The sequence below is a fragment of the Gossypium hirsutum genome, chromosome A03 (genome assembly GCF_007990345.1).
Source record: "Gossypium hirsutum isolate 1008001.06 chromosome A03, Gossypium_hirsutum_v2.1, whole genome shotgun sequence".
Lineage (NCBI taxonomy): Eukaryota > Viridiplantae > Streptophyta > Magnoliopsida > Malvales > Malvaceae > Gossypium > Gossypium hirsutum.
In genome coordinates this window covers 35,582,212-35,654,300 of record NC_053426.1, presented here as the reverse complement: position 1 = coordinate 35,654,300, position 72,089 = coordinate 35,582,212, and the positions used below count along the sequence as shown (strand labels likewise).

General features: G+C 34.9%; 1 non-coding gene across 1 annotated transcript; it reads right to left on the bottom strand.

Annotated features, from left to right (window-relative positions):
* Positions 1 to 49,605: 49,605 nt before the first annotated feature.
* On the bottom strand, positions 49,606 to 49,712 carry LOC121225616 (small nucleolar RNA R71). The gene has a single exon (XR_005923470.1). It is a non-coding gene; the product is annotated as a small nucleolar RNA R71 (small nucleolar RNA).
* Between the last annotated feature and the right edge of the window lie 22,377 nt (positions 49,713 to 72,089).

Here is a 72,089-nt window from a genome sequence, read left to right as displayed (position 1 = left end):
ACTATGTTATAATTTGATTGTTATCTGTTGACACTGCTTAAAACTTACTAAGCATTGTAATGCTTACTCCGTTTACTCTGTTTCCTCTGTTTTATAGATCTCATTGCGAAGCTACAGGCTCGGGGATCGTCAGCAACTAGTCACACTATCACTGTCCACTGCTTGTTACTGTTATGTTTAGAACTATTTTATGGCATGTATAGAATAGACTAGTGGCGGAAGAATATTTTTGGTTAATGTATATAAGCCATGCGAAATGGCATCTTTTGAATGTTTACTTAGTGAAGTTTAAATTTTATCTCTGGCTGTGCTTAGTACTTATTTAAATGAATGATCTTTATTTCAAGAAAAAGTTTAAAATTTTACTGTTCTGACATGAGTTATAAGTCCGGTAATGCCCCTTACCTATTCTGGCGACGGTTACGGGATAGGGGTGTTACAGAAATGTTGAATATGATGTCCATGATATATAAATTTGGTATGATATATATATATTGTGTATTAAATTGAGATAATGGATGATTTCATATATTTATATGACTAACCTATTGATGAATTCTTGTGTTAGGCATTTGGAAATTTTATTGAGTTTACCTTATTTATTTATATTGATTTGGTATAAATGGTAAGTTTAATTCTGAATTATACGGGCTTACTAAGCTATAAAGCTTACTATGTTTCTTTTTATGTTTTATAGAGGTTCGTTAGCTCGCTCATTTCAGACAAGTTGGAGTTACACATCACTCTATCCAATTACCGATTGGTATTTTTAAACTTGTAGATATTTGTAAATATGACATGTATAGGCTAGTTATAAGGATGATAGTTAAGGTTACTTGATATTATGGTTTGGTACTTTATGTGTATAAGTTAAGCCATGTGATTTGGCTAAACTTAATGTTATAATTTGTTATGTTTTGGCAAATAGTTGATGAAATGGAGATGTGCAAATGTGTTTGTTATAAGATAAATTTATGAATGGAAAATGTATGATATTAGTTAAGCAATTGAATATTATGTGGAATTAGCATTAAATGTGTATGAAATGTTATGAAATGGTTGCCTATTGTGTTATAAAAATGTTACCATTTATGCTTGTGTTCACATATGAAAATAGGGTGGCATAATGGCTTTGCAAATAGCCTATTTTTTTCCATACGAGCAGAGACACAGGTGTGTGTCTTAGCCGTGTGTGACACATGATCATGTTACACGGCCGTGTGTCCCCTGATGTCGAAATTAAAATGAAGTCAGTATGCTTCACCCGGTCTCACACACGGGCGTGTGACTGGCTGTGTGGTACACGTCAGTATGTCCCTTAATTAGCACACGGCCTAGTACACGGGCGTGTGATTTGGCCGTGTTGCATAAGTCTGTATACTCTCTAGTTTCCACACAGCTTGTCATACGGACGTGTCTTTGGTCGTGTGATGCAAGTTAGTATGTATGCCCTATTTCCACACAGCCTATGACACATGCGTGTCTACTAGCCGTGTGAGGCACAATGCCTATTCAAACGGGCGTGTGACCCCTAAAATGTTGAAATTTTTCTAAGCTTCCAAATTTTCATATGTTATTGGTTTAGTCCCGAAATCATTTCTAAAGCATGTTTAAGGACTCGTAAATCTTTATGAGGGACAATATGATTGTGTTGAATGGTATTTGTATTTGAATGCATAAATGTATAAGTTATGTAGGATAAATGAAGTGTATTGATCAGTAATACCTCGAAACCCTACTCCGGCGATGGATACGAGTTAGGGGTGTTACATTCCAACCATTCAAGCTTTTCGACGATCTACAAAACAAAGAAAACAACTATATGAGCAACTAATGCTTAGGAAACTCGTATAAAAGAACTTAAACTTGTCAATTGCATTAAATTAATCAATCATGAGTAATTCCATTAAGTCATAGACCAAATTTCCTTTTTCCTAAACACCATACCTCACAAGGTTAGTAAGTGAAGCAATGCATATATAAATAAAATCCAATCAATGTGTATAACATATCAAGCATTTCAATTTCACCATTCATCTATAAACACCATATACCTTCATGTTCTTTTAACTATACTTATCATATATTTCATATTCTTACTTTGAATCATAAATCATTTCATATAGTCATATTCTCTGTAAAGCTATAATTACCCGTTCATATCATGAAATGAATTTCACTATATAAATCATTCGTCCACATAATTCAAATATTACACTTTCAATCCAAATACATCAAAACAACCTCCATCTCAAATGAATTTTTCGTACCATAAATTACATTTACTCAAAGTAACAATCGTACATGTAAATAAGAAACTCATTATAATATCTTTCACTTACCAATACTATAAATATGCCTTAATATGTAAGCACATAAATACACAGGTAACTACACCACACCAACAGCATCATAGATACGTAATAGAGGCACCGTGCAATCGAAAGCACTGAAGTACAAACAAAGACACCGAAGTGTAATAGAGGCACCAAAGTGCAATCCCGTACAAGCACACATACTAACCATATTGGCATGCCAATCCTATCCTAAGAGTTTACTACATTCAACTGGGCATTAAGCATAAACTCATTACTTTGATACACATTCATCATTTGGAATCAGTTCAACATTTTTGTATATTTACAATAACTCTAATACATTCATATCAATAGTGTGAAATCACAAGAATTGCTATCATCAACTATTCATTCTCATATATACTCATTTGTAATAATCGATATCCAATAATAACAAATGAAATTTCTCAAACATATATTCAACTAACTAACAAACAAAGATATAATAACAAGATATTCACATTTACATATAAAAAAAACTATGAACTTACCTTAATTAAAGTAAACATTTAAAGCGACAATCCATAATTTCTGATCACCAAATACAAATTCACCAATCTTATTACTAATTGTCCACATATCCTTTAATTTGATTAATTTCTCTAGTTGATCCATAATAATAATTTATCACACCTTTATCAATTTAATTTAAACATAACATAAATATATATTTACATTCATCCAAAACAAAAATAATGATTTCAACCCTTATACGAACTTACCTCCACAAATAAAGTTGTAAAAATGAAGTCAACGACTAATCCAACACATAGCTTTTCCTTGGTTTTGATCTATTTGGCTCATTTCTTGATCTAAATAATAATTTTGATTCAATTAAAACATTCAAATAACTTAATATAATTAATTCAACTTATAACCCTTATCAATGGAAAATTTACAAAATTACCACCAATTTTCTATCTTTTATTCAAATTAGTCCCTAAACCCGAAACCTGCAAATTTATCATTTTTAGCTAAAATTCATGTTAGCCAATTTTCATAGGATTTCTAAACAATCTATATTCATCAAAATTTCACATTAAAACCCATGAATTTTACTCTTTTAACAAATTAATCATTTAACATTAAATTTAGTAAAAATCACTTAACAAAATACCTCTATTTAACAACTGAGCTTAGTAATCTATCAATTAAATTCAAAAGCACACTTAAAAACATTCATTAAAAGTTCCTAAACTTTTAACACTTTTGCAAATTGACCCTCGGGTTAGCTAGATTAAGTTAAAACGATCACAAAAATATAAAAATCATTAAAAATGGACCTCAAAATCTCACACATGCATTGGAGGAAGCTTGGCCGAACCTCCCTTGCCAAAAGAAAATGCTTCATTCGGTTGAGGAAGAAGAACATAAAGAAAGAAAAATGTTTTGCTTTTTCTTTATTACTTATTACTTAATATTTACTTTATTTATTAATAAAATAAATCATAAAAATTAACTAAATTTGGCTACCAATGTGCATTCTTTTTTTTAAGGAATTATTGAAACATAAACCCTTGTGAACTTTAAAATTTAACTATTTAACTCTTTTAACTAACAGAATTAACTTTTGTAACTTCTATAATTTAGTCCCTTTTACTTAATTAACTATTTAAACGTTAAAATTTCTTGAACACATTTTAATATGACCCTAATAACACTCTCTAAATATTTAATAAAATATTTACAGGCTTGGTTTATAGAAATGAGGTCTTGATACCTCATTTTCTAAAACCACTTAACTTTACGAACATACCACTTGAACCTAACTATTCTTTCAATTAAGAACAATTGTTAAATCAAATGTCAATAATATTATACTTGACTCATAAATGTTAATTAATAATATTTTCAAACTCTCATGTCGGATTCTGTCCCCGAAACCACCATTTTTGACCCTACTGAAAATGGGTTGTTACAACTCTCTCCCCCTTAGGAAATTTCGTCCTCGAAATTTATTAGCTGAAATAAGTTTGGTTATTGAATTTTGAAAGACTCTTCCATTGTCCAAATTAAATCTGTCCCCACTTGTAACAGCCCATTTTCAGTGAAATCGGAACAGTGGTTTTGGGACCACAAATCCGAGCCGGAAAGAAAATTTATTTTAATATTATTGTATGATCTGCATTGTGATGGGAATGTCATATAAAAATTCTGATAAGAAAATTTTATCGATTATGTGCTTAATTGTGGAAAGGAACAAATTGCATAGAATGCAAAAGTTGAATTCTAGCAGCTAGAAGGATTAAATAGCTATGAATTTAAAATTTAAGGTCCTTATATGGTAATTAGACCATTAAAGAAAATTTAGTAGATATTTTTGGGGATTCATTCATGGAAAAATTAGAAAAGGCTAAGGACTAAATTGGAAATAAGAAAAAATTGAAAGATTATAACTAATTAAATAGAAAATGTCATCTTATATTCATCATCTTCATCCCCAAATCCTATGGAAACCCTAGGAGAAAGAAAGGAAACTAATCAAGCTTAATTAGGTATGTTTTCTTTTCCCGTTTTTAGTAATTTTTATATTTTTGAGATCGGGATAGTTTAATCTATCTATTTTGGTTATTAACTTGTAAAGGTATCAAAGTATAGAAATTTTTCCATGGATGAATATGCTAAAAATTTGAAATTTATGGTAGAAAATGAAAGGTTGTTAATAGATAAACAAGTTTTACAAAGAGAATTTTAATGAAATCTTGATTTAGGGACTAAATTGAAAAGTGGTAAAACCCATGGAAAAATTTTGATTTTTTTGAAATTCATGTGTTGTTATTGTAACATGTAAAATTTGGTTAGGCTTGAAATAAGGATTAAATTGCATGAATTTCATTTTCTGAGCCTAGGTATGAAATTGGAATTTATGGAAAGTTTAGAAGCAAAATGGTAATTTTTCCTAGGGTGTAAATTGAATTCAATTGAGCATTAAATTGATGATTAATTCATTTATATAGATCCGGACAACTCAAATTTGAAGTTAGATCGAGGAAAAGAAAAAGTTTTGATTAGTAGAATTTCTTATACGGACGATTATCAAGGTGTAAAATCTCGTTATAGGGTCAAATCGGAACAGTGGTTTCAAGACAACAAATCTGAAGTAGAAATATTTATTTTATTATTTCTTAAAGGTCTACAGTATAATAGAATAATTGTTTGAAAATCTCGTTAAGAAATTTTATCGGTTGAGTGCTCAATTTGACTAGAAGGACTAAGTTGCAATAGGTGAAAATTTTAAATTCTATATGTTAAAGGTGTCTAATTGCTATGAAATTTTAAATTGAAGGTCCTTAAATGGTAATTAGACTATTAAGCCTTAGGATGGACAAAAATGGACATGGTTAGGTGAAATTTCAAAGTTATGCATTAAGGGTATTTTAGTAATTTGGCTAAAAAGGTCAAAATTAACAAATAAAAGATGTCCATGCTCTCAATTTCATCCCCCCATAGCCGAAAATTGCAAGGGAAGACATACCTAGGTTTTTTCAGGCTTTCAAGCTCGATTGTAAGTCCGTTCTTGTCCCCTTTTTAATGATTTTTATATTTTTGAGATCGTTGTAACTTGATTTAGCTATTTCAAGCACTAATTTGAAAGAAAGTTAAAGTCTAAAATTTGAACCATGATGAATATGTGTGTGTTTTGATGTTTAATGGTAGAAAATATATGTTTGATGTTAGATAAACAACATTTACAAAGTGATTTTTGATGAAAATGTCAAAAAGGGGACCTATTTGTAAAATGTTGTAAAATGTGTGGTAAAATGTGAATAAATGGAAAATGTGGGCTGTCATGAGCAGGAAAAAGGTTCGGCTAGGCTTGGGTGGTGAAGAAATTGAATGAAATTCATTTGAAGAGCCTAGGGACTAAATTGTAAAATGTCAAAAAGTTAGGGGTAAAAATGTAAATTTTGCCATAATGTGTTTTTGGGCTGAATTGAATAATGTGATGATTAAATAAGTTAAGTGTTGTATTATAGATCATGAAAAATGAAGTTCGAGTCTAGATTAGGGGAAAAATAAAGTAATTGACAAATAGATCCCTCTAGCCGTTTTTGTAACCGAGGTAAGTTTGTATGTTAAATAAAATTTATTATAATTGTATTTTAAATACTTTAATACTTCGTGAATTGTGTAAATGACTCTATGGACATGTCCGACGATGTTTTTACAAGCGAGAAATCCCAATCGAACCTTAGGAATAAATTAGGAAACAAGTGACATGTCACTAGGGTTTTATGTTATGTGATCTAGGTGCTGGTCCTGTACGTCCTACCGGTGTCTGAGTATGTCAGCATATGTTGTGGTTACTTGACAGCTTGTGTGAGCAGCATTGTGTAGCTACGTCTTGACTGGCAGCTTGCGTGAGTAGGCCCGTTAATGGCTCGAGAGCGAGAATATATGTGTTATAGGATAGAGGTAGCAATGCTACATATGTGGCACCTTGTGTGCAAGGTTTTCCCGAATATCCAATATTATTATTTCGAGTGTTTCATTGGGTACGACGAAGATGAGAATAAGTATGAAATTATTACGAGATGGTACAGGTATGTACTTAAATCTTATGAATATTAATTCATGAAATGTCGATTTCAAGGTAAGTTGTGATGGAAGTGAATTATGATCATGAGATTGTGGTAAATTACATTACCTTACATTATAATACTTGCATGTTAATGTATGGTAAGGTTTGCTTATTTCTTTCATGCGAGCTTACTAAGCTATATAGCTTACTCTGTTTTATTTTCCATGTTTTATAGTGTCACCAAGCTAGCTCGGGTTAGAGATTATCGGAGTTCGCATCACACTATCAAACTGTTATTTTGGGTATCAATGATTTTAAACATTTTGAGAATATGACATGTATAAGGACTTGGTCATTTTGTTATATGTGTGTCGTCATGAATTTGGCCAAATGTATTGGCTTGTAATTGTCAAAGGCTTGATGTGGTATTTGGCCGTGTAACTTGGCTCATTTTGGTTGAATTGGTTGTAAGCTTATATATATACATATATTCATGCATGTGCAATTATCTCTTGTGTGATGTGGTTTATAAATGCTTGGTAAATGGTTGAATGTGGCTTAATGGTTTTGTTGTTGAATGGTTAAGATTGGCTCATTGGCATGCTAGTAAAACTTTGTAAAATCATGCATGTTATTGGTAGCTATATTGGAACTTGTAGAATGTGAGTTTGGTATGAATTGGTTTGGAAAAAATGATGTTGCAAATATGTTGAGTGTGAATAATGGAATGACATGATTTGGCCTTTTTTGTTGGTATTTTGGTTGCCTAAATATCCCACGATTTATGCCATTAATATTGTAGGTGTGTATGTGCAAATGAGGGTGACAAATGGCTTGGTAAATAGCCTTTATTTTGTCTATATAGGTAGACACACAGGCGTGTGTCTAGACTGTGTTTCGGCCGTGTGTCTCCTGCACCTTAATTTTGAGAAAAAGAATGCTCAGAATTGAGCACATGGGCAAAGACACGGGCGTGTGTCTTAGCTGTGTGAGGGAGACGACCTCAAGCACGAGCGTGTGTCCCAACCATGTAAAGTTTGCACCTATTTTATGAAAATTAAATTAACCACACATCCTAGCACAAGGGCGTGTGACTTGGTCGTGTGACTTCAATTTGTTCATGCTTTACAAAACAGAGAGTTACACGGGCTAGCGCCACGGGCGTGTGTGACCACACGGCCTGCCCAAACGAGCGTGTCCCAAACCACATGGGCGAGTGACCCCTGTTCATAAATTTTTTTTTCTAATTTTTATAAAAAATTTCTTGAGTTATCAATTTAGTCCCGAACCACTTCCAAAGCATGTTTTGGGCCCTGTAAGCTCGTATTAGGGACTTTATGAATGAATACAAATGGTTTTAATTTGGATGCAAATTTATGACTCGATTTGTATGTTTGTGTACGATGTAAGTCCAGTAATGCATTATATCCTGTTCTGGTGTTGAATACGGATAACGAGTGTTACACAAGATAAGTTCATATAACTAAATTCATACATTTACACACTTGAATTTAATATTGTGTATGAGAATTATATAGTGATATGCATATGAAAATTTAATATATGCCTGATAATGCTCGATAAATGATAAGTCCCGTTTGAATAATGAAATTTGATGGATATATGAGATTTTGTAACGCCTCAAAAATTTAGGGTCTTTATTTTTGCAAGCTTTGACGTAAATATCATGTTTGCTTTATTGGCTAAGTGATTTGGGTGTGTTTGGGAGTGTTTGAGAAGCCTGGGTTCAAGTCTGGGCTTTTGCAAAAATTTTAGTTTTTCCCCTTAGTTAAACCTTGGCTTTAGCTTGTAGGCCTTATAAATAATAGTGCTTGTATTGTGACACAAAAAGAGCGTGTGGTCTAGTGGCGAGGTGGCGTGTTGCTTCTGCTAGGGGACTTGAGTTCGAGTCCTGAGTTGCGCAATGGAGTAGTTATTTTGCTATCTAAGCTGTGTAGGTAGTGGAGTTGGACTAAAACACAGCTAAGGGGAGTTTGAAGAAAGTTTGAATGGGATGTTGGAGTAGATCAAGGAGGAAATCGTGGAGAGATTGGGAGAGTGGATTAAGGAGCTGGGGAAGTGGTTGTTGTTGGCCGAAAATGGGAGGATTCTTTGGTACCGATTTGGTCATAGGCATTTAGTGCCAAAATTGTCTAGCTTTTGGTTTTTGTTTCGATAGCTATTCTCCTTTTGTTTTTCACTCTTTCGGGTTCAAGCCTATTTTGGAGTAACCGTGTTGCGTTTTGACCATTCGGGTTTTTTTTCTACTTTGGCATTCTTTTCCAGTTATGCTTATTCTTTTAAACGTGCTCATTTTTTTTATCTTCTTTGAGCAGTAGTCGAATATTCTTTTCTCTCCCCATCTCCATTCTTTCATTCCCTTGAAGCGTCTCTTTTCTATTGCTAACCGAATACCTTCTACTTTTCCTCATCTCTTTATTTCGGACTTTGCAATTGTGGGTTTCTTCTTTAAGCCGGGTGCTATTCTTCTTCTCTTAATCTTTTTTCGGTTTACCCTGTATTTTGGTTTGGCCGATTACTATTCTTCTCTGTTATTTTGGCTTGCAAGGGTTCTGTCGAATCGGTAACTACTCATAGGTTCTCTCTATTGTTTCTCTGTTATTGCTATATGGGCTCAAATCCTTTCCTTCTGCCTCCCTCTAAAAGCCAAATACTTCTTCTCTTAGTGTTTAGTGATTGCCAAATGGTGACTCCTTCCCCATGATGAGTGTTCGTTGGATTCTGGGTATTGCCGAGGAGTGAAAAGTGGAAGAGTTCTCAAGCTTTTGAAACCCTATCTCCTAGTATTCGATTAAGGTAATTTTGATACCTTGTTTTTGGGGTATAGGTGGGTTACCCCAATGTTCTATAGGGTAATATTTAGGATATAAGTCATATCTTTAGTTTATTCTTTCTAACAGGATCTACCATTAGTGTAGTTAATCACCAAGGTGCGAGTGATCGATTTTGGCTGGCGTTCTAGGAGGGGTATATCGCAGATCATCTGGCGTGGTAGGTGATGATTGCTTAATCATGGATTAGTTGCTTGTGAATGTTAATAATTGGGGGAAACTGATTAAATACTTGGAATGAATATAGGTTGGTGCTCTAGGGTTTTTCACAAGTACTTGTAATCAGGTGTGTAACTGTGCACCAAAATCTGTTATTGTCAAAAAGCTAACAAAGGTGTCTAATCACACCCTCGTTCAACATTGTTTCGGCAAAAGCTGAAAAGCTGAAATGCAGAATCGTCGATATTCGATCCCTCACGAGTGTGCGAACGCACGTCGAGCGATCCGAGCCCACAAATCATGGCTGATAGACTGTAAAGGACACCACGAGTGTTTTCGTGGACTTAGGCTGTTATGGGCCATGTTAAGCCAGAATGGGCTGTGTAGGCTTAATGGGCTTGTGGGCCCGAGACAGATTAAATCCACGATAACTGATAAATATTGGACTGGGCTATGTAGGTCACATAGTTGTAGCTAAATTTGGGCTAAATGGGCCACACGAGCTTGTGGGCCCACTTGGGCCGAGTAGTGGGCCTTGGACCCATTTACACCGTTATGAACATTTAGGTTATCTGTGTCGCTCGAGGGGATTGTAGACCTTCGAAGAGGTTGTGGTCTGAGTCAAAACCCTAAAATAGGCAAAATGACAATTATGCCCTTTATGCTTCGTATGATTGATGTGCTTATGATTTACAGATATGATTGTACTGAGTATGACTTTGCATACACGTAATATTTATGAAATGACATACTGCATGGGGTTGGGGTCTGATTTGGAGGAAGTTCTGTACTAGTGGTTTTGCCACATATTCTGATTCTAGTGGCTCCACCACGTTTTCTGTTATTAGCAGCTTTACTGCGTTTTCGGTGTGTTGGTTGGGTGGGTCAATCAAATCCCCACATGGTGTGTTAGCTGGTGCGGGTGGTGTGCTGGTTAGATTGGGTTGGGATACTTATTTGCTCTGTATTGATTCTGTTTTGGGCTTGGGTCCACTCTACTACTGTATAGGGCTAAAGCCCAGACTGCTCTGTTACTGAATAAGGCTACGGCCCAAACTGTTTTGCATATTTTGTTTTCTGTTGTCTGTTAGGGGATTACACACTGAGTTTTTGTAAACTCACCCTTCCCTTTTTAACTGTTTAGGTAATCCTCAGCCTTAGACGATTTGGTGTTGCGAGGGACTTGGAGGAGCCCACGCGACTGCTACGTCTTGCATTCGACTTTGTTTAATTTAAATTTCACTTTTGGGTTTTTAATTCTATAATAAGGCCGTTCGTTGGTTTCAATTTTAATTAGGCTTTGGATTATATGTTTTATTTAAAACTGTTAGTTTAGGTAAAGGTGAGCTTCTAAAACAATTACTATTTTCTAAAACACGCATTTTAAACATCAAAGTTTTCAAAATGCTTCCATGGTTTAAGATGAGTTGATTTACCATAGGGAAATAACCTGGAAAACATTTTTGACGAGATAATTTGATATTGGTAATTAAAGGGTCTTTAATTTAAAAGTGGATAAGTCCTATTTTTCGAAAAGCACATCGGTGTGACACGCTAGATTCGGCCATAACGTTTAGGTCGGGTTTAGGGTGTTACACTTAATGGTATCAGAGCCAAATTACAAAACTCGACTGTGGAATGGGTTTTTGAAAATTTTTCAAAAATTGGATTTTCAAAAGTTTTTCTAAACCTTGGTTTTTGAAAGAGATGATTTTAAAGAATTTGGATTATTTTAAAATGTTGACACTGAAGGTGTGGCATACCGAGTCTTTGGCACCAATTCTGTAGGTTCTCTGACACTGTTTACTATTATGGTCTAAAATGTTATACTGTAGGTAGTGATACTATATTAGAAACCCTAGAGTCTGAGTTAAGTGAGACTGTAGAAGACTAAAAACTATAGTGAGACTCCGCTCTACGAAAACAAAACTTTATGTACTGCCTGAGCATAAGATATCAATGAATCATTACTGGAATTATGAACTGATTCATAAGACTATTAAAATAGATAATAAGCTATAACGGTATGAGCACAAGAGGTACTCGCGGAAGGGGTACACGAGGCCGCTATAGAGGCCGAGGAAGCGGTAGGGCTGGGTCTTCAGCGTCAGGCCACATGCCTACTAAGGAGGCGTCAGCATCACCAGTGACTGAGACGGGGCCTCATGATCGAGTTGTAGGGGATGATGCTCTATCTTAGGCGATACTTCATGTTCTAGAGAGGGTTGCTGGAGCGAAAACTGGATTAGTGGGCCGAGGGTCGATTTTTAAGCGACTCCGGGCTAATGGAGCGAAAATTTTTAGGGGTGTTTCTAGTGTAGCCCCAAATGTGGCAGAGTACTAGTTAGAGGCCACTGAGCAGATAATGGACGACTTTGATTGCATTGTGGAGCAAAAATAAAAAAGGAGCAATGTCTTTACTACAGATGAGGCCTACAAATGGTGGCTCACCGTGAGAGATGGTACGCAGGTCGACCGTTTGACATGGGACTTCTTTAAGCCGGCCTCTCAAGGGAAATACGTTGGGGTGAGTTATATGGATGCTCGAAGGAAGGAATTTCTGAATCTGACCCAAGGGAACAAGACTGTTGCAGAGTACGAGGCAGAGTTTCTTCGGCTGACTCAATATGCTTGTGGTATTGTCGCAACTGAGTATGAATGCTCTGTGCGTTTTGAGGATGGACTCTGAGATGAGTTGTGTGTGCTGGTAGCTCCATAGAGGGAGTGGGACTTTGCTACCTAGTTTGAGAAAGCAAAAATTGCTGAGGAAGTGAAGTGCTTAGAGCGCCAGAACCGTGAGAAAGATAGGGGCAGATTTAAGCGGGATTCAAGGCCCTCGGGTTCTTTTGGAAGGCCTATAAAGAAGGTTAGATTTGAGGGGCCAGTCCGAGCAGTCCTTGTTACTATGGTTAGACTGCAAACTTGCACGAATTGTTGGAGGCCTCACCAGGGTGAGTGTTGGAGATGAACCGGGGCATGCTTTAGGTGTGGGTCCATGGATCATCAGGTTAAGAATTGTCCTCAGAGGCCTGTTCAGATGCAAGCTACAAAACAGAGGTTTGTTCAGCCAATGAGAGGTGGTCAGTAGCCACTGATAGGCTGTGGTCAGGCCAGGGGTGGAAACGATAATAGATGTGGTCGTGGAGCACCAGGCAGAAGTGCTGGTAATACTGAGGCGAGACAGCCAGCTATGGTTTATGTTACTCGTCCCCGAGAGGATGGTGATGCCTCTGACATTATAGCTGGTAGGTTTTTTATTCATAGCATGCTATACATTGCTTTAATTGATATTGGGTCTACGTATTCGTACGTTGCATACACTGTGTCTGAGATGTTGGGTATCCAGTTTGAGAATACGGCTAGTGAAATGACTGTGATTAGTCCACTGGGATAGTCAGTTAAGGTAGACAAATTGTTTAGAGGCGTGCCCCTAAAAGTTCAGGGTATAATCTTTCCAGAGAATTTGATGGAATTACTATTTGGAGACACGACCCATTTACACTGTTATGAACATTTAGGTTATCTTTGTCACTCGAGGCGACTGTAGACCTTTGAAGAGGTTGTGGTCTGAGCTGAAACCTTAAAATAGGAAAAATGACGATTATGCCCTTATGCTCCGTATGATTGATGTACTTATGATTTACATATATGATTGTACTGAGTATGACTTTGCATACACGTAATATTTATGACATGACATACTGCATGGGTTTGGGGTCTGATTTGGAGGAAGTTCTGTACTAGTGGTTTTGCCACGTATTCTGATTCTAGTGGCTCCGCCACATTTTCTGTTATTAACAGCTTCGCTACATTTTTGGTGTATTGGCTAGGTGGGTTGATCGAATCCCCACATGGTGTGTTGGCTGGTATGGGTGGTGTGCTGGTTGGATTGGGTTGGGATACTTATTTTCTCTGTATTGATTCTGTTTTGGGTTGGGGCCCACTCTGCTACTATATAGGGCTAAAGCCCAGACTGCTCTGTTACAATAAGGCTATGGCCTAGACTATTTTTTATATTCTATTTTCTGTTGTCCGTTAGGGGATTACACACTGAGTTATCCTAAACTCACCCTTCCCTTTTTAACTGTTCAGGTATTCCTCAGCCTTAGATGATTTGGTGCTGCGAGGGACTTGGAGGTGACCACACGACTATTGCGTCTTGCATTCGATTTTGTTTAATTTAAATTTCACTTTTGGGTTTTTAATTCTGTAATAAGGCCGTTCATGGGTTTCAATTTTAATTGGGCTTTGGATTATATGTTTTATTTAAAACTGCTAGTTTAGGTAAAGGCGAGCTTCTAAAACAATTACTGTTTTCTAAAACACGTGTTTTAAGCTTCAAAGTTTTCAAAATGCTTCCGCGATTTAAGATGAGTTGATTTACCAAAGGAAAATAATCTGGCAAGCGTTTGTGACGAGATAATTTGATAATGGTAATTAAAGGGTCTTTAATTTAAAAGTGGATAAGTCTTGTTTTTTGAAAAGCACTTCGATGTGACATGCTAGATTCATCCATAACATCTAGGCCAGGTTTGGGGTGTTACAGATTTTCTATATTACATGTGGTCCTGCATATGTTACAGACAAAATATAGCTCGAACGAGCAATCCTATTATAACCCTCTCGAGCATCCTGATATATAGTTCCTGTGAGCATCTTGATCGGTAGTGATTTTGCATGTGTTGCACACTATAGCAACTCTGTGTGAGCATCCTGTTACATGATTTGATAGGTTGCGATCTAGCATATAATGTGGACATAAACACAACTTTACGTGAGCGTCCTGATATAAGCTCTTGTGGGCTTCCTGACATGACTCACTTGAACTCCCTGTTACCTTATCTGGTGCTCCCTGATAATAACTTTTCGGAGTTATCTATTAAGCTCTATGAGCTCTCTAAGTAAAACTCTCATGAGTTTTCTGTTTAGCCCAGATAAGTGTCTTGGTACATGGCTCATCTAAGCATCCTGATATGTGGCTCAAGAGTGTGATTTCTAATTAAGTGCCCTAATGGGTACCCTTGATTATGAGTTGACGGTTTAAAGTTTGTAACCTTATGTGTACTACTTGAGTATCCATCGAAATTTTAATAATTCAATGGATAAATTTCCAAAATGAGAATCTATGAGATTAAATGAATTATATCTTGAATGTTCCTGTAATTCCTGAAAATTTGTAACATGATGAGCTCATCCATGCTATTTAATGTACATTGAACTATGTGACTAACATACTTGTTTGAGTGTATGTGATTAGGCAAATTTTGCCAATTTGTTGGGAATCATATTATTGTATGATTATTTGAATGAATATAATTGGTAAGTTTAAATTCTTGTTATATGAGCTTACTAAGCACTAAATGTTTACTAGGTTTTTATTTTCTCTATTTTATAGTGTTCGGAAGCTCGTTAAGGTTAGGGAACGGTCGAAAAACTATCACACTATCTTCCAGTTTGTTTTGGTCTAAAAAGAAAACTTGTTTTGATATAATGGCATGTATAGGTTAACTTGGCCTATATGGGCATGTAAATAGTTGTTTGTAACTTAGCCATTAGAATGGCTAAAAATGGATTGATTGAATATGATATTATAAGGTTATATATCATGTTTAGCTTATATATTTGTGGTTTGGTTAAATTGAATTAGGTAAGATATAAATCATTACAAGAAGATAAATTTGATCATATGAATATGTAATAATGTTTCACACATGTTAATGATGTTTGTTTGATTTATACGACTTGAATTGGTTGGAAAATATATGCAAATACTGTTGTAGGTGGAAGGATAAAATTTCGGTGAGAAATAAGACTAGGAAATAACTTTATCTTGTCCACACGGTTAGACACACGATTGTGTGTCTTGACCATGTGTGGCACACGGCCTGGTACATGGGCATTTGGTTTGGTCATGTGTCTCCTGCATCTTAAAATTTAGAAACAGAATGCTCAGAATTGGGCACATGGATAGAGACACGGTCGTGTGTCTCAGCCGTGTGTTCTACACGGCCCAAAACACTGGCATGTGTCTTGGTCTTGTCAAACCTGCACTTAATTTGTAAAAATTAAATTAACCACACGGCCTAGCACACAGGCGTGTGGAAGGCCATGTGGCACGAGTTAGAGAGTTACATAGGGTCAGACACGACTTGCAGCGTAGGCATGTCCTATGGTCAGACTGGCGTGTCTCTTCACCATACGGGCGTGTGTGCTCTGTATCTAAGAAAAATTTTAAAATTTTGTGAAAAATTCTCTGAGTACTCAGTTTAGTCCCAATTCGATTCAAATGTTTAAATTGGGCCTCAATGGTCCATTTAAGGGACAATATGATTAGTTTCAAATATGAACAGTAAATGACATGAATCACCTGAAATTATTTTGTAAACTCTAGTCATACTCTGTAACCCTGTTCTGGCGACAAATTCAGGTTAGAGGTGTTATATTTATTGGTATCAGAGCTACGATTTAGTCTATTCTTGAACTAATGTAGCGAGTAGGAGTTTAGCTATACATGCCATTATAGAATTTTTGATAGTGTGATTTCTCTTGACCAATTTTAAATGTGTTTTTCATATAGTAATGTCATCCAACCAAGCTAGAGCTAAAACCGAGGAAGCCGAGAGCCATGCTCTAGTTTCAGTTCAAAGAGCTGCATCTAGTAGTAAAAGACCCGAATCTGAGGGTCGAAGTGAGAAGGAAAAAGAAGCCTTCTTCCAAATGATGAATGAGTGGCTTACAGAATTTATAAGTACAAATATTGTTGTACAACAACCTCCCCCACCTGCTCCTCAATCGTTTCGTAAGATGCCACAAGGTGCTGGACCTATTAGAACTGGTAAGCCTCCGAAAGATAAAATCCGTAAGTATGGGGCAGAGGAATTTAGGGCTACTACTGATGATGATCCAGAAAGAGTTGAGTTTTGGTTGGAAAATACCATCACGATTTTAGATGAATTATCTTGCACACCAGCTTAATGTTTGAAATGTGCAGTTTCTTTACTAAAACACAACTTATCATTGGTGGAATACTATAACTTCTGTTGTGCCAAGAGAAAATGTTACATGGGAATTTTTCCAAACTGAATTCAGAAAGAAGTACATTAGTCAAAGATTTCTAGATCAGAAAAAGAAAAAATTTTTAGAACTCAAATAGGGAAACATGACTGTATCTGAAAATGAGCGGGAATTTCTTCGGTTAAGTAAGTATGCCAATGAATAGGTTCCGACCAAAACTGATATGTGTAAACGCTTTGAAGAGAACTTAAATGAATATAACAAACTGTTGATTGGAATCCTTGAATTAAGGGAATTTATGGTGTTAGCCAATCGAGCACATAAAGCTGAGGAATTAAGTAAAGAAAAGAAACAAGCAGAGAGGGAAGCTCGGATTTTAGGTAAAATATTTATGGGCAAATCACAATCATTTGCTTCAAAGAAACCAAAGAAGTACAATGATCATTATACCACCTTTACGAGATATTTTGAAAAAAAGCGGAGCACTCAACACTCTAACCCAAGGTCTTCATCTCCATCTGTAACCAGTGTTCGAAGTGTTGGTAATCCCAAACTGAAATGGAAATATTGCAACAAATTTTATTTTGGGGAATGTCATTTTAGAGTGGAGCCCATTACCGATGTGGTTCTTTTGATCATTTCTTCAAAGATTGCCCGAAAAGGATTGAAAAATATATTGATCAAACTTCAAAGCCGAGTAATATCGCCTCGAGAGGCAGACAACCCCGTCACCCTAGCAATGTTAGTGGTAGTCGAGGTACTACAAGGGATACAATAGTAAAATCTAAAGCATGAACACTGGCAAGGACATATGTTATTCACGTTAGAGAGGATGCTTCTACACCAGACGTCATTACTAGTACATTTTCTCTACTTGATACTGATATTACTGCTTTGATTGATCCTGGTTCAACCCATTCGTACATATGCACAAATTTAGTATTTGTTAAAAATTTACCTATTGAATTCACTGAATTTGTGGTTAAAGTTTCAAATCCCCTGGGCAGTATGTTATGGTGGATAAAGTTTGTAAAAATTGTCCGTTGATGGTAAAGGGTTATTGTTTCTTTGCTGATTTGATGTTGTTGCCATTTGATGAATTTGATGTAATTATGGGTATGGATTGGCTAACTCAGCATGATGAAGTGGTAAAATTGTAAATAGAAATATATTGTGTTGAAATGTTAGAATGGTGAGTTTCTTCATGTTGAATCTGATAAACTGGATGGGTTATCTAATGTGATTTCAATAATATCAGGACAAAAAAATGTCAGAAAGGGTTATGATGCTTATCTTGTATATGTGTTAGATGCTAAAGTATCTGAGTCGAAGATTCAGTCAGTATCGGTTGTTTGTGAATTTCCTAATGCATTTCCCACGGAATTACCTAGTTTACCACCAGTTAGAGAAGTAGAGTTCTCTATAGATCTTGTTCTTGGAACAACATCAATATCCATAGCACCATATAGAATGGCTCCAACTGAATTAGAAGAGTTGAAAACATAGTTGCAAGAATTAATTGCTAGAGGATTTGCTAGACCCAGTTTCTCACCTTGGGGTGCATTGGTTCTGTTTGTATAGAAGAAAGATGTATCATTGAGATTGAGTATAGATTACAGAAAATTAAATAAAGTCACAGTAAAGAACAAGTATCCATTGCCTCGAATTGATGATCTATTTGACCAGTTGAAACATGCTACTGTATTTTCAAAGATTGATCTCTGTTCTTGCTACTATCAACTACGGGTAAAATATTCAAATGTGCCAAAAACAACTTTTAGAGCTAGGAACGGACATTATGATTTTCTTGTGATGCCATTTGGGTTGACAAATGCACCTGATGTATTTATGGATGATATTATGGTTTACTCTTGAAATGAAAATGAACATGCAAATCATTTGAGAATTTTGTTGCAAACCCTGCATAAGAAACAATTATATGCCAAATTCAGTAAATGTGAATTTTGGCTACGGGAAGTTGGTTTTCTCGAACACACAGTTTCTGCTAAAGGTATCAGGGTGGCTCCGAATAAAATTTCAGTCATTGTTAACTAGAAGCCACCAAAAAATGTGTCTGAAGTCAGAAGTTTTTTGGGATTAGCAGGATATTATCAGAGGTTTGTTAAAGGGTTCTCAATGATAGCTTTTTCGATGACTCGATTGCTGTAGAAAGATGTGAAATTCAAGTGGTCTGATAAATGTTAGCAGAGGTTTGATAAATTAAAAGCTTTGTTTACTAAAGCACCCGTGCCAGTTTAGCCTAAATTGGGTAAGGAATTTATAATTTATAGTGATGCATTGTTAAATAGTTTAGTCTGTGTATTGATGCAAGAAGGTAAAGTAATAGCCTATGCTTCAAGATAGCTAAAACCACATGAAAGAAATTACTCAATACACGATCTTGAATTGGCAGCGATTTTGTTTGCATTGAAAATTTGGCGGCATTACTTATTTGGTGAAAAATGTCACATATTCACTGGTCATAAAAGTTTGAAGTATTTGATGTCGTAGAAAGACTTGAACTTAAGGCAGTGCAGGTGGCTTGAATTATTGAATGATTATGATCTGGTTATTGATTACCATCCAAGAAAAGCCAATGTAGTTGCAGATGCTCTGAGCATAAAATTCCTATTTTCTTTGCAAGCAATGAAAACTTGATTGTTGTTATCTGATAATGGTTTAATCATAGCTGAGTTAAAAAATAGAGCAACATTATTGCAGCAGATTTCTAAAGCTCAGAAAAGTGATGATGAACTACGAGCTAAACAGGTACAGTGTGAGTTGAATTCTAATTCAGAATTTCAGGTTGGGTCTGATGATTGTTTATTATTCAGAGGTAGAATATGTATACCGAGGAATTTAGAACTTTTACAAATGATTATGAATGAAGCTCATAATGGTACCATGTTTATTCATCCTGGTAGTAACAAAATGTACAATGATTTGAAAAAGATGTACTAGTGGTCGAGAATGAAACGAGATAATTCTGAATTTGTATATTAATATTTGATATGTTAGCAAGTAAAAGCTGAACATCAGGTACCTTCGGGATTATTACAGCCAGTTACGATAGAATGGAAATGGAAATGAATTACCATGGACTTTGTATCAGGGTTACCCCTGTCTCCGAAGAAGAAAAATGATATTTGGGTAATTGTCAATCGATTAACAAAGTCTGCACCTTTATTCCGGTATGTATGGATTTTTCTTTGGATAAATTGGCTGAATTGTATGTTTCTAAGATTATTAGATTACATGGAGTGCCTATCTCCATTATTTCAAATATAGATCCTCAGTTTACATCTCAATTCTGGAATAAACTGCAAGAACCCTTGGGTACACAGTCACATTTCAGTACCGCATTCCATCTTCAGACTGATGGACAATCCGGACGTGTTATACAGGTTTTAGAAGATAAACTTCAGTGTTGTGTGCTTGAATTTGAAGGTAACTGGGAAAAGTATCTACCTTTAGTTGAATTTTCCTATAATAACAGTTATCAGTCTAGTATTAAAATGGCACCATACGAGACTTTGTATGGCTGGAAATGTAGAACTCCATTGTATTGGACAGAACTTAGTGTGAAAAAGATACACGGAGTTGATTTGATCCGTGAAATAGAAGAAAAAGTAAAGGTAATTCAGGATAGTTTGAAAGCAGCCTCTACGTAACACCCCAAACCCAGCCTAGACGTTATGGCTGAATCTAGCGGTGTCACATTGAAGTGTTTTTCATAAAACGTGATAACGTTTGAATAGCCCAATGTTTATTTAGCCTCTTTGAGTGATCTAGAAAATAATTTTAAAACTTCCATCACTATCAAAAAGTATTTACTTTAAAATGTTATAAATTCCAAAATCCCATTTATCGCGGAAGCTTTTGATACGATTTTGCGTATTCGTGGTATTTTGGTAAATCATGAATATCTTTTGAAAACCTGTATCCTACCACTAGCAGGTATAAATCATAATAAAATAATAAAAGCCCAAATTAAAGAATAAAACTTAAAGAGGCCTTTTATATAAAAATACCCAAATTAAACTACTTATAAGTTAAAAGATAAATTCGAAAGCATAAGCTGTTGTGTGTCCACCTCCGAGTCACCGATCTGCCTAAGGATTGCCTGTACAGTTAATACAGTTGGGCGTGTTTGCGAAAACTCAGTGTGTAATCCCATATAAGCAGACAATCAGAGTAACACAATTTAGGCCTAAACCCTTTTAGTTTCAATTAGGGCCTTAGCCCATTCCAACAACAGTATCAGTAGGGCCTAAGCCCATATCAGTAACAGTGGCAATCTAGGCCTTAGCCCATTTCAGTAACAGTAGCAGTCTAGGTTTTATCCCATTTCAGTAATAGTAATCAATTTGGGTTTTAGCCCATTTCAGTAATAGTAATCAGTGTAGTAACCATGATCAATGCAGTAACGGTAATCAGTGAAGTATGCAAATAGAAAATCCTACCCAATCCAGCCTCTACACACCATCTTCGTACCAACCCTACACACCATGTGGTATAAAATCAATCGACCCAGCCCTACATACAAAGTAGCACCGGTTACAGCACTAAAACAGTATTGCAGCAAAGCTGCCAGTATAGTAGGCTTAAAGCCATTGGTAGGTCCACAGTCGTCTTGCACAACCTGTGCGACCATATCAGTACAGTACACTTCCTTCAAAATCATATATCCCACCCCATGCAATTCAACATAATATTATACATGGATGCAACATGCATATAACATGGCATGCTCAAATACAGTCATATACATCGTGCAACAAATCTGTCATTTTACCTTATTGAGGTATTACAGTCATTTTACCCTCCAGGGGTATTTCAGTCATTTTATCACATAAGGGCAAAATTGTCTTTTTATCACATAAGGGCAAAATCACCATTTTATCACATGAGGGCAAAATCGTCATTTTATCATATTAGGGCAAAATTGTCATTTTATCACATGAGGGTTCAGGTACGTTTACCGACCCAACAGAAGGTCACAGTTGTCTCGGGCGACCCATGCAACCTTAACAATCAACTAGTGAAAATAGGCCTAAAGCCCATAATGCGGGCCTACACGCCCGTGTGGCCCACGAAGCCCAAAAATGGCTTTGACTGTGAAAACTACACAATCTGGCCCAAAAATCTCCACACGTTCGTATGATTTACCCATGTGGGCCCATGAGCCCGTGGGGCCCACACATCCCAAAACGACCTAAGCGTATGAAATCACTCATGGCGGCCTCTACGTTCTAACGCGCATGATTTAAGCGTTTGGGATACCACATGAGCGAGTGCATACTCGTGTAGAGTCAACAATCGGTTATTTCAGCTTTTTCCATTTTATGATTAGAGGTAGTGTGATTACACACCTATTTGCAAAAGTGCGCACAACCCATGAACACCAAAACCTACATTTGAACAAACTACTCCATTAATCAACCGATAATAGAGTGAACGGCTCTTTTCAATACTTATCCAAATAGGGTGGATTATTACTTGTCTTAATCACCGATTTAGGCTTGCACCCTTCAATTGTTGCAAGATACTAACTATAAGCCCTTAAAGATCACCTGCATTTCACCCAAACCTATCAGCCTTAATCATATTACTCGCACATATGAATTGAACCAAGCATAAATAACTTAACAAAAATGTAAAATCGCTTATATACCAAAGGGAAGCAATCAGTCTATCTCCACGACAATCACCCTATGCGACAGAAGCAGGGGCTAGCACAACCACACCCCTAACAATTGTTGACAATAAAAGAAAGTGTTAGATGAAGACTATAAATACGGCAGAGAGGAAAAGAGTGTGAAAACCGAATAGCAGCAATTACCACAGAGATCGATAGAAAAGAAGAAGAATTTGGCACAGAAAGGGTAGATGAAAGAGTGATATTCGACCAAGCCACCACCAGAGAAAGAGAAGCACTAGATCAAAGAAATTGGTTGAAAAGGGAAGAGGAAGAAGAAGAGAATCAGCCCACAAAAACTGAATGGATTGAGGGAGAAAGGAAGGTATTCGGCTAAACAAAAGGGATAGCACGGTAGGTTGAAGAGTAGAAGAGAACAAAATCATAAAGTGAAGAAAAAGATTCCCGAAAGGTCCAAGCTATAATCAGCCTCAAACAGAGAAGTGAAAAGAAACCAAAAGAAACTACAGAAAATGATATGGAGAGAAAAGTTACTAAGCCAAAGCCGAATTCTTCCAAAACTGAAATCACTAGGTGCCTACAATCCTAATTCGGCACCAACACCTCCTCCACTTCAAATCCCCTTGATTTCCTCCTACAATCTCTCCTCATATCTCTCCTCAACTCCCTTCTACAATCCCTCCATGCCCAATTCAAACTCCACTCCCCTCAGCAGTGTTTCGGTCAAACACAACTTCCTCTTATGGCCACTAGTAAAAATAATCTCCACTTACACAAGCAGGGATTCGAACCTTAGACCATAAGCACACTCCACACGCCACTATCCACTACACCAGCAGGCCCATTCTGTCATGTTTTTACCAAAATAAACTTATAACCCTACTGGCCAAAGATAGGAGTTTTATCCTTAAAAAAAATTTGTGGAAGCTAAGGCTTGAACCCATGACTTCCCAGACACTTCCAGAGCACACAACCACTAAGCCAGACATATATTTATGTTACTTTCTTACACAACTAAATATTTATGTGCAGTCTCCTAACTGCACCCACTCAAGACTTAAAACTTCTAGGCCCAAAATTGGGGCGTTACACTCTAATCGCCAAAAGTCTTATGCTAATCATAAATGGAAAGAAATAGAATTTTAGGTCGGCGACAAGGTATTCTTGAAAGTATCACCTTGGAAGAAAGTTCCCCGGTTTGGCTATAAAGGAAAATTGAGTCCACGGTTCATCGGGCCATATGAAATCATGGAAAGAATTGGACCTGTTGAATATTAGTTGTCATTACCACCAGAACTTGACAGAATTCATAAAGTTTTTCATGTGTCTATGTTGCGATGGTTTCGATCAAATCATTCACATGTTATTTCTCTGACAGAAGTTGAGATTCAGCCTAATATGACTTGCAGTGAGGAACTGATTAAAATCCTGGCACGTGAAACAAAAGAGTTAAGAAATAAAAAGGTAGCATTAGTGAAAGTTCTATGGCAACGACATGGGATTGAAGAAGCTACCTGGGAAACGGAGGATACTATGAGAAAGCAATATCCAAACCTCTTTTCTGGTAAGATTTTCGAGGACGAAAATTCTTAAGGAGGGAGAGTTGTAACAACTATTTTCAGTGAAATCAAAACAGTAGTTTCGAGACCACAAATTAGATCCAGAAAGAAAATTTATTTTAATATTATTGCATGATCTGCATTGTGATAGGAATGTCATATGAAAACTCTGATAAGAAAATTTTATCGATTATATGCTTAATTGTTGAAAGGACCAAATTGCATAGAATGCAAAAGTTGAATTCTAGTAGCTAGAAGGATTAAATAGCTATAGAAGTCAAAATTTGAGGTCCCTATATTGTAATTAGACCATTAAAGAAAAGTTAGTAGATATTTTTGGTGATTCGTCCACGGAAAAATTAGAAAAGGCTAAGGACTAAATTAGAAATAAGAAAAAATTAAAAGATGATAACTAATTAAATAGAAAATATCATCTTATTTTCATCATCTTCATCCCCAAATTCTATGGAAACCCTAGGAGAGAGAAAGGAAACTAATCAATCTTAATTAGGTATGTTTTCTTGTAACACCCTTTGTAACATCCTGATTTTCAGGCCTAGTCGGAACAGTGGTTTTGGGACCACAAATTTGATGAGGAAAAATTCATTTTTATTATATTTTTATGGTCTACGATTTCACAGAATGATTTCATGAAAATTTCGTTCAAAAATTTCAACGTTTCGGCACTCAATTTAGTCAAAAGGACTAAATTGTAAAAAGTGCAAAAGTTGAGTTCTACATGTTAGAAGTGTCTAATTGTTATGAGTTTTTAAATTAAAGGTCCTTAAATGGTAATTAGACCATTTTTAAGTTTGTGGACAAAAATGGACATGGTATGATAGGTTTTTTTAAAGTTTTTCATTAAGGGCATTTTAGTAAATTGGTAATTAAAATGAATTAAAAATGCCAAAATAAGCCAAATATGCTCATCTTCTTCCTCGTGGCCGAATTTTTCATGAAAAATAGCATGGCTAGGGTTTTCAAGCTTTCCAAGCTCATTTGTAAGTGATCTCGAGCCCCGTTTTTAATGTTCTTTACATTTTTGAAGTCCCAGTAACATGTTCTAGCTATTTCTACCATTATTTTGAGCTAGGGTTTGTGTTTAAAAATTTACCCATGAATGATATGCATGTATTTTGATGTTTAATGGTATAATATGAAGCTTGAAATTGTGTTAAACAACTTTTGCTAAGTGATTTTACGTGAAAACAAGTAAAACGGCATAATCGGTAAAAATACCTAATGTTCATAAGTATATGTTAGAGTGAGAATTTGATGTTGCCATAGAAGGGAAAAATGGTCAGAATGTCATTAAACATAAGAAAATAGGATGAAGTTTAATTTCCGAACCTTGGGGCAAAAGTGAAAATATGCAAAAGTTTAGGGGTCAAAATGTAAATTTGTAAAAATATGATTTTTGGACCCGTATGAATAATGTGACTAATTATTAGGCTAAATGTGATATTATAGTTGAAGGAAATCGAGATTCGGGCTTAAATCGGGAAAATACAAGGTTATGGACTAAAATGGTAAATTGCCGTTTCTGGATCGAGGTAAGTTCGTGTGTTAATAATAATGCAATACCATGCAGGAATTTTAATTCTCTATTGATATGGCATAAATTGTATGAGTTAATATGTTTAAGAGAAGTTGATGGGTGGTATGTATGATATGGAAAAATGTAATGCTTGTTGTGACATGTGAAATTGAATGGCAAATTATTGTTACATGAATTCAGTGTTAAATTACTGTTACCTGGGTTGTATGAATTGCTACACGGTTGTACCTGATGAGATTTCAACAATTTTGTACATAAATAATTTATTTATTCTTTTTATTTTATTATATTTTGTTATCATATGAAATGTGGCTGCCTATAGAATGACTATTTGTTGTAAATTGCAAATTGAAAAAGGACTATGGATAAATTTGTAACATGTTGGAATGTGAGGAATTTCCCGGTTGAGCCTTCAAAATAGAAACAATACGAATGATCTATTCTAAGGTCGCATGTGTAGTACTAAGTGCAGGCTACTATGCGTACCCGATAACTTCGATCACGTGTGTAGTACTAAGTGCAGGCTACTACGTGTATCAGATGGTTAGGTCATGTGTGTAGTACTAAGTGCAGGCTACTACGTGTACCAGATAATTGGTCGCATGTGTAGTACTAAGTGCAGGCTACTATGCCTACCAGATAGCTTTGGCTATAAGTGTGAAAATATGTGCAGGCATCTGAGTATCAGTTATTATTCCGAAGAGTTCATTCGGAAAATCAATTAAGTAAAAAATACATGTGAACATGATTATATGATGAATAAGTGGAGGTATATGTTTAAGAAAATTTTGAGCAATATGATCGATATTTGAGTGAACTTCGATAAGACAAAATGGATAAAGTGAAATTATGTAAGAGTGAATTTTAGTAGTAAAACAGTGTTGGACAGTAGCAGTTGTGTGAATTTGAAAATTTACCAAAAATTGTGTAAGTTGAATTAAATTTCAAATAAATTTTGGAATTAAATTTTAAAGAGTCTATTTTCATATAAAGGAAACAGGGGGAGCAAAAGAGTTGTATATTATGTGATATTTTAATTTTTGTGAGACAGTGTCAGAATGAATTTGAGATCCCCTGTTCTGACTTGGAAAATTTTTTAAAAATTTTATAAAACTAATTATGGGTTATAATCTATATTATTAGAATCTTTGATGAGTCTACTTTTAATAAAAGCAAACAGGAACACTATTCGAGTCTCGTACTATGAGATAAATAAGTTTTAGTGAAGAAAGATCGAAGCTGTTAAACTGCAAAAAAAGGGAGAATTTGAATAATAAACTGTACTTATTGGCTGGACCAAAAATTCTGAAAATTTTGGTGGAAATATATTTGAGTCTAGTTTCAGTAAAAATTTATGGATCTTAATTTGGAGTTCCATAACTCTAGATATAAATGATTTAGTGACTGTTAGTCAAGAAATCAGCTTAACCAGAACATGTGTAAATGTACAATTGGGTTAGTTTTACTGAGGAAAACATGTTAGTAAATTGCTTATTATTATTTCATGTGAGCTTACTAAGCATAAAGCTTACCCCCTCCTTTCCATTTCTTTTAGTGTTGTAAGGTTAGCTCAGGGTTGGAGATCGTCGGAGGCAGCATCACACTATCAAGCCAACACCTTGATAGTATAAACACATATGCTAGAATTATCAAGTGAGTGGCATGTATAGGGACCTAATTTTATAACATGTATTATTATAATTTGGCCAAATATATTGGTCTTTATTGAGCTAATGATTCTGACTTATAAATCTAGCTATTTATGTTATGTTTGATATTGGTGATGTGCATACACATGGTTGGTAATAAGTTGTTTAATTAATGAATTAAGTCTGTTAACACCTCGTGTTCGACTCTGGCAACGGTCTCGGGTACGGGTGTTACATTTAGTGGTATCAGAGCTATGGTTTAGTCAGTTCTCGGACTAACCTAGCATGTGTAAAAGTCCAACTATACATGTCACCGATCCGTGATAGTATGATGTCTCCCGACGCGTATGAGAGCCATTTTGTTTAGAAAAAGGTACTCTCCAACCGAGCTACACCGACCATGTTGATTGTGATGCTAAAATATTTGAGTAAAATATAGTCATGATGAACTGAAACTTGGAAAGGTACGAATGAGGATTCCTGAAATGTGTACATGGTGAAATGAGTTTATCTATGATTAATAGATAATTCCATGATGTATATGATCGATTTATTTGAACAAATGCATGTGTTTGAGTAACTTATCAAAAATATTGATAAGATGAATATTCATGCATATTGGTTAGGATGATTATGATTGGTAAGCTTGTATAACTTGAGTAAATGTATTAAATTGCTTGGACTGGTATATATGATTGTAATAATATGTATATGATGATGTGTAAGATGAAAGTTTAGACTGTGATATACTTATCCATGTTTGTTTGGCCCTTATATGATATTATGTGCTTGACTTGTCTGATTTAATGAATACATAAGTAATATTATCTAGGAAACATTGAAATACATGTATAAGTACACTTGTTTAAATGAGATAACTAAAAAAAGTGAGTGTAAAATCAATATGCATGTTAGTTACTCGAAATGAATGACATGATTGAAATATGATTGCTATGATGAAAACTGTGTTACATTTGTATATGAGAGTTGAGTCAGAGGCCCTACGACCCCTCCCCCTTACCAAAGTGGTGATTTATAAGGGAAATTCCTGAGATTTATGTTGAATGAGTTTCCAGATAAGAAACCAAAGAGTTCAATGATGGAATGGTTATAAGCATGATTAGAGATTGAGAATGGGTTGATAAGTACAGACATGAGCTAGAAAGACATCGGATTGACCAAAAGATTGTTTAACTTTCGCAACATTGTAGTGAGCGAAAAAGTTAATTTTGGTAAAATGATCTATCCTGGTATGATGTCGAGAAATGTATTGATTGCAATTCCCCCATGAACTGGTTTTCTTAGTAAAGGGAATATTATGGAATTTGGGATGGTAGAAATAGTTAAAGGAATAATGTTTGAAATAAGGAAATGTTCCCTGATCTTAACATTAGACGAATGTGTTGTTAGTCTAATTGGATTATAATCTGCATGGTTCTGTTTTTCTCTGGTATTTTGTTATATTCCGCCTGTTGGGAATCGATGAGAAATTGTGTATGGTGCCAAGATTCAATTTCTACCGATCATTGCTCTGATTGATTTTATATATATATGAGAAGCATATAGTTCCGGTCGTATTTGTTGTCAGTGGTTTGGAATGATGTTATTCTGGATTTTTTTATTTGAAAAACCATTGGGGTCTTTCATATTTTTATAAGTCTGGTTCTCGGTCTTCTGATGCAGTGCTGTAAATTGGATTCTCGTATCATGGATTTCTTTATCTTGGATTTCTTTATTCTTGGCCTCTCTGTTTCAGATTTCTCTATCTTAGTTTTTTTGGATATTTTATCTTGTAACTTGTTGATCATGGCTTGCATTTAGAGCATGTCCTTCTGCTTGTGATTTATGTATATAAAGAACAAATATGACTATACCTCTAAATTGATCCTAATAATGTGGTGAAATTTCAAGTCCCAATGTGTATGGTGGATTTCTTTTCTCAAGTAAGTTAATCAGAGTTAATGTATTCAGTTGAGGTATCAGTATTACTTATGCTAATGCATTTGTTATGGTCTTCGAATGACATGATGAGTGAATTTGGAATGATGCATGTTGAATCGTTTTGTTGACTAGAAGAGAGAATTTCTTGAAATATCAATTACGGATGAATAAGGTCGACTTGATTGTTCAATCTGTATGGAGTATATGTCTAGAATTTAATGAGATGTGCATACTTGAAAATAAGATTTTATTTCTTCACGAGTAAAAAGACGAATAGTCTAATTAAGAAGTGTATGTTTCCTAGAAGAATCGTATACAATAAGAAGATCTGATATTGATAATGTGAAGATAATCTGGGTATTAAAAAAATGTTGAAACGATCATTGTTTATCTTTGAGTACAAATTCTTGAAATGTTGAAAGTTTAAAGATGTATAGCAAGAATCATCAGAATTATTTTTTCTGTTTTGGAATTAGAATAGAAATAGAAAAGGTTAATATGGATTTTCTTGTCTGGATCATTCCTGTCCTTGAAAGAGGAAAGTGATATGTAACGTTGTTAAACGTATTGAGATGTGTAAATTATGCCGGTATACCTGAATGGCTGCTCACCAGATTTATAGAATTTCATGTTTTTATGAATGCTAGATATCATGGAATTTTAATATCCACAAATCGGATTGAGATCTGGGATTCATATCATGATTTTTTTGGGAAAGCTAGAGGAGGCTTTGAAATGAAAGGTAACTAAGAGCTTAATTGGACTGTGTGGAATTATAAAGAGTATGAGGCCGAGATGAACTGCCTAGTTTCACTATTTGAATCCAAAAAGATTCTGGTGCGAATGTATATGTAACATGATGGTTTGGATCAGACTTTTGAGTACATGAGCTTTCTGGTACAGATTAAGTTTTGGTGAAAGTATTGTAAAGTGAATACCACTTATGATTTTTTGTATGTGAAATTTAAAGAGAGAGGCAGTTAAAGCACAGCTTGAGTGAAAGTTATTTGATATCGATTATAGGATTGAGGAATCCAAGTGAAAAACCAAAACCACTTTCCTAGTAAGACTTTCGAGGACGAAAATCCCTAAAGGGGGGAGAAATGTAACATCTTGATTTTCGGGCCTAGTCGGAACAGTGGTTTTGGGACCACAAATCTGATGAGGAAAAATTTATTTTTATTATATTTTTATGGTATACGATTTCATGGAATGATTTCGTGAAAATTTCGTTCAAAAATTTTGACGTTTCGGCACTCAATTTGGTCAAAAGGACTAGATTGTAAAAAGTGCAAAAGTTCAGTTCTACATGTTAGAAGTGTCTAATTGTTATGAGTTTTTAAATTCAAGGTCCTTAAATGGTAATTATACCATTTTGAAGTTTGTGGACAAAAATGGACATGGTATGATAGGTTTTTTAAAAGTTTTTCATTAAGGGCATTTTAGTAAATTGGTAATTAAAATGAATTAAAAATGCAAAAATAAGCCAAATCTGCTCATCTTCTTCCTCATGGCCGAATTTTTCATGAAAAATAGCATGGCTAGGGTTTTCAAGCTTTCCAAGCTCATTTGTAAGTGATCTCGAGCCCCGTTTTTAATGTTTTTTACATTTTTGAAGTCCCGGTAACATGTTCTAGCTATTTCTACCATTATTTTGAGCTAGGGTTTATGTTTAAAAATTTACCCATGAATGATATGCATGTATTTTGATGTTTAATGGTATAATATGAAGCTTGAAATTGTGTTAAACAACTTTTGCTAAGTGATTTTACGTGAAAACAAGTAAAACGACATAATCGGTAAAAATACCTAATGTTCATAAGTACATGTTAGAGTGAGAATTTGATGTTGCCATAGAAGGGAAAAATGGTCAGAATGTCATTAAACATAAGAAAATAGGATGAAGTTTAATTTCCGAACCTTGGGGAAAAAGTGCAAATATGCAAAAGTTTAGGGGTCAAAATGTGAATTTGTAAAACTATGATTTTTGGACCCGTATGAATAATGTGACTAATTATTAGGCTAAATGTGATATTATAGATAAAGGAAATCGAGATTCGGGCTTAAATCGGGAAAATACAAGGTTATGGACTAAAATGGTAAATTGTCGATTCTGGATCGAGGTAAGTTCGTGTGTTAATAATAATGCAATACCATGCAGGAATTTTAATTCTCTATTGATATGGCATAAGTTGTATGAGTTAATATGTTTAAGAGAAGTTGATGGATGGTATGTATGATATGGAAAAATGTAATGCTTGTTGTGACATGTGAAATTGAATGGCAAATTATTGTTACATGAATTCAGTGTTAAATTACTATTACCTGGGTTGTATAAATTGCTACACGGTTGTACCTGATGAGATTTCAACAAGTTTGTACGTAAATAATTTATCGATTCTTTTTATTTTATTATATTTTGTTATCATATGAAATGTGGCTGCCTATAGAATGACTATTTGTTGTAAATTGCAAATTGAAAAAGGACTATGGATAAATTTGTAACATGTTGGAAAGTGAGGAATTTCCCAGTTGAGCCTTCGGAATAGAAACGATACGAATGATCTATTGTGAGGTCACATGTGTAGTACTAAGTGCAGGCTACTATGCGTACCCGATAACTTCGATCACGTGTGTAGTACTAAGTGCTGGCTACTATGCCTACCAGATAGCTTTGGCTATAAGTGTGAAAATATGTGCAGGCATCTGAGTATCAGTTATTATTCCGAAGAGTTCAACGGGAAAATCGATTAAGTAAAAAATACATGTGAACATGATTATATGATGAATAAGTTCAGGTATATGTTTAAGAAAATTTTGAGCAATATGATCGATATTTGAGTGAACTTCGATAAGCCAAAATGGATAAAGTGAAATTATGTAAGAGTGAATTTTAGTAGTAAAACAGTGTTGGACAGCAGCAGTTGTGTGGATTTGAAAATTTACCAAAAATTGTGTAAGTTGAATTAAATTTCAAATAAATTATGTAATTAAATCTTAATGAGTTTATTTTCATATAAAGGAAACAGTGGGAGCAAAAGAGTTGTAGATTATGTGATATTCTAATTTTTGTAAGACAGTGTCAGAATGAATTTGAGATCCCCTGTTTTGACTTGGAAAAATTGTTAAAAATTTTATAAAACTAATTATGGGTTATAATATATATGATAAAAATCTTTGATGAGTCTAATTTTAATAGAAACAAACAAGAACATTATCTGAGTCTCCTACTATGAGATAAATAAATTTTAGTGAAGAAAGGTCAAAGCTATTAAACGGCAAAAAAGGGGAGATTTTGAATATTAAACTGCACTTATTGGATTGACCGAAAATTCTGAAAATATTATGGTGGAAAGATATATGAGTATAGTTTTTGGGAAAATTTACGGATCTTAATTTGGAGTTCCGTAACTCTAGATATAAATGATTTAGTGATTGTTAGTCAAGAAAGCAGCTTAACCAGAACATGTATAAATGTACAATTGGGTTAGTTTTACTGAGGAAAACATGTTAGTAAATTGCTTATTATTATTTCATGTGAGCTTACTAAGCATAAAGCTTACCCCCTCTTTTCCATTTCTTTTAGTTTTGTCAGGTTAGCTCAGGGTTGGAGATCGTCGGAGGCAGCATCATATTATCAAGCCAACACCTTGACAGTATAAACACATATGCTAGAATTATCAAGTGAGTGGCATGTATAGGGACCTAGTTTTATAACATGTATTATTATAATTTGGCCAAATATATTGGTCTTTAGTGAGCTAATGATTCTGACTTATAAATCTAGCTCTTTATGTTATGTTTGATATTGGTGATGTGCATATGCATGGTTGGTAATAAGTTGTTTAAGTTGTTTAATTAATGAATTAAGTCCGTTAACACCTCGTGTTCGACTCCGGCGACGGTCTCGGGTACGGAGCGTTACACCTGTAACTCGTACCCATTGTCGGAACAAGGTTTTAGAGAATTACTAGAACATTTTTCAATTAATCTATGTAAATTACTATTCATATAACACCTCTAACCCGTATTCGTTGTCGAATTACGGTTACGAGGCATTACCGATCAAAACACAGTTCTAAATAGTCATTTATTATAATTTATGCACAAAGTAATATCATTTCCTTTATAAAATTTTCAAACTCAAATAACAACCATCCTTTTATTTCCTATAAGACAAATTCACATATTTAAGGTACATAACCAACCTAAAACAATCATACTTTACTAACGGCATCTCATGTACAAACTATGCTTCAAACCTAAAATATTTCAATTTCATTTATCTGTTCAAATTTTGAACCAAACTAACATACATCAATACGATATTTCTTACTTCATAAATTCAATGTTCAAAGCATATGTCCATCAATTTCATGGCATTCAAATACCTAAATTATAATTAAACATATTTCATTCCATATACCAAGCATATATCAAGACATCCATTTGTATACATCTATTTTATTAACTAATTACCAGCGTACCATTTTATATACCTATGCACATTTGCATATCAAGACAAAACAACCCATATATATAACACATTTCGTAATTAAGCATTAAACCAACAACTTGACCTTTAAATATCGAACCACAAACAAACATGAGCATATGTATTTATTTTACTTATCATTAGCCGAATGTGAATATATATATCATATATCATAATTTATCTTACAAAATGACCAAAGTAATTTTCATCATTCACAAAGCAATTTATACATCAAAACATAGGTCATTAGTAAGCCACACCAAATAGCCAAATTCACATGGCATAGCGTAGTCATTACATAGCAAATATGAACACATACCAACATTAACATCTAACCGAATAATTAACAACATTACCATCACTCAAACCAAATTGAAACTATCCACAAATGTCAAAATATATCATCAAACAAACTTACCAAAATCAGCTAATTAACAAGATCGATTATTCACAAACATTAACATTATTATCAAGCCATTTTCGCATGGCTATTTATACACAATTCAAAACTAACTGTATCAAAACTAGCCTATACATGCCCTATGTCATAAGTACAAGCTTTCAAAGTATCGAAATAGCAATTAATAGTGTGACGATAATCCTTGATGATCCCTAAGCTCGAGCTAGCTTTATATATCTATAAAACAATGAAAGAACACACAAGGTACGTTTTGAAAGCTTAGTAAGCCATAAGCAAATAAATCATCACAATAACATTAATAATTCAATTCGAACAGGCCACATTTAACTAATCTAATACACATATACAATCACTTTTATCGTATAATCCATAATACTACATTAAGTAACTTCACTTACCTTATTTTTCAATGAACATATAAACTTCATACATACCTAAATAATTTAGCTCAAATTCACATTCGGTCTCGTTTTGACATTGCCCGTTGAACCATTCGGAATCGTTAAGGACACTTGGAAACACATATATCACATACAATGCCATATCCCAGATATGGCCTTACATGTTATCACATAACGATGCCTCTGTCACAGGCAGGGTCTTACACATAATCTCATATTGATGCCAATGCCCCAGACGTGGTCTTACACAAAATCACACCTCAGAAGTCCTAATGTCATGACATCAGTATCCTATTCTATTCTTAAGGTTCATACGGGGCTTTCAACTTCGTAACTCAATCAATTCATGCTCGAAACAAGTCCTCCAATGCTCAATTCAATTCAACAACATCTATAAATATACAATTAAATATAAAAAAATTATTTTCATATGAACTTACCTCGTACGAAAATGAATAGATGGAACAACTATTCAACAACTTTTGACTTCCCCCGATCCAAATCTGATTTCTTTTTTTCTTGATCTAAATCAATTCAAATTTAACTTATTTAATCACATATTCATTCAATTTCACCCAAAAACACATAAATGGGCATTTTTCACTTTAGCCCCTAACATTTCATAATTTCACAATTTAGTCCCTATTTCAAAACAACAAAATACATAAAATTTCATCAAACCCAAGTATGGCCGAATCTTCCCTAGGTCCCTAACAGCCCATTAATTCTATTTATTTCACATTTTAACCCCTTAATTTACAAATTCACAATCAATCCTTAATAAGCATTTTTATCAAAAATCACTTAATAAACTATGAAAATCTAACAACAAATATTTATTTTTCATCATCAAACAACAAAAAGCTTGAATATTCATCAATGGCATTTCACAAATTCATCATCAAATTTGAAAATTAAGGCATGGGCTAGCTAATATACGAAGCAACGATCTAAAAACGTAAAAATCATCAAAAACCAAACAAAAATCACATGCCAATTGAAGCTCCAAATGACCGAACCCTAAATAGCCATAGTTGTCTTCTTTCTTCAATCCATCTTCGAGAACACTGTTGCCCCTTTCAACTGATCAAACAAGTCATCAATTCTCGGCAAACGATACTTGTTATTTATCGTAACCTTGTTAAGCTGACGAAAATCAATACAAAGTCTCATGGATCCGTCTTTCTTCTTGACGAATAACATAAGTGCACCCCAGGGCGAAGAACTCAGTCTTGCAAAACCCTTGTCTGTCAACTCTTGCAACTGAGACTTCAATTCTCTCAATTCAGTCAGAGCCATTCTATACGGAGCTATCGACATCGGTGAAGTTTTCGGTACCAAATCAATAGTAAATTCAACCTCTCTGATCGGTGGTAATCTAAGCAATTCTTCTGGGAACACATCCAGGTATTCACAAACTACCGGCAGTGATTCAATCTTCAATTTAGATACTTTCGTATTCAGTACATATGCAAGATAAGCTTCACACCTTTTTTACATACCTCTGAGCCGACATAAACGAAATCACAATAGGCAAATCATCATACTCATCCTGTTCAATTCGAAGAATTTCATTATTTTGACATTTCAATTCGATAATCTTCCGTCTTCAATTCACTACAACATCATGTATATCAACCAATCCATTCCAAGAATTACATCAAATGGTAAAAGCATCAAATCAGCTGGAAAACAGTGACCCCAAATCATTAAAGGACAACTCTTGCAAACTTTATCAACTAGAACATATTTGCCTAAGGGGTTCAACACTTTAATCACATACTCAGTAAACTCAATAGGCAAATTCTTACTAGATACCAAATTCATGCAAATACAAGAATGAGTCAATTCATGATCAATCAATGCAACTACATTAGTATCATAGAGAGAAAATGTACCAGTGATAACATTAGGGGATGGCGCATCTTCACGAGCCCGATTAGCATAGGTTCTAGCAGGCGCTCTGACTTCTGATCTTGTAGTTAAATCTTTCGTTACACCTCTGCTACTGTTCCCACTTCCTGTGTTTCTCAGTAGCCTCCCTCTAGTGCCAGTGTTACTCGGCCTTAAATTCTAAAAATTATCTTTCTCAATCATTTTAGGGCAATCTCGAATGAAGTGATCTGGGAAGTCACATTTAAAGCAAGCCCAATTATTCATTTTGCATTCACCGAGATGTCATCTACCATAGTGTTGACATTTAGGTCTATTATACCTAACATTACCAATGCTTGCTATTGACATAGTTTGGGCCTTAGAACCCGAATCTTGCTTCCCACAATCTTTGTTGGGATAGCCAGCTAAAACATTCGATCAAGTATACAAATCCCTCAATTTCTTTGACGAAGATTGAAATGACTTATTCATCGGTCTTTTTCTTGAATCTCTAGCCTCAAACTCAGCTTTTCCCTTTTTTTTGCTTAGCTCTTCGGCCTTGCAAGCTCGATCGACTAGCACAACAAATTCTTTCAACTCTAAAATCCCAACTAGTAGTCTGATATTTTCATTCAATCCATCTTCGAATCTCTTGCACATGATAGCCTCAATGGAAATACATTCCCAAGCATACTTACTGAGCCTAACAAACTCTCGCTCATATTCAGTCACAGATATACGAGCCTGTTTCAGCTCTAAAAACTCTTTGTGTTTCTGATCAATAGACCGTTGACTGATATATTTGCTTCTGAACTCATCTTAAAAGAATTCCCAAGTAACCCTTTCTCTTGGTACCACGGATACAAGACTATTCCACCACTGATATGTTGAGTCTCTCAAAAGTGATATAGCACATTTCAAACACTCATCTGGTGTGCAAGAAAGCTCATCAAATACCCTGATAAAGTTCTCAAGCCAAAACTCTGCCCTCTCGGGATCATCATCAACATTGGCTTTAAATTCTTCAGCCCTTTGTTTCCGAATCCTATCAACTGGAGTCCTGTTCAGCCTTAACAATTCCACACATTGGGGAGCTACAGGAATCAGTTGGGGGTTAGGTGGGGGTAGAGGATGTTGGGAAGCCAGATTTGTTCGAACAAACTCGGTAAACCACTCATTCATCCTTTGGAAGAAGGCTTCCCTAGCCTCTCCTCCCTGACTAATCGTTACTAGTCTACTTTCAAATGGCGTTGTCCCTTGAGCGAAAGTCAGGGCATTACTTTGAACATCATCAACTACCTCTCGGTTGGGGTCCATTTACTAGATGAAAACACAATTTAAATTGTTAGGAATTGTCACACTATCACAAATTAAATGTGGCATGTATAGCTAGACTCACACACACACTACGTTAGTCCGAGAATTGACTAAACCATAGCTCTGATACCACTAAATGTAGCACCCCTTATCTGTATTCAACGCCTAAACAGGATACGAGACATTACCAGACTCACATCACAAGAAAACATACAATTCCAAGTCATAAAATTTCATCTAAATTAAAACCAATTGCATTCAAACATAAAGTCCCTAATGCGAGTCTATGAGGCCCAAAATATGCTTTGGAAGTGGTTGGGACTAAATTGAGCACTTAGGAAAATTTTACAAAACATAGAAAAATTTTGCTATAAACAGGGGTCACACGCCCGTGTGGTTTGGGACACGCCCGTGTGGTTTGGGACACGCCAGTGTGGCTTGGGACACGCTCATGTGGGCAGGTCGTGTGGTCACACACGCCTCTGTCCCTAACCCGTGTAACTCTTTATTTTGCAAAGCATGAAAAAAATTGAGGTCACACGCCCTTGTGTTAGGTAGTGTGGTTAATTAAATTTTCATAAAATAGGTACAGACTTCACACTGTCAGGACACATGTCGTGCCTGAGGCCGTGTCCCTCACATGGCTGAGACATACACTAGTGTCTCTGCCAGTGTGCTCAATTCTGAGCATTTTGTTTCTCAAAATTAAGGTGCAAGGGACACACTACCGAAACACATGCCCATGGGGTGTGCCATGCACGGCCTAGACACATACTCGTTTGTCTACCAGTATGGAGAAAATAAAGTCTATTTACCAAACCATTTGTCACCCTCATTTCCACCTACACATACACACAAGTTCAATGGCATACATCATGGAATATTTAGGCAACCAAAGAATTCACAAACAAGGCCAAATCATGTCATCTCATTATCCACACTCAACATTTTTACAACATCATATTTTGTCAAACCAAATCATACCAACTCACATTCTACAAGTTTCAATATGGCTACCAATAACATGCATAATTTTACTTAGTTTTCCTAGCACACCAATGAGCCAATCTTAACCATTCAACATCCAAATCCATTAAGCCACATTCAACCATTTACCAAGCATTTATAAACCACATCATACAAGAGGTAATTGCACGTGCATGCATATATGAATATATATATCTTACAACCAATTCAACCAAAATGAACCAAGTTACAGGGCCAAACACCACATCAAGCCTTTGACAATTACAAGCTAATACATTTGGCCAAATTTTTAATGACACATATAACAAAATAACCAAGTCCTTATACATGCCATATTCTCAAAATTTTAAGATCATCGGTACCCAAAATAACAGTTTGATAGTGTGATGCGATCTCTGACGATCTCCAATCTGAGTTAGCTTGGTGACACTATAAAACATGGAAAATAAACTGGAGTAAGCTATATAGCTTAGTAAGCTCATATGAAAGAAATAAGCTAACCTTACCATACATTAACATGCAAGTAATTTAACATAAGGTAATGCAATTTAAAAAAATCTCATGACTATAATTCATTCCATAACAACTTGCCTTGAAATCAACATTCCAAAAATTTTCTAAACATAAGCTTTGCGTACATACATGTACCATCTCGTAATAGCTTCATATTTATTCTCATCATAGACATACCCAATGAACCACTCGGAATAATAAATTCAGATACTCAGGAAACCTTGTACACAAGGTGCCACATACGTAGCCATTGCTACCTCCATCTCATATCACATATATGCTCATTCTTGAGCCAACAACAGGCCTGTTCACACAAGTTGTCAGTCAAGACATAGCTACTCGGTGCTGCTCACAAAAGCTGTCAAGGAAATGCAACATATACCGATATACTCAGCCACCGATAGGACGTACAGGACCAGCACTCGGATCTCATAACATAAAACCCTAGTGTCATGTCACTTGTATCCTAATTTATTTCTAAGGTTCAATTGGGATTTCTCGCTTGCCAAATTGTTGTCAAATGTGTCCGTATGGTCGATTACACAATTCATGCATAAATTAAAGAATTGAAACATATTTACAGCAAAGCTTATTTAACATACGAACTTACCTCAGTTATAAAAACGACCAAAGGGATCTATTCGTCAATTACTTTTTTTCCCCTGATCTAGACCCGAACTTCATTTTTTCTTAATCTATAATACCATATTTAACTTATTTAATCATCACATTATTCAATTCAACCAAAAACACATTATGGCAAAATTTACATTTTTTACCCTAACTTTTCAACATTTTACAATTTAGTCCTTAGGCTCGTAAAATGAATTTCTTTCAATTTATTCACAACCCAAGCCTAGCTGAACCTTTTTCATGCTCATGACAGCCCACATTTTCCATTTATTAACATTTTACCACACATTTTAAAACCTTTTACAAATAAGTCCCTATTTGAAGTTTTTACCAAAAATCACTTTACAAAAGTCGTTTAACAAACAATAAACATGCATTTTCTACCATCAAACATCAAAATACAAGCATATTCAACATGCGTAAAATTTTAGACTTAAATTTTCTTTCAAATTAGTCCTTGAAATAACTAAATCAAGTTACAATGATATTAAAAATATAAAAATTGTTAAAAATGGGACAAGAATGAACTTACAATCGAGCTTGAAAGCTTGACCAAACCCTAGCTATGTCTTCCCTTGCAATTTTCAGCTATGGGGGATGAAATTGAAAAGATGGACATCTTTTATTTGTTAATTTTGTCCTTATTGGCCAAATTACTAAAATACCCTTAATGTATAACTTTGAAATTTCACCTAACCATGTCCATTTTTGTCCATCCTAAAGTATAATGGTCTAATTACCATTTAAGGACCTTCAATTTAAAATTTCATAGCAATTAGACACCTTTAACTTATAGAATTCAAGTTTTGCACCTATTGCAATTTAGCCCTTCTAGTCAAATTGAGCACTCAATCGATAAAATTTCTTAACGAAATTTTCACAAAATTATTCTATCATGCTGTAGACCTTAAAGAAACAATAAGATAAATATTTATACTTTGGATTTGTGGTCTCGAAACCACTGTTCCGATTTGACCCAAAAACTAGTTGTTACAGAAACAAGATGATACCCTACTATACTCAATTGGATCAAAGGCACAAAATAGTATGTGCATGCCCTTGGCATTTAGTTTAGTACTTCTTCTATCGTCTTCATTCCACTCTTTCTTCTTTTTTGGCACCAATATCTCTCCTTCTTGCTTTTAAGAAATGAAGGGACCATCCATGATGATATCCCAAGCCGCAAGATCATTGGGTTGAATGAAGAGCATCATCCTTGTCTTCCAATAAGAGTAGTTTACTTCATTAAACTATGGGGGCTTTAAAATAGATTGAGATTCTCTATAGAAAACTAACTTGGAAGTGGATGTCATCCTTTATACAATATATTGATGATTGCTTGAGCAATCTAAAGATCTTCTCTCACTTGTTAAACCGTCTTTAGACTCTAGCTCCGACACCAATTATTAGCTCGATCAATCAACCGTAATAGCCAAGAGGGGGTGAATTGGCCTTCTTAAAAAATTGTGGAAGCAAGAATAAAAGGATGAGATATTGAACACAAGAATTTAGAGTGGTTCAACCAGAATTGCCTACTCCACTACCTTAGTTTTATACCACTAAGGATTTTCCCAAATTTACTAATTTGATCAACCTTTGATGACAAGTTTTAACCTTACAACTCCCTTAAGATTTCTATCCAAATATTAAGATTTAAACCCTCTCAAAAAGTAAACAAATGAGCTAAAAAAGAAATTATCCTTACAAGATTTGAATGGTTACAAGTTAAGCACACACCTAATGAAAAACACTTGAGCTTAAAAAATACAATAAATGCTCACAAGCCTTTACAAGAAAAAAAGATAAAGAATTTAAGTACAAAAGTTTCATATATGAGTTTTTTTATCTTTCTTGATAGCTCTTGATCTTTTGTAATCTCTCTTGTTGTAGAAACTTTGGAAGCTGATCTTTATAGCTCCTAATTGATTTCAAATTGTTTCAGTTGTTGGAAAATTGAATAGAGCCATTGGATGTCTAAAAACCAGAGCATTAATAACTCCTACAACAAAAGGCATAGATACATTTGAAGGGTTATTGATACTTTGGCCATTTAATGTCTCAATTTAGTGATCATTAAAGCCTATAGTATTGGTACAATAGAGGATGTATCAATACTTTCTATAAGGTATCGATACCTTGAAGAGGGTATCGATACTTAGGTAATTTTTTTAAAAAATTTTCAAAACATCGAACCCTAAAACATTATTGATACCAAGCAGGGTATCGATAAATTTTGAAAGGTATCGATACTTTTTTATGGGTACTGATACTATTGATTTTTGTTCAATTTTCCAAAATGTTTAAGTTCAAATTGGTATGGATACCAGGCAGGGGTATTGAAAACTTTTGCAAATTATCAATACTTTGTTAAAGGTATCAATGCTTTTTAGTTTTGCTCGATTTTTCTAAACTTAAAAGCTCAAATTTGTATCGATACTTGGTATAAGTATCGATACTTTGGGTTAGGGACCAATTTTCACTTGTTAAAAAATGTTTGAAATATTTGTTACTCAATTTGAACTTGTTAAAATATTTTCTAAGTGTTTGAAGAGTAGATTTAAAATTTTATTTCTTAGAAATATTTTGAAATAAATTTTATTTTAAAACTCATCATGTTTTATTCAAAAACATCATCTTTATATCAAAAAATTTATCAAATAAATATTACTTTAACATTTTGTAACCAATACACAGTTGGATATTCAAATCTATTATCTGAATAATGAATGCAAATTTTGATATTCATTGGATAATGATAATTAATTCTTGTTTTAGATTTGGATTTTAAAGGTCAAATAATTTGCATATTCAGATTTAGATAATCCAACATTTATAGAAATCCAACCCGTTGCCATCCATATGTTTGAAAAATCAATAAAAAGAATGGATCAATTACATTTAAGGTCACTAGATTGTACTAAGTTTACATTTTGGACACTCAACTTCAAAAACTTACAAAATGATCACTAAACTATTGAAACATTTTCATTTAATTCACTGGGATGTTAAAATCACTATTGCTTGACTTTCTCTATTTGTATCGCTTGCACCTTTTGAAGCCCTCCTTCCACTTTCTTCTACAAATTACTTTTTTTTCATGAAATAGCTTTGAACGTCTTGAATTTGCAAACTAAAAACTTAATAACTTTGTTCTATAATCTTTGACACTGAATGTCATATTGACTTGAAGTGTAACAAGTACAATAAATTACAAATACAAGTCCAAGTAACCACAAATATCAAACTATTACAAACAGACTGTCTGAGCAACCACAAAGTAGAATCAAACTATTAGCACGAACGAACTAAGGACTAACTAGACTAAAACTCTCATACATGATGGAACTTAGAGGCCTACGCATATAATTGTGCATGGTAGGTCTTGAATCTGGGAACTCAAGACCTAAGGCCTCCGCCTTAGGCAACTAAGCCAATGCCTCATTGGCAATGAAAAATACATTTTAAATGTATATAAATATTAACTAGGGTAAATATTTAATAATCCAAATGCGAGTCTCAAGGCCCAATTTCAAGCACATGGACGTGATGGGCTTGCATTACCTGAAGGCTTAATAATGAGGTCAAAGGCCAAAAAAATCAAAGCAAGATTGAATGAGACCATACAAGACTTAATTACAAAGGTCCTAGACGTGCATACGAGGGGAAAAGAAAATCAATATTCACTTGACTTGATGAAGATCAAGAAATTGGATCTTGTTCCAATTATGCGCTTTTGGGAGATCTTAAGAATCAAGAAAATCAAGATTTCAAATCTAGGAATTCTTGGTCCAAGAAACTGGATATTGAAGTTAATGCATGACAAATTACATGTACGAGCTTAAACAAGTCAATTTTGGGAGCAAATGGATCACAGGCCCAAGTCCTTGAAAACCAACCTAATGGGATGTCCATTATGAAATTTGGAGGACTTAGTTAACTATCCGACCAAATTCTCAAAATGACCCAATTTGTAAACATTTTAAATTTTCTAACTAATTTAAATTAATTAGTGGATCAACATGTAAAAACTAGACCCAATGAGCCCATTTAGACTATTAGATGACTTTTCCATTCAATTCCTTAAATTTATTTTCACATGTTAATAGTTAGATAAGTTAGTTATTTGATTAGTTTCCATGTTGAGTTATCATGCTTAGTTGGCACAATTCAAATCCTATTAGGACTAGGAGACTAGTTAAGGAAGCTTTAAGCAGGGTGTGCTCCCCCTTTAATTGATTCATTCATATTCACTTTTGAATTAATAAAATTCTCTTTAAATTTTCTTTAAAATAATTTCTCTTTAGTTTACTTTTAGAAGAGATTTAACAATCTTTTAGATTGTATGAATCATCTTCAAGCTTTTTCTTGCCATGGAATAATTCTTGGAGGGGAAGTTAGAGTTGTTTGAAGAGGATTGTGGATTCATCTTGTTTCCAAAGCTCCTTAGGACTTACACGCCACTCTAATCTTTTTCATCTCTCTTTTTTTTATTTTTTCTTATTTTTTCTATTCTATCTTATTACCTCGAAGCTAATATTTGATTTTACTTAATTACAAGTCTTGTTTCAATCAAGAGTGGTGTTCTCATATCTTCTCTCATAAAGATTCATCTAAAAATAGGAGTTTTTTTTGTTTTACTTTTCTTGCTATTTGAAATCTTTTGTCACACAACAATTTGCTTTAGGCTTAATTCTTCATTCTACTAAAAGGTTTTGTTATTTTTGTTCCAGATCTGGTTGGAGACTTCTTTAGAGTTCAAGAATGTTTTTTTCTATTCCAAGACGCCTTATTCTACACATTCTTGGACTCATTTTGTCTAACCCTATCTTTTCTTGACATTTGGTTTCTTTTTCATTCAATCTCTAATTTTTTTTGTTTCTTTTGTTTAGATTTCAATTCAACAGCTCCTTTGTCAAAAACGACCCAAATCACTTCAAATACTAGGTTGCTATTATTATTCTTGGATGGCCAAACCTTGTTTTGATTTTTTGTTTTAATTTCATTCAGTTTTAGTCTTTACTCTTCAAATTTGTTTTAACCGTTTGTTGTCACTTAATTGGCAGGTTTATTTTGTTTGGAATTCATCGAGAACAAGTGTTTCCTTCAAGGAATTTGATTCTTCAAAACCCTAATTCTTGATTCAGACTCTTTTTTCTTTTATTACTTGATTTTTTTATGCCCTTTCAACTCTCACTTAGATTGTTTGCATCTCAGGTTGAGTTGAACTCCAACTTTCTTTCCAGTTTTCTAAATCCCTAAGTCAAATTCGTGCCTTTAGCAAACTTGCGATCTTGTTTTGCACGTGTCCTTATCATTTGGTATTAATTTCCTTGGCATTTTGTGTGTTCTTTGTGTTTTTATAAACTGGTTCCAACAAAACAGCATCTCAATAGTTCTTTACCCAAAAAATTTTCAGAATAAATATTTTTTTATTGGGTAAACATTTTCCAAATGATCTAAAACTTCACATACTAGTTATTGGAACTCTCTTAGAATATCAAAAAATATTTTCCAAAAACAAATGATCGAAAAAGTGGAAAATAGAATGTAACAGCCTGTTTTTGGGTCAGATCAGAACTGTGGTTTCAGGACCATGAATCCGAAGTAGAATTTTTTTATTTTTTTAAGGTCTACAGCATGATAGAATAATTGTGTGAAAATTTCGTTAAGAAATTTTATCGATTGATTGCCCAATTTGACAAGGACTAAATTGCAATGGTTGCAAAATTTGAGTTCTATAGGCTAAAGGTAGTACATTGTTATGAAATTCTAAATTAGAGGTATTTAAATGGTAATGAGACCATTATACTTTAGGATGGACAAAAATGGACATGGAGTAGGTAAAATTTCAAAGTCTAAGTGAGGGGTAAATAGGTAATTTGGTAAATAAAGCCAAAATAACTAAATAAAAGATGTCATCTTCTTCAATTTAGTCCCTTATAGCTGAAATTTTGGGGGAAATCATAACTAGGGTTTTGACCAAGCTTTCAAGCTCAATTGTAAGTCCGTTCTTGTCCTGTTTTTAATGATTTTTACATTTTAGAGATCATTGTAAGTTGATTTATCTATTTCAAGGAATAATTTGAAAGAAAATTAAGTCTAAAATTTTACCCATGTTAAATATGTTTGTATTTTGATGTTTGATGGTAGGAAATGCATGTTCGTTGTTAGTTAAACAACGTTGTAAAGTGATTTTCGATAAAAAAAATCGTTAAATAGGGACTTATTTGTAAAAGTCTATAAAATGTGTAGAAAAGAGTGAATAAATGACAAATATGGGCTGTTACAAGTACAAACAACATTCAACTAGGCTTTGATTGTAAATAATTGAAAGAAATTCATTTTTATGAGCCTAGGGACTAAGTTGTAAAATGTTGAAAAATTAGGGGCAAAAATGTAAATTTTGTCGTATTGTGTTTTTGGGCTGAATTGAATAATGTGATGATTAAATAAGTTAAATGTGGTATTATAGATCAAGAAAAATGAAGTTCGGGTCTAGATCGAGGGAAAACCAATGTAGTTAACGAATAGATCTCTTTGGTCATTTTTGTAACCGAGGTAAGTTTGCATGTTAAATAAGCTTTACTTTAAATGTATTTTAAATACTTTAATTTATGCATGAATTGTGTAATTGACCTTACGGACAGATTTGACAACAATTTGGCAAGCGAGAAATCCCAATCGAACCTTAGGAATAGATTAGGATACATGTCACTAAGGTTTTGTGTTATGTGATCCGGGTGCTAGTCCTGTACGTCCTACCGGTGGCTAAGTATACCAGCATATGTTACGGTTTCTTGACAGCTTGTGTGAGCAGCACCGTGTAGCTACGTCTTGACTAACAACTACTGTGAGCAGGCCCGTTGTTGGCTTGAGAGTTAGCATTTATGTGATATGAGATAGAGGTAGCAATGTTTACACATGTGGCACCTTATGTGCAAGGTTTCTTGAGTATCTGAATTTATTATTTCGAGTGGCTCATTGGGTATTAAAAGGATGAGAATGTGTATGAAATTATTTCGAGATGATACAAGTATGTACTTAAAGCTTATGATTATTAATTCGTGATATGACGATTTTAAGGTAAGTTTGTGATGGTAGTGATTTTTGATCATGAGATTATGGAAAATTTCATTGCCTTAAGTTATATTACTTGCATGTTATTGTATGGTAAGGTTTGCTTATTTCTTTCATACGAGCTTATTAAGGTATATAGCTTACTCCGTTTTACTTTCCATGTTTTATAGTGTCACCAAGCTAGCTTGGATTGGAGTTCATCGGAGTTCGTATCACATTGTCAACTGTCATTTTGGGTATCGATGATCTTAACATTTTGAGAATATGGCATGTATAGGGACTTGGTCATTTTGTTATATGTTTCATTGTGAATTTGGCCAAATGTATTGGCCTGTAATTGTCAAAGGCTTGATGTGGTATTTGGCCATGTAACTTGGCTAATTTTGGTTGAATTGGTTGTAAGCTTATATATATGTATATATATGTATGCATGTCTAATTATCTCTTGTGTGAAGTGGTTTATAAATGCTTGGTGAACGGTTGAATGTGACTTAATGGTTTGTTGTTGTGATAAACCAAAATTTATACATATTTTTATCCCATGCTTAGCACATTTATGGATGATTTCTCCTTAGATTGGGTGAATTTGATGCTCCTAATCCTTTAATTACATATTTTATACTTAGGTGAGCATATGAGAGTAAAAAAAGTGAGAAACAGGCCGAAAATGGAGAAAATAGACCAACATGTGAAATCAACACGGCCTGGACTTCCGTACACGGGTAAACCACACGCCCGTGTCCTTTTAGCAGAATCGAGCACGACTTACACGGGTAGACCACACTCCAATGTCTATTTAACAGCCTTGAACATGTATTGAAGAAATCTAACACAGGCGTGTCACACGGGCGTGTCCCTGTCGAGCCCAAGTTTAGTCCTATTCGGAAAAGGCCACTCTTGAGGGCTTTTAGAAGAATTCTAAGCCTATATAAACACCCGAGGAGGTTCCAAAAAGACACACGGAGTAGGAGGCGAGGAAGTACTTGAAGAAAGCCAATTGATCCATGTCAGAAGCCAGATTCACCTCCAAGACTGAAGATCTCCCTTCAATTCTCTTCAAGAGTTCTTGGGTTTTCTTTATGTTTTGTTATCATTATTGTTTTGAGATGTTTTCTTTCATAAATATGAACTAAACCCCCTAAATACCTAAGGGGAATGAAACCTAAGACGGATCTTGTTATTATTATCTGAATTATATGATAAATATTTGACTTGTTCTTAATTATGAGTTCTTAATTCTTGCTTTAATATTCCAGGATAATGATTCAAGTATTGATGTGCTTATTCAGAGGAGCAAAAGTCCCTGTCTAAGTGTAGATCTAGTATAATTGAGCGGAGTTGATTGCACGCCTAGAGATAGGGTGACAAGATTTTGCCAGATTAGGGTGAAACCTAAAAAGGGAATCCATAGATCGAGTTAATGCAACACTAGGAAGTTAATTAGAAAGAGATTTCAATTAATCAAGCTAGGGTTAGACGTTGTTAGTCTCGAGAGAGATAATAATATAAATTAGGGATTTCTACGGATCAAGTCAAATGAATAAATCTTCTGATTCAGAGTCAAATAACAAGTGAAGTCTAGGTGGATTTTTTCCTTAGGTATTGTCCAAAATCATTTAGTTTTCCCAAAAGTTATTTTCCCAATTCACTTTCTGTGCATTCTTAGTTTAGTAATTAGTTTAGATAAAACAAATTCCTTTATTTTTAGGCTAGATAATAAAAATATAGTTAATACTAGTACTTTTAGTTCCTTTGAGTTTGACATTCCGGTCTTGCCATAAGCTATACTACTGTTCAATAGGTGCGCTTGCCTTTGTTGTCATAATAGTTAGTTTTCAAGAATGGTCATTCATAAATTATAAAACTTATCACGATTCACATCACGATCAAGTTTTTGGCACCGTTGCCAGCGGACTAAGATATTAGGAACACTCGATTTTTATTACTTTAGCCATTTTATTTTTATTGCAATTTAAATTTTTATTTTCTTTTCTAATTTTTCATTTATTCGCTTTTGGCAGGTTTTTATAGTGTATAACTAGAAGAAACCCATCGGGGCCATTACTTTTTGATAGTGAGATCGATCGCACAGCTCACAGAAACTGAAGAGAAATAAGGCGAAGCCTAAGATACACAGAGGAAGAGCAAGAGGACGAAATTCACACCACCATCGAGGAGATGGCTAAAAATCAGGAAAATCCACTACCTCCTGAGATTGCTGCTGATCTAGTAAATCAGAAACCTACTCCACACACTATGTATGATTATGCTAAACTGAATTTAACAGGAACTGAGTCAAGTATAGTTAGACCTGCTATTGCTGCAAATAATTTTGAACTGAAACCTAACACAATTCAAATGATACAACAGTTTGTTCAGTTTGATGGTTTGCAGGATGAGGATCCAAACAATCACTTGGCGAATTTTCTGGAGTTTTGTGACACTTTTAAAATCAATGGCATTTCTGATGATGCCATTCGCCTTCGGTTTTTTCCCTTTTCATTGAGGAACAAAGCTAAATAGTGGTTGAACTCGTTACCACGAGGGCCAATCACTACTTGGGAACAAATAACCGAAAAATTTTTACTTAAATATTTTCTGCCGGCTAAAACGGCTAAGTTGAGGAATGATATCTCTTTTTTTGTGCAGATGGATCTAGAGACACTCTATGATGCATGCGAGAGATACAAGGATCTATTGAGAAGGTGCCCTCACCATGGGTTACCTTTATGGTTGCAAGTTCAAACGTTTTACAACAGTGTGAACCCCTCAACAAGGCAACTTATTGATGCAACTGCTGGTGGGACTATCAATAACAAAACACCTGAAGTGGCTTACAAATTTATTGAAGAGATGTCACTGAATAACTATCAGTGGCAAGTCATGAGAACAAAGTTGACAAAAGCAGCCGGTGTTTTCAACCTCGATGCGATTACTATGCTATGTAGAACTTTTAAATAAAAAGATTGACGATTTATGTGGTTCTACTCAGGTACATCCAGTGATGAGATGCGATTCTAATGGCGGAGGAGCGCACACAAAATATCAACCTTTCAATCCTAGCACCGAGGAGGAGCAAGTCCAATATATGGGTAAAAATAATTCTAGATCTCAAAATAACCCATATAGTAACACATATAATGCAGGTTGGAGGAACCATCCCAACTTCTCGTGGGGTGGTCAAGAGAGTCAAAGGCCACAACATCCTTTGGGTTTTCAACAACCACCTTACCAACAAGAAAAGAAGCCTAACCTTGAGGAGATGCTAACAAAGTTTATCGCGGTGTCAGAAACTCACTTTCAGAACACCAAAACAACACTTAAGAATCAAAAAGCAACGATCCAAGGGCTCGAAACTCAGATACGACAGCTCACCAAACTAATTTCTGAATGACCACAAGGTAGCTTGCCAAGTAATACTGAATCTAACCCAAGGGAACAATTCGATGCAATTACCATTCAAGGCGAGGAAGGTTTAGTTGAACCTGAACCAGAACCAAGGCAAGGAATGGTGGTAAGTGAAGGTAAAGGTGAGGTAGTCCACAATGAGCAACAACCGGTAAGTAAAGAGTACAAACCACGGGTGCTATACCCCAATGTGACAAGGAAATACCGCACAGATGAATAATTCGGTAAAATCCTTAAATTATTAAAAAAATTACATATTAACTTACCGTTTATTGAAGCTCTTTTGTAGATGCCAAACGCAGTCAAATTCTTAAAGGAGCTTTTAACAAATAAGCAGAAGTTGGATGAGACATTGCATGTGGAGTTAAATGCAGTTTGCTTAGCCATACTACAGAATAAGCTGGCCAACAAATTAAAAGATCTAGGAGTTTTTCGATTCCTTGTTTAATTGGTAGCTTAGATGTTAATAATGCTTTGGCTGATTTAGGGGCTAGTATCAATGTCATGCCTTATAAAATGTTTAAATAACTAGGTCTTGGGAAACCCAAACAAACTAGGATGAGCATTCTGTTAGCAGACAAAACAATCAGATTTCCTAGGGGTATTATTGAAGATGTACTCGTTAAAATTGACAAATTCATATTCCCAGATGATTTTGTTGTTCTAGACATAGAAAAGGATAGTGACGTGCCTTTAATTTTAGGAAGGCCCTTTTTAGCAATTGCTAGAACTATAATTGATGTTGGTATAGGTGAACTCACACTTCGAGTGGGTGAGGAAACAATCACTCTTCAAGCTCGTAATTCAAGTAACACATCAAATATCGAGGGTGATTATATAAATCGTACTACTAATACTGATCATGTGGTGAAACCTTCTTTGTAGGAAACACATTCAAAGAACACACCTGAGCCATGTTCGAGTAACAATAAAGGACTCATCTATGAAGAATGAAGGCTACAGGTCAAGGAACTAGATGAATGGCGGACACAAAAACTGAGATCACACGATAAACCAAAATCATGCCATGACGAGTTCAATATTTCACCAAATCAACTTAAGGTTGGAGACAAAGTACTATTAGATGCAGCAGACCCTCGGATTGCCACCTCTAAACCTAATGGAAAAATCCCTCTTACGGTATTTAGCATTTTCCATACAGCACAGTCGAGTTAATTCATCCCAAATTCGGCACTTTTAAGGTAAATAGTACTCTTCTAAAGCCTTATTTTGAGTTTCATAGTAGGAATGAGGAGTGTAAACTCCTCGCACCACCATGACCATGCAACAAAGAGGTGAGTTGAGCTTAGACTCTAGATAAGCGCTTCTTGGGAGGCAACCCAAGTACTAACCTCACTAAATAGGGTTTAATTTTTCTTTAACTATTCATAGTCTAACTGCAGTAAATGTTGACATTTGATAAGGGAAAACACGGCCTAACCCACGGGCGTGCCTTAGGTCATGCTCATACCACAGGCAGAGACACGACCGTGCGATACGACAGTGTGAAAGCAGAGCAAAATTTTTTCTAAAACACGGGATTCGATACATTGCCACGACCGTGCGACATAGCCGTGGGCAGTCCTGCCAAATTAACACGGGCGCATAACATGTCCGTGTCTATAAACTGTGGTCAAAACTGATAAATTAGCATGGGAGTGGGCACATAAACACTAGCGTGGAAGAAGCGAACGAATTAACACGGGCAATTGGCACACCCGTGCCCACCTCTCGTGGATAAAACTGAGAAATTAACATAGGCGTGCAACACGCCCGTGCCCACCATCCGTGGTTGAAACTGTCAAAATGACACAGCCATGTGCACCAACACGCCCCGAGGAACACAGGCGTGCATGTTTTACTATTATTTTTATTTTTATCTTTGTTTCTATTTCTATTCCATTGTCTCTAATTGAATTTTGAAGACCTCCGTCTTATATTCCACCTACCTTTATGGTTATCATCGAATTATTCCCTTAATTCTCCTTCACAGTGGTGTATTCTCATTTATCCATCAAATCATGCCTTCCTTTTAGCTTTTTCTTCAATTCTCTCTCTCGCTAATCCAAGGATATAGTTCACAATTTCAGGGCAGTTTCACTTCCCTCCCTCTCTTTTGATATTATCCTTATATTACTATTATACATCTTTGTACATTGAGGACAATGTACATCTTGAGTGTGGGGGGTCATTTATATCATTATCAGAAAATCCCTAAATTTTGTCTTGTTCTCATGTGATCTTCTCATATCATTATTAGAATGAATTTTTATTAATTTATGATTTGTATTGATATGTCTTGAATTAAATCATAGGCATTTGTGCATTGATTGTTTAAACTTTAAGGTATTAGAGAATCAAGCATGATAAGTTTATTTTTTAGGGTTAAAAATTTTTAGGTTGTTTCTCCAAGTTTCGGTATTATCTTGAGTTAAAATTAAAAGGTTTAAACATCATAAAGCCATAATTTTTTGTGAGATCATGAGCCTTTAGAGCATCTATTATTTCTTTCATGCTCACCTTTATTATTGCTTTGAGTGCGTCAATATTGAATTGTTATTCTAGAACTTGCTTGATTATGCATGTCAAGACCACACCTTTGATTTGACATGTCAAAATGATAAAGGCATTTAGGTTTAACCCACTCACTCCATAAAAGCCTACCTTCCCAATTAACCTTTAGTGAACCCCCTTGAGCCCAATAACCCATTCATTAATTTACCCTTAATATTAACCCATAACCCACTATTGTTGAAATCTCATAAATTAATTTGATCCCTATTTTTGTCGAGGTTTGATTTGAATAAATTGCTTAGCTATGTTTTATTTTTGATAGTTAGCCTATGTTACTTGAGTTGTTCTTAAAAAAATACAATACATACATACATATTAGTAGTAATTCGTTGTTTTTGAACTTAAGTGTTTAATCCCATATTTTGAAAAGAAGCTTACTTGTATTCAATTGATGATTAATTATTTTTCTAGCTAGGTAATTTTTCAATTCAATCTCGATTCTAACCTTTTCTGTTAGCTTGTGACCACACCCCCTAACCAAAGCCACGTTACAACAATCTAAAGACCTTTTGATTGATGTATCATCTCAATTTGTAGTGGTGAAGATTTGATTTTCACGCAAGCCTATGGTAATAACTTTTCATATTGACTAATGAGTGCTTCATTTGTTATCCTTAAACACTTCGAGTGATTTGAGTGAATCCTTAGTGAGAATGTTAAAACTCTGTGATATTTTGAATCAAAGGTAATCACTTAGATGAGGGGAGACACCTAGGTTTTCGTGATAAAATGCTCAACTCGGAATGTTTGAAACTTTGATATTCTTCTAGTTGAATTCTCAATGTATGATTACTTATGGATTATTTTGATACATTATTTATACAAATTATAAGTTAAGAAAAATGAATTCTTAATTGTGAGTTAAGGATTTTGCTTGAGGACAAGCAAACGCTTAAGTGTGGGGGTATTTCATAAACTGCAATTTATACATATTTTTATCCCATGCTTAGTACATTTATGGATGATTTCTCCTTAGATTTGGTGAATTCGATGCTCCTAATCCTTTAATTTCATGTTTTATAGTTAGGTGAGCATAGGAGAGTAAAAAGAGTGAGAAACAGACCAAAAACAAAGAAAATAGACCAACATGAGAAATCAACACGGCCTGTACTTCCGTTGTAACACCCCTTACCCGTATCCAAGGCCGGAACAGAGTACGAGGCATTACCAGACTTAACAATACACATAGACGAAAACGGGGCCATAAAATTTCATTTAATTCAAAACTTTTCGAACACATGCATAACAAACAAAGCTAACTATATCATCACATCAAAACGTAGGACATGGCACGATTAATTAAACTTATAAACCATAATGGATAAGGACCACATCTCATGATCATATACGATAACTCAATGCAGACTGATACGTAAGGTCAAAATCATAATAAAAATACATATCACAAACCAACTTCCTATACATGCCACTCACTTGATATTTCTAATATTTGAATTAATTTTCTCAAAAATGATAGTTTGATAGTGTGATTTTGCCTCCGACGATCTCCAACCCTGAGCCGACCTGCCAATACTAAAGAAATGGAGAGGATGGGTAAGCTTTACGCTTACTAAGTTCATATGAAAATAATAAGCAATTACTACCATGCTTTTCAAGATAAAACACTATAATTGTACAATTACACATATTCAGGTTAAGATGTGTTATCGAGTTACAATTACTAAATCATTCATATCTGAAGCTAAAAAACTCCAAATTTAGTTTTGTTAATTTTCCTTGAAACTATATTCATATATATTTCTCCCACAAAATTTCCAGAATTTTTGGTTTATCCAATTAATACAGTTTATTAATTAAATTCTCCCCTATTTCAGAGTACGATTACTCTAACCTCTGTGCACTACGAACCAAATTTCTCCCTGTAAAGACTTCCAACGACCATGAAATTTGTTTCCCTTAAAAATAGACTCAATAAGGAATCCATCCATGTAAGGTATGACTCTTAATAATGTTTTAAAAATTTATGGTGAATTTCTAAATTCAGAACAGGGAATCTCGAATTCATTCAGACCCTGTTTCACAAGAATTCAAATATCACATAATATAGAATTCTTTTGCTTCTTCTATTTCTTTCATGTGAAAATACACTCATTAAGCTTTATTTTCATATATCATTTTCATTTTTATTCAACTTCCACAATTTTTAGTGAATTTTAAAATTCATGCAACTGCTGCTATCCAACACTATTTTACCACTAAAATTCATTCTTACATAATTCCACTTAATCCATTTTGTCTTATCGAAATTCACCCAATTATCGAGCACATTGCTCATAATTTTTCATAAACATATACCTACACTTATTCATAATATAATCATGTTCAATTGTATTTTTACTTAATCGATTTTCCCGTTGAACTCTTCGGAATAATAACTGATACTCAATTGCCTGCACATATTTTCACACTTGTAGCCAAAGCTATCTGGTACGCATAGTAGCCTGCACATAGTACTACACATGCGACCAATTATCCGGTACACGTAGTAGCTTGCACTTAGTACTACACACGTGACCAATTATCCAGTACACGTAGTAGCCTGCACTTAGTACTACACACGTGACCTAACCATCTAATACACGTAGTAGCCTGCACTTAGTACTACACATGCGACCTCACAATAGATCATTCGTATCGTTTTTATTCTGAAGGTTCAATCGGGAAATTCCTCACTTTTCAACATTTTACTAAATTGTCCGTAATCAATTTAAATTCATAATTTACATCAAATAACCATTTGATAGGCAGCCACATTTCATATGATATCAAAATATAATAACATAAAAAGAATCGATAGATTATTTATGTACGAATTTACTCGAAGTGTCGATCTCACTATCCATGGTACCAATTGTCCATTTATAGTATAATAAGACACAACACAAATATCAAATCAGATTTTAAGAATTTACATAACATATATCACATATTTCATATATCACTTATCATGTATCTTCATTTTCTTGCATTTCATGTAACATTCTTTCATGTCATATTTCCACATCATAAACACCATTCCATCAACTTTTCCAATATATTAAATCATAAAATATATGCAATAATAGTAAGAAATATAATTCAAACATAACATTGCATTATTATTATCATACGAACTTACCTCGATCCAGAAACAACAATTTACCATTTTAGTCATAACCTTGTATTTTCCCGATTTAAGCCTGAATCTCAATTTCCTTCATCTATAATATCACATTTAGCCTAATAATTAGTCACACTATTCATACGGGTCCAAAAATCATATTTTTAAAATTTTTCATTTTGACCCCTAAACTTTTGCATATTTGCACTTTTGCCCCAAGGTTCGGAAATTAAACTTCATCCTATTTTCTTATGTTTTATGACATGCTGATCATTTTTCCCTTATATGGAAACATCAAATTCTCACTCTAACATGTACTTATGACTATTAGGTATTTTTACCGATTAAGCCCTTTTGCTCGTTTTCACTTAAAACCGAGTAGCACAAGTTGTCTAACATAATTTAAAACCTCATATTTTATCATAAAACACCAAAATACACAAATTTCACCTATGGGTATTTTTCCAAATATGAACCCTAGGTTGAATTATTCTTAGCATAAGCTAAATCAAGTTACCGAGACTCCAAAAACGTAAAAATCATTAAAAACGAGGCTAGAACAGACTTACAATCGAGCTTGGAAGTTTGGAAACCTTATACATGGAGTATCCCTTGGTATACACGTCCATGGTGAAGAAGATGAGCAAAATTGGCTTTTAATTTTGTATTTTAATTCATTTTACCCTTAAATGACCAAAATGCCCTTACTACTAAACTTTCCAAAAATTCCATTCATGTCCAATATTTTTCCATAAACTTTGAAATTGGTCAAATTTCTATTTAAGACCTCCTAATTAATATTTCAAAGCAATTTCATACTAGAAACTTCTAGAATGCAAGTTTTGCAACTTATTCAATTTAGTCCCTAACTTCAAATTAAGCACTTTATGCATAGAATTTCTTCACGAAATTTTCACACAATCATGCAATCATATCATAGACCTCAAAATAATCATAAAATAATTATTTCTATCTCAAATTTCTGGTCACAAAACCACTATTCCGATTAGGCCCTAATTCGGGATATTACATCCGTACACGGGCAAACCACACGCCCGTGTCCTTTTAGCAGAATTGAGCACGACTTACATGGGTAGACCACACGCCCGTGTCTATTTGACATCCTTGAACATGGATTGAAGAAATATAACACGGGCGTGTCACACGGGCGTGTCCCTGTCGAGCCCAAGTTTAGTCCTATTCAGAAAAGGCCACTCTTGAGGGCTTTTAGAAGCATTCTAAAGCCTATATAAACACCCCAGGAGGTACGAAAAAGACACACGGAGTAGGAGGCAAGGAATTACTCGAAGAAAGCCAATTGATCCATCTCAGAAGCCAGATTCACCTTCAAGACTGAAGATCTCCCTCCAATTCCCTTCAAGAATTCTTAGGTTTTCTTTATGTTTTGTTATCATTATTCTTTTGAGATGTTTTCTTTCATAAATATGAACTAAACCCCCTAAATATCAAAGGGGAATGAAACCTAAGATGGATCTTGTTATTATTATCTGAATTATATGATAAATATTTGACTTGTTCTTAATTATGAGTTCTTAATTCTTGCTTTAATATTCCAGGATATTGATTCAAGTATTGATGTGCTTATTCAAAAGAGCAAAAGTCCCTGTCTAAGAGTAGGTCTAGCATAATTGAGTGGAGTTGATTGCACGCCTAGAGATAGGGTGACAAGATTTTGCCGAATTAGGGTGAAACCTAATAAGGGAATCCATAAATCGAGTTAATGCAACACTAGGAAGTTAATTAGAAAGAGATTTCAATTAATCAACCTAGGGTTAGACGTTGTTAGTCTCGAGAGAGATAATAACATAAATTAGGGATTTCTACGGATCAAGTCAAATAAATAAATCGTCTGATTCAGAGTCAAATAACAAGTGAAGTCTAGGTGGGGTTTTCCTTAGGTATTGTCCAAAATCATTCAGTTTTCCCAAAAGTTATTTCCCCAATTCACTTTCTGTGCATTCTTAGTTTAGTAATTAGTTTAGATAAAACAAATCCCTTTATTTTTAGGCTAGATAATAAAAAGAAAGTTAATACTAGTACTTTTAGTTCCTTTGGGTTCGACATTCCGGTCTTGCCATAAGCTATACTACTATTCAATAGGTGCGCTTTCTTTTGTCGTGATAATAGTTAGTTTTCAAGAACGGCCATTCATAAATTATAAAACTTATCACGATTCACATCACAATCATGTTGAATAGTTGAGATTTGCTCATTGGTGTGCTATGAAATTTATGGAGAATTAAGCATGATAAAAGTATTTCTGTTGGTACATGTGGATGTGAGCTTAGTTTGATTTGGTTTGGTAGAATATGATGTTGGAAGTATGTTATGTGGGATAATAAAATGATTTGTTCTAACCTTGATCATAGATGCTTTGGTTGCCTAGGTATACAATGATTTATGCCATTGAACTTGTGTGTGTAGGGGTAAATAAGGGTGACAAATGGCTTGGTAAATAGCCTTTATTTTGTCCACACGGGTAGACACACAGGTGTGTGTTTAGGCCGTGTGTGACACAGGGTCTGTCCCATGGGCATGGTTTCGGGCGTGTGTCCCCTGCACATAAATTTTGAGAAATAGAATGCTCAGAATTGAGCACATGGGCAGAGACACGGGCGTTTGTCTCAACCATGTGAGGGACACGGCTTCAAGCATGGGCGTGTGTGTGACAGCCCTAATTTGACTCTAGTCAAAAAGTGGTTTCGGGACCACAAAACCAAGTCATAAAAATAATTAGATGTTATATTATGTGCTTATTATATGTGAAAGTGCATGTGTGAAAATTTCATGCTTTGATTTTGTCATTTGTGAGTGAAATTATTAAATAGGACTTGTGTGAAATTTTTTGAAAATGTGGTAGGTCAATTCTGTAGTGGCCAAATAATTTATGGTGTTAAATAGGTGGATTTGCATGTAAATTTCCCACTTTAATGAGTAGTGGCCGGCCATAATGATGGTGATAAATAAAATATGACTTTTAAATTAGCATTATTAAATTTGATGGCTTTATTATCATAAAATAAAGATAAATAAAAGAACAAAAATGAGGTAAAGGAAAAAGCTTATTCATCTTTGTTCTTCATAGCCGAAATTAGGAGAGGAAAAGAAACTCAAACTACATTCGGTCACTTTTGAGTTGGAATTAAGGTAAGAAATTCATGTTAGTTTTTGAAATTGTAGCATATTTTAAGCTAGTTATTAAGTCCCTTACCTAGCCCATGTCAAAATTTTGAATTGGGTAGTGATTTGAGTATTAGGCTATGGAAGATTTTGAAGGGAATGGTTGTTGTTTTTATGTTTTAATGAATAATTGTGAATGGGTGATGTTTGAGATAGTTTAATGTTCATATAGGTAGTTTAGATGATAGGAAAATCGACTTGTGTCTTTGTGAAATTGCCGAATGTGAACTTAGATAATATTTGAGAAATGTTTGTGCTTTAAAATGATAGAATGAGTGGATGCTTTGAATGTGATATGCACAATTATAAGTTGGATTTAAGGTTTGTTAAATTGCCATTGTCATTATCAAATGTTTGCTTAGTTCAGCTTGTTAATTTGTTCTCAATATTTCCGGTTAAATTTGCTCTTAATATTTCCGGTTAAATTTGCTCTTAATATTTCCGGTTAAATTTGCCCTTATTATTTCCGAATAAGTTACTTAGTTAAAGAAAATTTTAAAGTACTTAGTTAATTGATACTAGGTTAATGTTGTGTATATAAATTAATATAAACTTTGTATATGTACTAAAGGTTATAGATGAATTCGGCCTTGGGAGAAATTTTGGTATAAAATGCTTGAATGTTAAAAGGTTATTGCTTTAATAACCGAATGTGTCAATGGCTAATGCATGGTCTAGTTGATCAATATGTGTTAAAATGGAAACGTAAATAAATACCTAATTGATGAGCTATATATATTCAGCTATATGGTAAAGATATATATATGAAAATATGATAAGCCTTATGAGTTTTGTGTTTGTGTATGTGAGCTAAGTATACAATGAATATTCGACTATAAGCTAGCTTGATGGGACCTTAATAAATTAAATTTTGTTTCAATTAGCTCAAGAGCATAGAGAACCAAGGTTGGACAGAGGAAAAGAGAAAATAGTTGAATAGTCGATCCGAGACTGTTCGAAAATATTTGAGGTAAGTTTTAAGTAGTTAAATATAAATAATATTTGATAATGACATGACAGATTATGAGAATTAAGTTTTACTTTTCATATATGTATATGGCCGAATGGCAATTGTAATGGAAGTAAAATGTGATAGGCTTTTATGATCAAATGATAATGTTAGATGAATATGAGTAAGATGTTATGTGTAAACTATCAAATGATAAATGTGAGTGATGAAATGAAATAAAAGTGAATAAAATGTAGGATGATATATTCGAATGATGCTTGTACCTAATTTGGTGTGATTGTGTCATATAAAACTTGTTGAATTGAATATCGTACAGTACTATTCGGGCCTTTGAGCCTAGCAGGCTAAAATTCTGGTGATATACTATTCGGGCCTTTGAGCCTAGCAGGCTATAATGCTGGTGATATACTATTCGGGCCTTTGAGCCTAGCAGGCTATAATTCTGGTGAGATACTATTCGAGCCTTTGAGCCTAGCAGGCTATAATGCCGGTGAGATACTATTCGGGCCTTTGAGCCTAGTAGGGTATAATGCCGGTGAGATACTATTTAGGCCTTCGAGCCTAGCAGGCTATAATACCGGTGAAATGATATCGGGCTTCGAGCCTAGCAGGCAAAATACCGGTGAATGAATTCAGGTTTAAAACCTAGTTCGCTGAATGCCGGTGATTTTATAAAAGTCTAAAACTAAGATACCTCGTCTTAGAATGACAAATGAATACGTTCAATACGATAAGTTGGCCAGGTACGTATTATGTACTTATATGTGAGTATGATTTGAATTGAATCATAAGTGTATAATGTGATACATATGTGAATAAATGTTATATCTATATTTATGATCATGATATATATTCGGTCAAGGTGTGAAAGTATGTGAAAATATTCGATTTATTTATGCCATATGAATTCAGATTAAGTGATATTAGAATGCTAATTGTGCATTATGTGCTTATGTATATTCGGCCAAATGGTAAAATATCTAGAAAATGACCTCTTGAGAAATTGGATAATTGAGTTTATTTGTTGCATTGCTTAAAACTTACTAAGCTTATGAAAGCTTACTCCGTTTGTTATGTTTCTCTGTTTTATAGATTGTTGATTTCAGTCACCTGCTCGGGAAGGGATAGTCAGCAACTCGTCACACTATCTATCTTTTTGGTATTACTATATTTTGGAGCTAGTATGGCATGTATAGAATAGACTCAAGTTAATTATATTTTGAGATGTTGTTGTATATAAGCCATGTGAATATGGAAACTTTTGAATGTTGGTATAAGTCTGAATTTCGATCTTTGATTGTGTTTGACTATACATATAATTGCTAATGAAATTATGTATATGTGAATGTACAAATGTAGTGTTTTGGATTGGTAACTCTTCATAACCCTCTCTGGCAACGGTTACGGGTTATAGAAGTGTTACATTTTATTGGTATCAGAGCTACGGTTTGGTCGATTCTAGGATTAACGTAGCGTGTGGGAGTCTAGCTATACATGCCATAAAGTGTTAATATGATAGTGTGATGATTTTAGACAATTGAAACATGTTTTTCGTGTAGTAATGAATTCTAATCCCGATCGAGCAGTATCTGATGATGTAGAGATCGTAGCGCCTGCTCCCGCGCTAGGGACAGCACCGTTGGACTCTCAACCGAATGCTAGTAATCAAAATGATGAGGCTAAACAAGCCTTATATGCTATGATGAACGATTGGTTTACTCAGTATATTCGGACTAATCCGGATGTTTCACATCCTCCACCCCCGACTAATACAACCCCTATACCTGTGGTACCTCCTGTAGTTGAACCATTGAGGTTGAGCAAGCCCCCAGTTGATAGAATCCGAAAGCACGGGGCTACTGAGTTCAAGGCTACTGACAGTGATAATGCTGAGCAGGATGAGTTTTGGCTCGATAATACCATTCGTGTGTTTGATGAATTATCGTGCACACCCGATGAGTGCTTAAAATGTGCTATATCTCTGTTACGTGATTCTGCCTACTGTTGGTGGAATTCCTTGGTTTCAATTGTGCCGAGAGAACAGGTTACTTGGGAATTCTTTCAAATCGAGTTCTGCAAGAAATATATTAGTCAAAGATTCATCGATCAGAAACGAAAGGAATTTCTCGTGCTCAAGCAGGGTTCTATGACAGTTATCGATTACAAGTGAAAGTTTGTCAGACTTAGTAGATATGCTCGGGAATATGTTTCGTCTGAGGCTATCATGTGTAAACGCTTCGAGGACGGGTTGAATGAAGACATCAACTGTTGGTGGGTATTTTGGAAATCAAAGAGTTTGTAGTGTTTGTCGAGTGAGCTTGTAAAGCCGAAGAGCTCTGGAAAGAGAAAAGAAAAGCTGATGATGGAGCTAGAGAGTTCCGTGAAAGATCTTCGAGAAACTTCTTTCACCATTCATCGAAGAAATTTAGAGATGACTCAGGCCGATCTAAGAATACTTCAGATTTTTCCAGACGTGACCGAGATAGACCCCCTGTGAGTGCGCGAGCCACCTCTGTTGCTAGTGTTGGCAATGATCGTCAGGACATATCTGAGTGCAAGCATTGTAGTAAATGGCATTCAGGAAGCTGTAGATTTCATGACCGCTCTTGTTTCAAGTGTGGATCAGCTGATCACTTTATCAGAGACTGTCCGAAATTAGCTGAACAGAATACTGATCCGAGTGGGAGACCTAGTAACACTACAACACGAGGTAGACCACCTAGACATACGGGTAATGCTAGTGGAAATCAGAGAGGGACCAAAGATACTGCTGTACATTCTAAGGCTCGTGCTCCTTCCAGAGCCTATGCTATATGCGCACGCGAGGATGCTTCTTTGCCAGATGTTATTACCGATACTTTCACTCTTTTTGATACTGATGTTATTGCTTTGATTGATCCGGGTTCTACTCATTCATATGTGTGTGAAACTTTGGCATCCAGTAAGACTCTACCTGTTGAGTCTACTGAGTTTGTGATTCGGGTGTCGAATCCTTTGGGCCGTTATGTATTGGTTGAAAAAGTATGTAAGAAATATCCCCTAATGATCCGAGATTTTTGCTTTCCGGCTGATTTAATGTTATTACCGTTTGACGAGTATGATGTCATTCTCGGTATGGATTGGTTAACTATGCATGATGCAATAGTGAATTGCAAGCGAAAGATAATTGATTTGAGATGTTCAAATAATGAGATAATTCGAGTTGAGTCTACCGATTTGAATGGATTTCCGGCAGTTATATCCTCGATGTTGGCTTAGAAATATGTGAAAAAGGGGTGTGAAGCATATCTTGCATATGTACTGGATAGTAAAGAATCAGAAAAGAAACTTGAGACTGTGCCCGTGGTTTGTGAATATCCAGAAGTTTTCCCCGAGGAATTACTTGGATTACCACCTGTTCGGGAGGTAGAGTTTGGTATTGAACTAGTACCAGGGACTACACCTATTTCGATAGCTCCGTATCGTATGGCGCCAACCGAATTAAAAGAATTGAAATCTCAGTTGCAAGAGTTGACAGATAGAGGTTTTGCTCGACCAAGTTTTTCTCCCTAGGGTGCACCAGTGTTGTTTGTGAAAAAGAAAGACGAAACCATGAGAATGTGTATTGATTATCATCAGCTTAATAAGGTAACGATAAAGAATAAATATACGTTGCCGCGAATGGACGATTTGTTTGATCAATTGAAAGCAGCCTCAGTATTTTCGAAGATAGACTTGAGATCAGGTTATTATCAGTTGCGAGTTAGAGACTCTAACGTGCCTAAAACTACTTTCAGAATGAGGTACGGACATTATGAGTTCCTAGTGATGCTATTTGGGCTTACTAATGCCCCTGCTGTTTTCATGGATTTAATGAATCGGATTTTTAGACAGTATTTGGATCAGTTTGTAGTCGTGTTTATAGATGACATTTTGATCTCTTCACGCGATGAAACTGAACATGCCGAGCACTTGAATTTAGTATTGCAGATTTTGTGAAATAAGCAATTATATGAGAAGTTCAGTAAATGTGAGTTCTGGTTGAGGGAAGTCAGCTTTTTTAGGGTATATTGTATCCGCATCGGGCATTCGAGTTGATCCGAGTAAAATTTCAGTTATACTCGATTGGAAGCCTCAAAGAAATGTTTCAGAAGTGTGAAGCTTTTTGGGACTTGCTGGGTACTACAAACGGTTTGTGAAAGGTTTCTCGATGATAGCAACATCGATGACAAAGCTGCTTCAGAAAGATATCAAGTTTGAGTGGTTGGAAAAGTGCCAGAAAAGTTTTGATCAATTGAAAACTCTTTTGACTAAAGCTCCAGTGTTAGTTTAGCCAGAATCCGGTAAAGAATTTGTGATCTACAATGATGCGTCTCTGAATGGTTTGGGCTGTGTGTTGATGCAAGAGGGTAGAGTTGTAGCGTATGCTTCGAGACAATTGAAGCTATATGAGAAAAACTATCCGACTACTTGTCTGGGGAAAAATGCCATGTGTATTCAGATCACAAAAGTCTCAAGTACTTGATGACTCAGAGAGATTTGAATTTGAGACAAAGACGTTGGCTACAATTATTGAAAGATTACGAGCTTGTCATTGATTACCATCCGGGAAAGGCTAATGTGGTTGCTAATGCTTTAAGCCGTAAATCACTGTTTTTTTTGCGAGCAATGAATGTGCACCTGTCTGTGTTCGCTGATGATGTGTTAGTAGTTGAGTTAAAAGCAAAACCGTTATTGATGCAACAAATCCGTGAAGCTCAAAAAATTTGATGATGAATTAGTTGCAAAGCGAGCATTATGTGTTTCGAAAGAGGATTAAGAGTTTTTGATTGATTGAAATGATTGTTTGAGGTTCAGAAATCGATTATGTGTTTCGAGAAATTCAGAGCTTATTTTGATGATTTTGAACGAGGCTCATAACAGCTAAATGTCAGTTCACCCGGGTAATATGAAAATGCACAACGATCTAAAATTTCAGTATTGGTGGCATGGTATGAAAAGAGACATTTCTGATTTTGTTTCGAAGTGTTTGATATGTCAACAAGTGAAAGCAGAACATCAAGTGCCTTCGGGATTACTTTAGCCGATAATGATACCCGAGTGGAAGTGGGATCGAATCACGATGGATTTTGTATCTGGGTTGCCTTTGTCTCCTAGCAAGAAGGATGCGATCTGGGTAGTGGTTGATAAATTGACAAAGTCGGCTCGCTTTATTCTTGTACGTACGGATTATTCACTTGATAATTAGCCGAATTGTATGTTTCTCAAATTGTAAGGTTGCACGGGGTACCTACTTCTATTGTGTCAGATAGAGATCCAAGATTCACATCGCGGTTTTGGAAGAAATTGCAAGAAGCATTGGGTAGAAAGTTGCATTTTACCACCACTTTTCATCCCCAGACCGATGGTCAATCCAAGCGAATTATTCAGATACTCGAGGATATGCTGAGATGTTGCATCCTTGAGTTTAGTGCCTCGTGGGAACGATATTTGCCTTTGGTTGAATTCGCATATAATAATAGTTTTCCATCGAGCATCAAGATGACACCTGACGAGGCTCTGTATGGTCGTAAATGTCGTATACCTTTGTTTTGGACCGAACTCAGTGAGAATAAGATTTACGGAGTTGATTTGATTAAAGAAGCCGAACAGAAAGTAAAAGTGATTCGTGAAAGTCTGAAAGCAGCATCAGTTCGTTAGAAATCGTATGCAGACTTGAAACAGAAAGATATAAAGTATCTAGTCAGAGACAAAGTGTTTCTTAAAGTTTCACCTTGGAAAAAAGTACTCAAATTTGGTTGTAAAGGCAAATTGAGCTCGAGATTTATCGGACCATACGAGATTTCATAATGAATTGGGCCGGTTGCTTATAGACTACTTTTGCCACCTGAACTTAAAAAGATTCACGATGCTTTTCATGTTTCGATGCTCCGTCAGTACAGATCCGATCCTTCTCATGTGATTAATCCATCAGAAATTGAAATTCAATCTGCTTTGAGTTATGAAGAAGAACCAGTTTGTATTTTGGCTCGTGAAGTAAAAGAACTACAAAATAAGAAAATCTCATTAGTGAAAGTACTGTGGCTCAAACACGGGGTTGAAGAAGTGACTTGGGAGCCAGAGGACTTAATGAAAGAACGTTATCCTAACCTTTTCACTGGTAAGATTTTTGAAGACGAAAATTCCTAAGGGGGGACAGTTGTGACAGCTTTTATTTGACCCTAGTCGGAAAGTGGTTTTGGGACCAAAAAACTTAGTCATAAAAATAATTAGATGCTATATTCTGTGCTTATTATATGTGAAAGTGCATGTGTGAAAATTTCATGCTTTGATTTTGTCATTTGTGAGTGAAATTATTAAATAAGACTTGTGTGAAAATTTTTGAAAATGTGATAGGTTAATTTTGTAGTGGCCAAATAATTTATGGTGTTAAATAGGTGGATTTCCATGCCAAATTTCCCACTTTAATGAGTAGTGGCTGGCCATAATAATGGTGATAAATAAAATATGCTTTTTAAATTAGCATTATTAAATTTAATGGCTTTATTATCATAAAATAAAAATAAATAAAAGAACAAAAATGAGGTAAAGGAAAAAGCTTGTTCATCTTTGTTCTTCACAGCCAAAATTAGGAGAGGAAAAGAAACTCAAACTACATTCGGTCACTTTTGAGTTGGAATTAAGGTAAGAAATTCATGTTAGTTTTTGAAATTTTAGCATATTTTAAGCTAGTTACTAAGTCCCTTACTTAGCCCATGTCAAAATTTTGAATTGGGTAGTGATTTGAGTATTCAGCTATGGAAGATTTTGAAGGGAATGGTTGTTGTTTTTATGTTTTAATGAATAATTGTGAATGGGTGATGTTTGAGATAGTTTAATGTTCATATAGGTAGTTTAGATGATAGGAAAATCGGCTTGTGTATTTGTGAAATTGCCGAATGTGAACTTAGATAATATTTGAGTAATGTTTGTGTTTTAAAATGATAGAATGGAGTGGATGCTTTGAATGTGATATGCACAATTATATTATAAGTTGGATTTAAGGGTTGTTAAATTGCCATTGTCATTGCCGAATGTTTGCTTAGTTAAGCTTGTTAATTTGTTCTTAATAATTCCGGTTAAATTTGCTCTTAATATTTTCGGTTAAATTTGCCCTTATTATTTCCGAATAAGTTACTTAGTTAAAGAAAACTTTAAAGTACTTAGTTAATTGATACTAGGTTAATGTTGTGTATATAAATTAATATAAACTTTGTATATGTACTAAAAGTTGTAGATGAATTCAGCCTTGGGAGAAATTTTGGTATAAAATGCTTGAATGTTAATAGGTTATTGCTTTAATGACCGAATGTGTCAATGGCTAATGCATGGTCTAGTTGATCAATATGTGTTAAAATGGAAACGTAAATAAATACCTAATTGATGAGCTATATATATATATTCGGCTATATGGTAAAGATATATATATTAAAATATGATAAGCCTTATGAGTTTTGTGTTTGTGTAGCTAAGTATACAATGAATATTTGATTATAAGCTAGCTTGATGGGACCTTAATAAATTAAATTTTGTTTGAATTAGCTCAAGAGCATAGAGAACCAAGGTTGGACAGGGGAAAAGAGAAAATAGTTGAATAGCCGATCCGAGACTGTTCGAAAATATTCGAGGTAAGTTTTAAGTCGTTAAATATAAATAATATTCGATAATGACATGACAGATTATGAGAATTAAGTTTTACTTTTCATATATGTATATGGCCGAATGGCAATTGTAATGGAAGTAAAATGTGATAGGCTTTTATGATCAAATGATAATGTTAGATGAATATGAGTAAGATGTTATGTGTAAACTATCAAATGATAAATGTGAGTGATGAAAATAAAAGTGAATAAAATGAAGGATGATATATTCGAATGATGCTTGTACCTAATTTGGTGTGATTGTGTCATATGAAACTTGTTGAATTGAATATCGTACAGTACTATTTGGGCTTTTGAGCCTAGCAGGCTATAATACCGGTGATATACTATTCGGGCCTTTGAACATAGCAGGCTATAATGCCGGTAAGATACTATTCGGGCCTTTGAGCCAAGCAGGCTATAATGCCGATGAGATACTATTCGGGCCTTTGAGCCTAGCAGGCTATAATGCCGGTGAGATACTATTCAGGGCCTTTGAGCCTAGCAGGCTATAATGTCGGTGAGATACTATTCAAGCCTTTGAGTCTAGCAGGCTATAATGCCGGTGAAATGATATCGAGCTTCGAGCCTGGCAGGCAAAATGCCGGTGAATGAATTCAGGTTTAAAACCTAGTACGCTGAATGCCGGTGATTTTATAAAAGTCTAAAACTAAGATAACTCGTGTTAGAACGACAAATGAATACGTTCAATACGATAAGTTGGCCAGGTACGTATTATGTACTTATATGTGAGTATGATTTGAATTGAATCATAAGTGTATAATGTGATACATATGTGAATAAATGTTATATCTATATTTATGATCATGATATATATTCAGCCAAGGTGTGAAAGTATGTGAAAATATTCGATTTATTTATGCCATATGAATTCAGATTAAGTGATATTAGAATGCTAATTGTGCATTATATGCTTATGTATATTCGGCCAAATGGTAAAATATCTAGAAAATGACCTCTTGAGAAATTGGATAATTGAGTTTATTTGTTGCATTGCTTAAAACTTACTAAGCTTATGAAAGCTTACTCCATTTGTTATGTTTCTCTGTTTTATAGATTGTTGATTTCAGTCACCTACTCGGGAGGGGATCGTCAGCAACTCGTCACACTATCTATCTTTTTGGTATTACTATATTTTGAAGCTAGTATGGCATGTATAGAATAGACTTAAGTGAATTATATTTTGAGATGTTGTTGTTTATAAGCCATGTGAATATGGCAACTTTTGAATGTTGATATAAGTCTGAATTTTGATCTTTGATTGTGTTTGACGATGCATATAATTGCTAATGAAATTATGTATATGTGAATGTACAAATGTAGTGTTTTGGGTTGGTAACTCTTCATAACCCTCTACGGCAACAGTTACGGGTTATAGGGGTGTTACAGTGTGTCCCGACTGTGTGAAGTCTACACCAATTTTATGAAAATTAAATTAACCACACGGCCTACCACATGGGTGTGTGACTTGGCCGTGTGACCTAAATTTGTTCATAATTTGCAAAATAGAGAGTTATACGAGTTAGGGGCACGGGCATGTGTGACCACACGGCCTGCCCATACGGGTATTTCCCAAACCACTTCCAAAGCATGTCTTGGGCCTCGTAGGCTTGTATTAGGGACTTTATGATTGAATACAAATGGTTTTAATTTGGATGCAAATTTATGACTTAGAATTGCATGTTTTCTTGTGATGTGAGTCCGATAATACCTCGTATCCTATTTCATGTTGAATACGAATAAGGGGTGTTACATTTAGTGGTATCAGCGCTATGGTTTAGTCGATTCTTGGACAAACGCGGTGTGTGTGAGAGTCTAGCTATACATGCCATATATAATTTGTGATTGTGTGACGACTCCTGACAATTTAAATTGTGTTTTCATCTAGTAAATGGATCCCAACTGAGAGGTAGCTGATGATGTTGAAAGTAATGCACCGGCTCTAGCCTAAGGGACAACGCCATCTGAAAGTAGACCAGTAACGGTTAGTCCGGGAGGAGAGGCTAGAGAAGCCATCTTCTAAAGGAAGAATGAGTGGTTTACTGAGTTTGTTCAAAAAAATCTGGCTGCCCAACATCCTCCACCCCCACCTAACCCCCAATCGGTTCCCGTAGCTCCCCAAGGTGTGGAATTGTTAATACTGAACAAGCCTCCAGTTGATAAGATTCAGAAACAAGGGGCTGAAGAATTTAGAGCTAGTGTTGACGATGATCTCGAGAGGCCAGAGTTTTGGCTTGAGAACTCCATCAGAGTATTTAATGAGCTTTCTTGCACACTGGATGAGTGCTTGAAATGTGTTATATCACTTCTGAGGGACTCAGCATACCAGTGGTGGAATACTCTTGTATCTGTGCTAGTTGGGACTTCAGAGTAGAAAGAATTTGTTATGCTAGTTGACCGAGCATGCAAGGCCGAAGAGCTAAGCAAAGAAAAGTGGAAAGCTGAGTTTGAGGCTAGAGATTCGAGAAAAAGACCATCGAATAAGTCATTTCAATCTTCGTCAAAGAAATCGAGGGATTTGTATACTCATTCAAATGTTTCAACTGGGTATCCCAACAGAGATAGTGGGAAGCAATATTCGAGTTCTAAGGCCCAAACTACGTCAATAGTGAGCAATGGCAATGCTAGGTCTAATATACCTGAATGTCAACACTGTGGTAGACGACAACCCGATGAATGTAGGATGAATAATTGGGCTTGCTTTAAATGTGGCTCCCAAGATCACTTTATTTGAGATTCCCCTGAAATGACTGAGAAAGATAATTTTTAGAATGCAACACTGAGCAACACTACCATTAGAGGGAGGCCACTGAGAAATACGAGAAGTGGGAACAGTAGTAGAGGTGTAACAAAAGATTTGACTACGAGGTCAGAAGTCAGAGCACTTGCTAGAACCTACGTTATTTGTGCTCGCCGAAGATGTGTCATCCCCTGATGTTATCACTAGTACATTTTCTCTCTATGATACTAATGTAGTTGCATTGATTGATCTTGGATCGACTCATTCTTTTATTTTTCATGAATTTGGTACCTACTAAGAATTTGCTTGTTGAGTCTACTGAGTATGTGATTAAAGTGTTGAACCCCTTAGGCAAAAATGTTCTAGTTGATAAAGTTTGCAAGAGTTGTCCTTTAATGATTCGGGGTCACTGTTTTTCAGCTGACTTAATGCTTTTACAGTTTGACGAGTTCGATGTAGTTCTTGGAATGATTGGTTGACTCTATATGATGTTATATTGAACTGTAGACGAAAGATTATTATATTGAAATGTCAAAATAATGAAATTCTTCGGATTGAACTGGATGAGTCGTATGAGTTGCTTATTGTGATTTCGTAGATGTTGGCTTAAAGATATTAAGATAAGGTTGTGAAGCTTATCTTGCGTATGTTGTAACAGTCCAGTTTTGAACCTAGTCAGAACAGTGGTTTCGGGACCACATATCCGAGTCAGAAAATAGTTAAATATTATTTTCTGTATTTATGATATGTGAATGAGTATGTGTGAAAATCACATATGAAAATTTGAAAGTTTGTGTGCTTAATTTTGAAAAAGGATCTATATTATTTTCTGTAAAATGTGAAAGTTGCTTGCTACTTGTTAAAGTGCTTATTTGATTGCCTGCTACTTGTTAAAGTGCTTATTTGGTTTGGCTTTATGATTAGAAGGTCTTTATGTGGTTATTATACCATTTACATGGTTAATGGACATATATGACCTTGATATGCTTGATTTATTAATGTTATAATTCATGGATAAAATGGTAAAATTTTTATTAAAGTAATTAAAATAAAACAAAAGCATTAAAATAAGTCATTTGGTGTTCTTCATTGCCGAAAATCAAAATAAAAGAAAAGTGAAAAGCTTTGCTAGGGTTCGGCACTTGCAAGCTTTAATTTAGGTATGTTTTTGCTTTGGTTTTTGATGATTTCTATGTTTTTGTAATCGTTGCTTCGTATACTATCAAGCCCATACCTCAATTTCTGATTTTGATAATGATTTTGAAATGTGCCATGAATTATATGATGAAATATAAAAGTTTCTTTGGATTTTTTGATGATTTTGAGTAAAATTGGCTAAATTGTGAAATTTGTAAATTGAAAGACTAAAATGTGAAATAAATGAAATGTATGGACTTGTATGAGAGT